We start from the raw sequence: 71,177 nt of genomic DNA on the forward strand, positions 1-71,177 counted from the left end.
TTCTGGCAAATGGCATATGGACCCACCTTGGAAAAGTGAGGTCTCAGTTACACCAACTCTAGTCCTCATGAAATTGTAATTTCCAGAGCCTCGTAGAACAAGAACATTATGCTCTGTTTCTAAAACCTGGCTGTGGTTAATGAGTTACAAGTGACTTCACATCTTCTCTTGGCAAGGAAGTAAGGCAGAGCAACTTGCATGCATTTGTGGGTAGGTGGGGCTCTGCTGTATCTTTTTTGTTTTGTTCTGTTTTTACGACATGTGCAGTGTGAGTCTGAGTGTGTGTGTGTGTGTGTGTGTGTGTGTGTGTGTGTGTGTGTGCTTGCTGAATGGTCAGGGCTAGAGAATAACCAGGATCAGAGACCTAGCCTGTCAGGTCTTTTGTTGTTCTTATCTCAAGATTAAAGTATCAGTCAGGATAGGCTAGGTTATGCCAAAATAACAAACACCCCTGAAATGTCAGTGGCTGATACAAACCAAGGTTGATTTCTTGCTCCTACACGTCCATCAAGGGCCAGCTGGAATCCAACTCTGATCTGTGCAGTTGATTTCCCTGCAGGACCCAGTATGATCAGCAGCCATTATCTGGGGTGGTTCTAGTAACTATGGAAAAACAAGGAGAGCGCTCTGGCTGGTTTGCCATTAATAATTAAATGCTCACCCTGGAAGTGACATACCTCAGTATTGCTCCCAGCTTATTGAAAAGAATTGGTCATGGTTCCTAATCAACTACAAGGACTCTAGGAAGTGCATTGTTAACATGTGCCCAGAAAAGAAAGAGAACTGGAATAAATGGTGAACGTCAGTAATGACTTCCAAAACTTGAGTCATGGCCACACAGTATGGGGTCATCATTACTTTCCTGCTTTTATATAGAAATGGCCCTACCTCAAGGACATATTATCACTATATTCAACATATAAAATTTTTGTCATTGGTTTCTAGACCAGCTCTGTCCAGTAGAACTTGCTGTGATAATGGACATAATCTCTACATTGTCCAATATGATAGCCACTAGCCATGTATAGTTATTAAGGACTTGAAATATGGTTAGGGTGACTAAGGAACTGACTTTTTAAAGTTTTATTTAACTTTAATAAATTGAAATTTAAATTCAAATAGCCACTAGTGGCTACCATGTTGGCCAACACAGTTGTAGACCAATGAAATCGTATTGTGGGTTTATTTTTTTGCTCATCGGCATAATAAAAATGACATTGCTTACTCCTTTGTATTTATATTACATTTCATAGTTTTCAAAATGTTTTTATATATACTATTCATCTCATATGATTCTCCCAACATCCTTACGAGATAGATAAGGAAGGTAATATTATAATACCCATTTTATAAATACGAAAACCAAGGGGCACCTGGATGGCTCAATTGGTTAAGTGTCTGACTTTGGCTCAGCTCATGATCTCAGGGTCCTGGGATAGAGCCCAGTGTGGCACTCCCCGCTCAGCAGGGAGTATGATTCTCCCTCTTCTTCTGCCCCTCTGCCACTCCCCCTGCTTGTGTGTGCTCATGCTCTGTCCCTCTCAGATAAATAAAATCTTCTAAATAAACAAATACACAAATACCAAAATCAAAATTCAGAAACTTTAAGTGATTTGTTCGTGATAATGGTATGATGAGTGGTACAGAGACCAGAACCAAGTCTCTAGGCAGATGTATGTCTTGTTTGACATTTTTATACCCTGCTCAGCACTATGCTTGTCCGTCAATAAATATTTGACTCAACACTTGAAAATTTCAAGAACTTCAAAACAAACCCATCCTCTTTCCTTTGAAGCACTTATTTTCATAAACATTTCCATAGTACTAGTTTTCAGCATTATTCCACGTTAATCATAGACTAAGCTTATATTAATCATATTCTTTCTTGAAGTGGTATCTGTCAGTTTAATGTGGATTTCTTTGTTTTTAAATCCAATTAGGTTGTGAACTCCTTAAGCTTAGGAACTTTTCTTTGGCAATTTCCTCAGTGCCCCATAGAGTGACCAATTGTCCCAGTTTGCCTGAGAGTGAGGGATTTCTCAGGATGCAGGACTTTTAATGCCCAAACCAGGACAGTCCAAGGCAAATTGGGACAGCTGGTCACCCAGGTGCCCAGCACAAGGCTGAGCTCACAGGTTGAATTGAATTGAATATTAAAATAGCAAAGATGTGTTTCAATTACAAGCCTTAGTATAGTCACCTGAGCATTGTAAATACTCCATAAAGGCTTTATTTCAATTTTATGACAAAAATAAAAGGTAATAAATTTTGCATATGCTTCCTTATGTTCAAATAGCAAACTAAGGAAATGGATTTTTTAGGAGCTGTGTGATGCCAGTAGACCTCTCTTTTTATATTTCCACATCTGGTTTGAATGTTGTTTCAAAGTCAAAAGTAAAAAGAAATTATGTATTGTTGATCTTGGATGCAGCAGGCATTGTTAATATTATGCACGCGTGTGCGTGCACACATCCTATCAAATGATGGCCCATTCTCAAAAGCTTCCATTGACTTTAGATAACTATTCTCAAGAAAAAAAAAAAAAAAGTTCAAATGTTTATTTTCAAACTTTGATGCTTTCTCTTATTCTTTGAAATAACCATAACCTTTTATGTCTCTGGGGAACAAGGCCAAGCTCCTGCCTTGTGTATTTTCCAAGTCTCCTCTCTTACAAGCAAGACAGGAGCTTTGATTTTGAGCTGTGGGTTTCAGGGGGAGGGGCTCATTCTCTATTGTGCCTTGAGCTTCTGAATGCCTCAGTCACTACAGCATATTGATTTCCTTGACTTCTTCAAATGAGAAAGTGCCTTTTGAATAGCAATAAGGTAACTCTTTACCCACCTCCTGAATAACAATCTCCTGCATTTGTGTGAAGAATTAGCAATGTCTTGAGTGTTTCTCATTACAACAGACTGCTTCATTGTACCCCAACTCACTACCACCTGGTGAACTTCATGAGGACCTCACATGGCCCTCCTTTTCCCCAATAGCTGTGTTTTTTACAAGCTGGGAGTTAAGCTAATTTACATGAATCAAATGCTTTGGCCACATGTCTGCAAGGACGTTGTGGAAGAGAACTCATGCAAGGTGGAGACGAATTAGTCCAGGTGATTTCCCCCTCTTCCCAATGTCTGAAATCCTGTGAGTCTAGGTCTCCTTCAAATATTTTACTGGTGACTAATTTTAGAGATTTGTCACTTTCATTCCTGAGTGATCTTCAATAAGCAATGGCCCCCAATACTTTAGCTTTAGTTTGGACTTACTGTCACTTCGACGCCTAGAACAAAATCACAATTAGCAGGTGTGTCGTTCACACGTACAGCTGAACGGCTGTGATGGGGGGAAAAACAGTGCTGCGTGTACTGCCTGCATGAAGTTGGTAGAGACAGAAATTGCTCTCTCACGGCCTCTTGGGAAAGGGAATGGCAAGACTGTTGGGGCACCTTTGACCTAGATCACATGGTGCAATATGAGTAGAATTTTCAAGCAAAATAAACCCAAGGAATACAGAGAGCTGGACCGAGGAATGAAATTGAGACCCACTAAAGAGGCTGCAGGACTTCAGTCTGGCATTCAGGCTTTTGTAATCACAGCACAAACCCTCCTTTGAGATCAGCTGATGCCCAGGCTGAACCCCTAGCCAACTGAGCCAGAATCATTGGGGTGGGAGCCAGACATCATTATTTTTGAAATTCTCCAGCTGATTCCAATGTGCAGCCAAGTCCAAGGAATAAGAGACTTTTGAGTAAGAGACTGCTGCATTCTGAGTTCCTTGAGGAAAGGCCATCAAGGGCAGTTTCTGTGGTTCGGTGGAAAGAATGCCAGAGGAGGTGTCTACAGGTGTGTATTGCCAATGATGTGGTATATTCCAATTACAGAATTTGCTTCTGAGCTCAGGGCTTTATTTCTAATCCTCACGACAATGGCATGAGATAGACAGTCATATTAAGTCCAATTTATGCACCTGTCCAAAATTCCTCCGTCTCAAGCGCCTCTCAATGAATCCTGCTGCCACCATGATTACCTTATCTCTTGCTAATCCATGAAGAATGCGTTCTTGCCAGACTTGTATGGGAACATGAACGCGGCTTCAGCCGTAGACCTAGGACTTGGTGCCTCTTCCATTAGTCTTCACTCTTACTGTGCCTTCGATTCTTTGCTGCTATCGGGCACCCTCCTGATTGAATTATTGTCTGCGTTTTCCTGTAGTAAATTCAGTAATCCGCCACCTTAAACTTGCTTCCCTTCCATCCCTGTCTCACGTTCCTTTTCTCCTCACTCTCACTGCCCTGGGGTTGGACCCCTCGGCAAAATACTACAGAAACTTTGCCACTTGTTTTATTTTCAAGGAGACCCACACTGAGACAGTGTTATTATCCCAACAAATGCTGGTCTGCCTGTCTCCAAAGCCCATGACTTTTATACTCTTTTCCCTTTTCTTTCCTGCCTCCTCGGACAGAGAAGAAGCGGCTCTTCATCCCCGCTGTGCCACCGATGTACAGTGTAATCTCAGGAAAGCCATTTGTCTTCTTTAAGCCTGTTACTCGGTCCATGAAATGAGAGGGTTGGGCTATCACATGTTCTTAACTTCAGGATTCCTCGGACCTCTTGAACAGTTGGGTGAATCTTATGAATTCTTTCTCTGAATAATGTTTTTAAATTGCATAAAATAAAATACACAGGATTGCAAAAAACCCACACTCGTATTGACTAAGCTTGTCAAGGTAACATAGGGTGTATATCTCACAAAATATATGTGATATGCTTCTTTACTCATATCTTAAATAGCTGCTTGTTTGATAATTATAATACCTTAGTATAATATTTAAGTAGTAATGAGAATACTATTATGAGACACCTATGAGAAAACATCCCTGAAAACAAATAGACCATAAGGATTCCAATTGAAATGAACAATGATCATCAGACAAATTCCTTGTGTGGCAATACTTTAAAGAAGACAAAAACCAGGACTCTAGAGCCACAAAAGTGACTGGATTCTCCCCTTAGAACACAAGTGACTCCCATTTACAACTTTAGCCTTGCGTCAGTGGTCTGACCCTCTAGATAAAAATGATGTAGATTCTCCATCACTGCGTGACCCCCTCGCAGGGACAGGACCCAGTCAAAAATGCCTTCTTTCCCAACCCCCACCCCCAGCCACTTCTTTCGAACTCCTAGAAACACTCACAAGACCAGTCTTACAATAATCCCACCCTAATTCCTTTTTACTCAGACGTCTCTGGGGTTTCTCTGTGCGTTCTCCTTTGCTGCAGCAAGCTAAATAAACCCAAACGTTTGGACAATGATCGTATTCCTGGTGGGATTTGGATGGCGGTCTTCAACTTCTATAGCAAACATAGCGTGATATGACGATACCTGTGGTTTCTAGCCATGACGATACAATTGTGAAACTGAGATTCTGGTTTTAGAGACTGAACTCTTAACGCCTATGCTCCATGGGCTCCAGGCCTCAAGAAGTAAAAAGAACGAAACATTAGCCATCACATGCCTGTGACGGACTGTTACATACCTAAGGGCATCCCTAAGGGTGTACATGAGTCAGTGAGAAATCTTAGCTGGTACCAAATAACACCCACATCAACCACTCACGGTAGAAAAAGAAATAGTAGGGGCGCCTGGGTGGCACAGTCGTTGGGCGTCTGCCTTTGGCTCAGGGCGTGATCCCGGCGTCCTGGGATCGAGCCCCACATCAGGCTCCTCTGCTAGGAGCCTGCTTATTCCTCTCCCACTCTCCCTGCTTGTGTTCCCTCTCTCACTGGCTGTCTCTGTCAAATAAATAAATAAAATCTTTAAAAAAAAAAGAAAAAGAAATAGTAACCACAACAGTAATCTTCCATTTGTATAGCACTTTGCCCTTTATTGGACCGTCTGCACACGAGCCTCAGCCCAGTGAAGACAGACCCCAGCCAAGGTTTTCTTGGACATAGATAGCCTCAGTCTACCGAAAGGATCTTAAAAAAAAAAAAAAAAAACATAATGCCTGTAAGAGAAGAAGATGGATCATTCTCAGCTCATTGTTGAAACTCCACTGTTTAGATTTATAGTCCACCAATATTTATTAAATGCTATTATTGACTGAATTGTGTCCTCTCCCAAATTTATATGTTGAAGCCCTAACCCCCAATATGACTGCCGTTGGAGACAGGATTTTTAAAGAGATAAGTAAGGTTAAATGAAGTCGTAAAAGTGGAGCCCTAAACCAGTAGGATTGGCATCCTTATAAGAAGAAGAAGATACGTCAGGGATATGCATGCACAGAGCCAAGGCCATGGGAAGACACAGCAAGAAGGCGGCCATCCGCAAACCAAGGAGAGAGGCCTCAGAAAAAGCCAACACTGCCAACACCTTAAACTTGGACTTCCAGGCTCCGGAACCATGAGGAAACAAACTTCTGTGGCTTAAGTCACCACATCTGTGCTTTTTTGTTCTGAAAGCCCTAGCAAACCAACACTTAACGAATACGCTGGATATATTTACATGTTGTTTCATGAGGTCGTCACAACCGGGAACAGGCTGGAGCCACCTTCTCCTAGCTTGCGAGAGTCAATTTGAACATTTTTAGGAATTTTGTCAACTGGTTTTTAAACATCCATGATTAAAGATCAAGCTATACAAACTTAAAATTAAATAAATTGTATTTTTAAAAGGTGATAAATATGTAAAACCCATCACTTCCTAATTATTTTACTGCATCTTACTCTCATCCATGTCCTTGAAGTTCCGTAAGCTGGAGTCACTGGATCCGGACAGTGGGCACGCTCCAGATGGCCTGCTACTGCAGGTTCAAGGCTGTCAGGTTAGGAGTCTGAAATGGGCCAGCGTGGAGGTATTTATACCATGCAAAGGGGCAAACAGTACAGATCAGGCCCCCTCCGCCCACCAGAGCTAGGTATCAAACATCTACCAGCATATCCCCGATCATAACATTCCCTCCAAAAAGGCAGTCTAATTCCAGATTGCATAATGAGAAAATGCTAGCTCCTAAAACACGAGATTCAAGCAGGAACTGGGTCCCCGGGCTCCCAAACTAGGGATCTTTGCACGATACCACACTGCCTCTCTATGCACACAGGAGGAAATGCGATTGCTCTATTTCTACCTCAGCCAGGCTGCCCAGCAGAAATCAGATTCAAAGGGGCTTGCACATTTGGAGAGGGTCTATGCCCCGCCTCTTAAATTTCTCTGCCCAGCGCCAGCATTGTGTAATTCTAATACCCACCAGAATGAAGGCCACTTGCTATAAATCTCAGGGCGCTGCGAGAAAGCCCTGGGAGGAGCGCTCTTTAAAGCTACAATTTGCAGTCTGTTGTAAAGTCCCTTAATTGCTACTCAGTATAAGATTTGCCTTGTGTGTTTTTGCAGCCTGGTAAAGATTAACGAGGAGCAGAGGGCTGAGCCCAGGCCCCTGCTGGAGCTGGGAGCAGAGAAGGCCTGACCGTTCAGAGATGGATTTACAGAAATGAGGACTGAAGACACAGCAGGAAGTCTTCAAAATAACTCGCAGAGAAGCTTCTTTGATGAGCTGAAGCAATTCAGCAGCTTGTGCCCTGCGCATTCGTGCTCATAAATCACCAGGATTTGCAGGCCTTGCAAGACGTCTCCCACTCGGCCGTTTAAAAAAACGTACTCGCTGCAGTGGCGTTAAGGATCTGCCGTTGTTTTGCTCAGGTACCTGGCATCTTAAGGGACAGTTCGATTTTTGTCGTTGCTGATGATGGGAAGTGCACAAGTTAAAAAAAAAAAAAAAGGCTATTTATGGAACCACTCCAAAAAAATCTTGAGGAAGTCATTCGCCCTGGGGACTATATCCAGGAAATCTTTGAAGACATTTCAAATGTGTTCTTTTAACCTCTGAAATCGAGAGCATCCTAGAGCTGTGCCAAGGAACCACCTGGAGAGCTTTAGACTCCTGATGTCTACACCCCGCCACTCCAGAGATCCTGACTGAAGTGGTCTGTCCCGGGCGTTTGGGTTTTGAAAAGCTCTCCAGAAGACTCGCGTGCACAGTCAAGCTGGAAACTGTTGTTCTAAAGCTTATCTTCTTGGAGCGTGGTTGATCTGTGGACCAGCCGCAGCAGCCTCACGAGGGAGCTACTCAGAAATGCAGAATGTGGGCCCAGACACACTGAATCAGTCTGCATTTTAACAAGATCTCCAGATGATTCCCTTGTTCGGCCTAAGTTGAGACTGTCTAGAACTTAGATAGAGAATGCTAGAAGCTGACCATCTGTCTTCCTTAATTCAGGCTAGATACGGTTTTCCTCTCTTATTCCCCATCTCCAGTTAGGAACCAAGTCCTGCTGATTTTCCTTTCAAATAAACCTCTCTTGCATCTCACACACTTGTCCCCACAAGAACCTTCCAGCTTCTTCAAGGGCTACTGCTGAAATAAATCCTTTCATTACCTCTGCTCAAAAATGTTCAGTGGCCACCTCTCTCCATTCATTTCAAATGTGAATTTCTCTGCCTGACTCCAAGGCCGTCCCACGTCTGGATCCAGGTGACCTGTCTAACCTGATTTCCCCAAGTGTCTCTCTGGTTCCAGCCGGTATTTTCCCCAAGTCACAAGATGCCAGCCAATTCCTCTTTGTCTTGGCTCCTGAAAAGCCCTTCCCTTTCACTTTTCCCTCTGCCTCTCCAAGATTTATTTATCTTTCAAGGCCACGTCCTTTTGCTCTGAATGCTTCCAGCACTTAGAACTTGAACCACTTAATGATGAGCTCAGCATCTTTGCACGTTGGACACTAATTTTCATTAGTTTCATTGCACTTCGGGCCAACTAGGCATGGAGCTCTAACAGGACCCAATGTACCCTGGAGATGAATCCAGCTTCGCCCCATGCAGAATAGGCTTAGGCAGCCCTCTCCCCTGCCCCCCTCCCCAGAAAGGTCCCTCAACTGATGCTGCCCCATGACCGAACTTATGATTACCCTTTGCTCCCAGCACTTGGGTCAAGCCTGGTGGTTTTGCCTCTTTCATCAGACTACGGGCCCTTGAGTTGAGTCCTGTAGCCTCTATGGGTCCAGTGTTGTCATCACTAATAGAGCAGGTGGGTCCTGGTGCCACCTAGGGGCAGATCATCGTGCTAGGTGGGGGTGGTGGTGGTGGAGGAGGAAGGAGGTCCATTTCCAAGCCCTTTCCTTTGTTCTTCGCCATTCCTACAATTTGACATTTCTTTTAATTTTCTTTATTCTACACTTTTAAAATGCTATCTCTTGTCCTCACAAGTGGTATGCAGTAGGTATTATTAGTGCCCTTATGTGGATGAAGACACTGAGGTTTCTCACGGCCAAACAGCTAGAAGGTGGCGGAGCCAGAATTCCTATACAAACATACAGAAATACAAATGTACCTCTACAAGTGCTTTTTCGACAACATCGTTCTTTATGACTCTGAGTTCATTACGTTAGTACAGCCATTCAAGACCCCGGACGCACATTAGTCACTTGCACAGCTTTAAAAACAAAATCATTAAGAGTCCCACCCTATGAACATTGGGGTGCATATGGCCCTCCTCTTCACTATGTCTGTATCTTTGGGGTAAATACCCAGTAGTGCAATGGCTGGATCATAGGGTAGCTCAATTTTTAACCTTTTAAGGCACCCCAATGTTCATAGCAGCTCTATCCACAATAGCTAAACTGTGGAAGGAGCTGAGATGCCCTTCAACAGATGACTGGATTAAGAAGATGTGGTCTATATATACAATGGAATATTACTCAGCCATCAAAAAGAATGATTTCTCAACATTTGCTGCAACACAGATGGCACTGGAGGAGATAATGCTAAGTGAAATAAGTCAAGCAGAGAAAGACAATTATCATATGGTTTCTCTCATCTATGGAACATAAGAACTAGGAAGATCGGTAGGAGAAGAAAGGGATAAAGAAAGGGGGGGTAATCAGAAGGGGGAATGAAACATGAGAGGCTATGGACTATGAGAAAAAAACAGGGCTTCAGAGGAGAGGGAGTGGGGGAATGGGATAGGCTGGTGATGGGTAGTAAGGAGGGCACATATTGCATGGAGCACTGGGTGTTATACGCAACTAATGAATCATTGAACTTTACATCAGAAACCAGGGATGTACTGTATGGTGACTAACATAATAAAAAAATATTAAAATTAAAAAAAAGAGCCCCACCCTAAACCAATGATATTTCTTGCTTGTGGGGCTCGAATATGTTTGAAAAGCATTCCGAGGAATTCTAATAAGCAGCCAGGATTGAGAAACACTGCATTAGTACCACCTTCCTCTAACTACCTGAGAAAGCCTAAATATTATTTGATCGGCATATGAACTTTCATTCAGGACCGCCAGTGAAAAAAATCAGGAAGTACCACCTGCCTGTTGCAAGTTAGGAAAAAAAAAATCTCCATCAAAGCAGTTCTGCACTTCAGATGTGCCCCCGTATATTTGATGAATCTAAGAGGCAGCCTTCGGTTGTCATAGCAACAGGGCAGGCTGGAAAGGAATGACCAAACGCGCCATCCTAGAAGTCTTAACTCCCCTTCGCCGTCCTACTGAGCTGAGCATTTCTGTCACCCATTCAGACAAGTGATTGATTAACTGAGCCCTTCCAGGCCAGATCTGCGGACTGCTATCTCAGGCGTTACTTGCTGTGGTTATCATAACCTCCAACTTCCAGAGAATCAGCAGGGGCCAGGCAGGCCCCCACTGGGTCTCAGCTGTTCTGGAGCAGTTGCAGTTCTAACTTCTTTCCTGTGAAGCCGCAGCCTGAAGCCCATTTAGTGAGGATGAGGTCATGGCTTACGGTGGTTTATGCAAAAACAGAAAAAGAATTTAGGCTTTGTTGCTTGCCTACCATTGTCTGTGTATCTTCTCTTTAAGCACACTTCAAAGAGACGCATTCCGGGGCGCCTGGGTGGCACAGCGGTTAAGCGTCTGCCTTCGGTTCAGGGCGTGATCCCAGCGTTGTGGGATCGAGCCCCACATCGGGCTCTTCTGCTATGAGCCTGCTTCTTCCTCTTCCACTCCCCCTGCTTGTGTTCCCTCTCTCGCTGGCTGTCTCTATCTCTATCGAATAAATAAATAAAATCTTTAAAAAAAAAACAAAAAAACAAAAAAAAACCAAAGAGACGCATTCCACTAGCACACCATTACTCACTGGGGTAAACTGTTGGCAAAAATAGCCACAATAATTTCCCTTGCTGCATCCGTACCTCCAGGCAACGTGACTTTGCGGCATCTTCCATCAAGAGATGAAGACCTTGAGTCTGGGCTGGCCTTCTGATTTGTGTGGCCATTAGAGGTAAGAGAACCGGTTGTGTGCTAGTTCCAGGAGTGGGAGTCAAGGCGCCCTGAACACTTATTTTTGCTCTTGTGAGATCCTTTCCATCTTACCATGAGAACAAGCCCAGGCTAGCCTCCTGGAGGATGAGAGACCACAGAACAGAGATAAACAGCGAAGCCCTTCTACCCGGGCCAACTCAGCAGCTGACGGCAGATGCATGCTTAAGACCAGAAGAACCAACTAGACAAGCCCTAGCCCTGGGCCTAACCAACAGAATTACAAATCAAGAAAATGGTTATTGTTTTAAGCCACTAACTTTGGGGTAGTTTACAACACAGAAATAGCCACGCCCTCAGAGGGGAGGGGGGTGGGGGAATGGGATAGACCGGTGATGGGTAGTAAGGAGGGCACGTATTGCATGGTGCACTGGGTGTTATATGCAACTAATGAATCATCGAGCTTTACATCGGAAACCGGGGATGTACTGTATGGTGACTAACATAATATAATAAAAAATCATTAAAAAAAAGAAAAGAAATAGCCACGCGTTATGTGTATATCTACTACCATAATAAAGTCTTTATTTTCTTTTTTTTTTAATTTTATTTATTTATTAGACAGAGATAGAGACAGTCAGTGAGAGAGGGAACACAAGCAGGGGGAGTGGGAGAGGGAGAAGCAGGCTCATAGCGGAGGAGCCTGATGTGGGGCTCGATCCCAGAATGCCAGGATCACGCCCTGAGCCGAAGGCAGACGCTTAACCGTTGTGCCACCCAGGCGCCCCAAGTCTTTATTTTCTATTAAGTTTATGGGACTTCAAACTTGCCTGAGTGGATGCCTATTCTATCATAAAGAAATGAAGTGAGATATAACCCTTGCCCTTCAGAAATTAACAGACTTTTTTGAATAATGGGAAATCATGGGCCTTTTGCCATCTGGACAAACTAGTCTAGGCTTGCTGAGGATTTCTAGGAAGGATTCAAATTGCCAAAACCATTCCAGCCAACAATGATCTGGAATGTACTGGAGAGATAAATCTGGGATTTGCTGGTAGAAAAATGGTGGGCATAGCTGTGGAAGTCAATGAGAACCCTGAGAGACAAGGCATATATAGAAAGAAGGATGTCTATCACCTCCATGTTGGAGGAATGTCTACATTCGGGGACAGGAGCAGAAGAAAGATGGAGTTCTATGGAGACTCACAAGAGGTGGGCAGCAGGCTATGGGCACTGGGACAGGGAATCACATACAGTAGATGGCGTAATTCCTAAGTTTCATGGTTTACAGTTCATTTTTTGGCCACCTTATGTGCGGTGGGTTAAATTAACCATATTCTCGGTTCGTGGAACATTATGTTTGTATGAGACCCTCTGGTTCTATGTCTTCATTCAAGTTTCCATTCTTGTTCATTTCCCCTTAATTGCTAGAACCATCTTTGGAAACAGCTAAAACATTTGGTGGTAAATATGGTGAAGGAGGTGGGTATCTGGTCATGCTACAAATACACAATGAAATAGCCGTCTTTAAAGGTGACATGCTGGGGCGCCTGGGTGGCTCAGTTGTTAAGCGTCTGCGTTCAGCTCAGGGCGTGATCCCAGAGTCCTGGGATCGAGCCCCATATGAGGCTCCTCTGCTGGGAGCCTGCTTCCTCTCCCACTCCCCCTGCTTGTGTTCCCTCTCTCGCTGGCTGTCTCTATCTCTGTGTCAAATAAATAAACAAAATCTTAAAATAAATAAATAAATAAAGGTGACATGCTTACCTCATCATTTTTAAAATTTCAGTGGTGAAAACTAGGCAGTTGATTTAATTATTTCAACTCCTCAAATTCTTTGAAGACTATGATGTTTCCGAAGGGAAGTGGTTGTGTTTGACAATGAGAGTTTTCATATTTTCATTTACGGGCAGACTGAAATGGGGAATAATTTTCAGTGTAGGGTTTTCTCCTCCTTTCTGTAGAGAAATCAATGCTGCTCAGTGGTCGTGGTAGAAATAAATAGGTCAGTGTGATATGAGCTGGACTGAGAGGAAGCTGCTTTGCATACTGAATGGGCAGGCCATTGAGAATACTACCAACAGAGTGACCTCCCTTTTGGGGATGCTGTTCCCTCCTCGGGGCTCGCTTCGAAGGTCATTTAGTGCCATTTAGCATTACACTCCTTGAACTCAAGAAGCAGCATATCTGACAGGGTTTATATCATATAAAATTAGTGTGATTAAAGCCATTTCACTTGAACACAACCTCACTTTTGCGGTAGGCCTGCCATAAATACCGAATGATTCTCATCACAAGAAAACACTGGATAAACCCCCAAAGGAGGGACAACTAGTACTCTTCAAAATGTCAAGGTCATGAAGAACAAAGGCTGAGGAACTGTTCCAGATTAAAGGAGCCTAAAGAGAAATGTCAACGCTATGCAGCACTGGATGTGAGATGGGTTCCTGGATCAAGGGGGGGAAATGCTATAAAGAACATTACTAAAAGAACTGGTACAATTTGAATATGGACTGTATGTTAGATAATAATAGTGTGCCGGTGTAAAATAACCAGGATTTGGTCATCGTGTTTTAATTACACAAGGGAATGTCCTTGTGCTCAGGATAGGTGCACTGAGGTAGTCAGGGGTTAAGAGTTACCATATATGGGGGTGCCTGGGTAGCGCAGTCCTTAAGCGTCTGCCTTCAGCTCAGGGCGTGATCCCGGCGTTCTGGGATCGAGTCCCACATCGGGCTCCTCCGCTGGGAGCCTGCTTCTTCCTCTCCCACTCCCCTGCTGTGTTCCCTCTCTCGCTGGCTGTCTCTCTGTCACATAAATAAATAAAATCCTTAAAAAAAAAAAAAAGAGTTACCATATATGGAAATTCTGAAGTGGTTCAGCAAGAAAAAGAACAGGAAAAAACACACAGAGAAATGTGGCAAAACACTGGGAGTCTAGATAAAGGGTATGCAGGTGTTCATGGTTTCATGTTTGAAACACCTCTGTGGGTCTGAAATACACAGTTTAAAGAAAACGTTTAAGTATTCTTTAAAAGAAAAAGGGGTGCCTGGGTGGCTCAGTCGGTTAAGCGTCTGCCTTTGCCTCAGGTGATCCTGGGGTCCTGGGATCGAGCCCCCTTTTTGGGATCCCTACTCAGTGGGGGGTCTGCTTGTCCCCCTCTGTCTGCTCCCCCTGCTCCCCCCCCCCCCGCTGGTGTGAGTTCTCTCTCTAATAAATAAAATCAAAAGAAAGAAAGAAAGAAAGAAAGAAAGAAAGAAAGAAAGAAAGAAAGAGAAAGAAAGAAAGAAAGAGAAAGAAAGAAAGAAAGAAAGAAAGAAAGAAAGAAAGAAAGAAAGAAAGAAAAAGAAAGAAAAAGAAAAAGAAAAAGAAAAAGAAAAGAAGGAAAGAGAAAGAAAAGCCATTTTACTTCACAGGTCACCTCATCGACTATAGCTTGGACCCTGGACAAGGGCCAAAGTGAGGTATTTCTCACCGTGACGACTCCCAGACACCCCCACGCGGGGGAGGAGAAACGGGAGCCCTGGAACTCTGGCTGGAGCTCCCAGGATCGGGTTCATGCAGACCTTCTGGGTGTCGCTGTCTGAAGCTACTCTCTCTCGTGGACAGCCCCACTTCTTTTGCTGTCTGGATGCTCTCAGGATCTATTCTCCACCTGTGACTTGTCCTCTGGTTTTCGCCCCTCAATGCCTCTTTTAATGTCTGAGGTCCTGCTTTCTGCTCCTGGAATCACCTCTGACTTTCGCACCTTCCTTCTGGCAAAGCCCAGGGCGGTGAGTCGCGTGGCCCCCTTCAAGACACCGCGAGGCGATTTACATGCGGGGTCTGGGAGGCGGGGACTGGAAATCCAGGGGCGTGAGGACAACGCAGCTGGAGGAGCTTAGCCCACCACGCGGCAGGAGGGTTGCTTAGAAGCTGCAGGAGCCACACCTTTGACGTGGCCGTCCACCTTGACGTTGCTTTCCATCCTGCTGCGTCTGGGCTCCAGGAAACTTCGCTTCAGTCCTAGCTGTTCCAGGATCGAGCTCTGTGACCTTGGACTACTCGCTTACCTCCCTGGGCTTCATTTTCCTCACCTGTAAAATGATGGCTGGGATCCTCCCCTCTTTAAAACTGTTAAATATAGGGGCGCCTGGGTAGCACAGCGGTTAAGCCTCTGCCTTCGGCTCAGGGCGTGATCCCGGCGTTCTGGGATCAAGCCCCACATCAGGCTCCTCTGCTATGAGCCTGCTTCTTTCTCTCCCACTCCCCCTGCTTGTGTTCCCTCTCTCGCTGGCTGTCTCTATCCTGTCGAATAAATAAATAAAATCTTTAAAAAAAATAAAACTGTTAATTATGACACTTCGCAATTTCCAATTCTGATCCTTCCTCCTGGTGTCATAGGAGGGCTTGATGTCATGAAACAGGACTGCCCGTGAGATGTGAAATTAGCCATTAACCATTGCAACCTTTGTCGAGTCCGTTCTCTGTGCCCAGACCCGTTCTCAGTGGTTTAGATTCACAATACTGAATCAAGCAGACCTCCTTTCAAATATTGGTTCTTTCTGTTCTTACTTGCTCTGGGAATTGGGACAAGTTGTTTAATCTGCCTAAAACAACCTCGGCTGCCTCATCTGTAAAATGGGACCTGTATGGTTCTTATTCTAAAGGGCCAGTGAGAAGATTAAATGAGATAATACAAAGTGTCACATAATACGCACTCATTACAAAGCACTATTTCTTTTTTTTTTTTAAGATTTTATTTATTTATTTGAGGGAGAGAGCGTGCAAGCACAGGGAGGGGCAGAGGGAGAAGCAGGCTCCCTTCTGAGCAGGGAGCCTGATGCGGGGCTCAATCCCAGGAACCCGGGATCATGACCTGAGCCAAAGGCACACGCTCAACTGACTAGCCACCCAGGCATCCGGACAAAACACTATTTCTAAATCTATTAATAATATTCTGCTCTTATTTAGAATATAAGATGGCGCCTGGGTGGCACAGCGGTTAAGCATCTGCCTTCGGCTCAGGGCGTGATCCCGGCGTTATGGGATCGAGCCCCACATCAGGCTCTTCCGCTACGAGTCTGCTTCTTCCTCTCCCACTCCCCCTGCTTGTGTTCCCTCTCTCGCTGGCTGTCTCTACCTCTGTCGAATAAATAAATTAAATCTTTAAAAAAAAAAAAAGAATATAAGAAAAATCCCTCTCATCCTAGAGACTTCCAACTGAAGTTACATGACTGATGTTCACTTAACAACAACCAGACAACAGTGCAGAAAGGCAAGAAATTTAGTGATGAAAGCTGTGTGTCAGAGACTAACAAGGTTTTAGCAAATGAGGGGGAAAGGCCGGTTTGGGCTAGGACTGGAATTATTCCTGGCTTAAATATGCAAAGTACTATGAAGTACGGCACAATTAAATATATTTATATAGACAGAGATAGATATCTATATATAGAGATATATTTATATATATTTGCTATTTCTTAAATTTATTAAATGCAAAATTAATATATGGATACATCTAACCTGTAAACATCATTTCACGTAATACAGACTTAGAAAAGTTTTCTTTATTGTCTAACCAAATCACACCCCCCTCCCCAGATGTAATCACTAGTATCAGTTGGGATGAATTTGTTAAAGTTTTTCTTCTTCTATTCATTTTTGTTTAAATATTCTGAAGCAGGGAAATAAGGGACCTAGAGTTGTGACTATTGTACCTCCTGTCCCTGTAATGATTTCTGATTCTAATTTGCCTAGAAATACTGCTCTTCAGCTCTCTTTTGGTAGGTTTTACCCAGTAGAGATTTTATATGTATTTATGTTCAACCTTCGACAATGGTTATATGGTTATATCTCTTGTCGGTAGTGCACAGCTAAGCTTCCCAGTTCAAGTGCTGTTTTCTTTCATTCTGGGACTTCCTTTTCTGTTATGGTTTTGAGTGTTCTCATGCTCACCATCCACTCTAGTCTCTCCCAGAATTCTTCCTAGATAAAGTTGGCACTTCTGACTTGTTCCTCCGAATCCCTTGCTTTTTCTTCTATGCCTTATACTTTTTCGTCCTCTTGTCCTGCATTCTGGCAGAATTCCTCTTCCAGGCCACCAATTGCTGTTACGTCAATGTCTGTGTTACTGTTCGTCCCATTACTCGGTTTTTAATTTTAAGAATACATTTTTTTAAATTTCCTAGATCTCTCATTGATTGTTTTTGATGACTACGGTGTCCTCTTAGAGTTGCCTAAGAGTAGGCATTATAACCATTCTCAAAGCTTCTCCTGTCTGCTGTATTAACTGTGTCTCTCCTTTGTTGGGTTCGGTGAGCCTTTTCCATGTTGTTGATCCATGCAAATGTTTACAGATTCTTGCTCTGATTTCCTGCTGGCCTGATTCTGGGACTATTTTGTCTGTTTGTCATGGCCCCCATGACTGATTATGCTGGATGAGAAGGCTCTGCTTCTAGGTGAGGTGCACTGCCATCACTGTCCAGGTTTGGGTGTAGACAGGGAGCACAGTGTGTGCTGGTGGGCAAGGCATGAATCATCTTCTGGACATGAGTAATTTCCAATATTCCTCTTGGTCACTATCCTCCTGATGATTACGTTCTGCCTCTCCCATCTAGCTGCCAGATTGACTTTACTTAGATTAAGACAGTCCAACTGAGCACCATCTAGCCGGTGGGAAGTTACACGGGGAAGAGGGGCCAACCATCTGGCTTGTCTTTTGGCATTATCCTAACAGTGATCCAGAAGCCACCTCACCAGGTCCTTGTCCATTCCCATTTTTGCTACCTTAGGCTGGAAGCACCCCCACATTTTACAGTAGTCCTCTCCTACGTGGGTTTTTACTCTTTATAGTACAATTTTATTTTCCTTCTAATCTACCGAAAACACCTTTTCTTGTTTTCCAAATGGATTATGTATTTGTCTTTAGATCTATATTTCTCCCATAACTCCTAAGATTGTGCAGTGGGAAGGAGAAGTTACCAAATATTGTCAGGAGCCTATTTCTTTCTGAATAGACTTTAAAAACTGTTTAAGTTTTGTTCTCAAAGAACACAGGAAAGAGGGTCGCATTTATTTATTACAAGGAGTTATCTTTATATTCTATCAGGGTTATATTTCAACCCCTGGAAAGCATATTGCATTACAGAGATGTTCTTGTTAAAAGAGAAATCTTTGAAGAATGCCAAGGGTTATCTTGGCAGAAATCCACAATAAACAGAGCTCTGGCTGGAAGAGATCACAATATGCAGTCTCCCGGATAAATGATCCTGTAAGAGGAGGCACAATCCTGCCTCTGCCAGCATCGGGTGTGTATGTGCCTGTGTGCACGCGTGTGTGTGCATGTGTATGCACCTGTCTGTGCTCTTAATAGAAAATTTCATTTGCAATTTCATGTTAGTTAGTGGCCAGTTATTGGCCAAGGCTTGACATTAAATTAGGAAACACGTTAAAAGAGAACTCGTATCCATCCCATGAGGAAGTTTCTCCAAGGAAGAAAGGACAGCATACAACTTCTGCCTTTTCCTTCATAAAATAGCAAATTCGGCATTAAAGCTCTGTTCTCTTGTATACAAAGTGTAAGTTGCAAAAGGAACCTCTCCCCATTTACCAGCAACAGTGCACTCTCCCCTCTATAGCTCACTGCTCCAATAATTATTATTCATTCTTATATTCATTATATTAGCTAATTTTTGCTTTGCAATGAACCACCCCAACTTTTATGGGATCTAACAGCATTTATATAGCTCAGGAGGTGACTGGGTGTCTTTCTGTGCTAGGCTTGGCTGAGCTCAGCCGGGCTCATTCATGCATCTGTAGCCAGTTGGTGATTTGGCCGAGGGCTGCCTGGGCTGTTGGCTGATGGGGCAACTGGCCTGACTGGTCCATGTGCCTCACATCGTCGAACAAGCTATATTCACTCCTTCACAGGGAGGCTGGGTTCCAACAGCAGCCAGAGGGTGAGCTCCCTTGAGGCTTCAGCTAGGCTCACTTTTTGTTCATGCCCATTAGTTAAAGCCAGTCACAAAGTAAAGAATACATTTGATGGGTGATAGGGTGAAACAATTTGTGACCATTTTACAATCTATCAAGTTATATTTTAATTAAGTCTATTAATGTAGCTTAAAGATTTCCCCATGGACTTGACGGTATTAAAAAAAAGGTGTTGGGAAATTACAGCAAATACATAGTAATTTTTTATTCTGAAGTAACATGAGATTGGGCTGGAAAATTGAGCTCTAGACGCAGTCCACCATGTTTTTTTTTAATCAACATGATTTTAGGCAAATCATTTAGCTTGGGAGCTCAGTTTTTCTAATATTTAAAATGAGGGGGTTGGATTATGTCTGAGGCCCCTCTATTCCATTATTAGTTAGAAGAAATTTGACATTTATCTGTAAGAGTTTACCAAAAAATAAATTCTTCTGAACCCAATGATAGTACAGAAATTTCTATTCTAAGAATATAAATTCTGAGTATTCCCAGATTCAGACTTTGAATATTTTATCCCCAAAGAAAACTGTTCCTATTCTCTTGGACTTTTTTTTTTTTTTTTAAATCTCTTCACTCAGTCTTTGACCAGATTTCTGAGGTAGAGGTCAAACCAATGAATTTGGGCTTAACCTTCTTGCCTTGCTATGCTCTCTCCTCCCCTAGATTAACTTTGACCTCACTGAGGCAGACTGTGTCCGATACCTTCTTTTTGTTCCTAGTAGTTTGTTTCTAGTTGTGTCTCGTGTTTAACATCAATAAACATTGGTTGAATGAATTCAATAAAAAGTTGCTGATTTGCACGGAGCAGAGGAATAGGTTTCTTCAGAGGACTGAAGTAGCATATTTCTTTGGGAAACTGGAAACAGTGCAGACTGTACCTCTAGCCCAAGTTAGAGGCTTTCTACATTCAGGAAGAAAGTGATGTGATCCGCTGTGGCCATGAGAGGGGGAAAGCAGGTTGTTCGGTAAGGGGGAGGAATGCCATCTTGCATTCTCCAGGCCACGAACGAGAGATCTGTTCAGAATAGAATAAGATGGTAAGGAAATGAAAGTTCAGCCACCACCAGGGCATCACTGATCCAGAACATTAAAGGCACTTGAACTAGAGCTCTTTGGGGCTGAGCTTAGAACTGGCACCAGCTCTCCCAGCAGCAGGGAGCAAATCCATTCATGCATCCCTCTTGGTCTACATATGTGAGCTCCAGCCCATCTTCCATCAATACAGTGAGAACCAGGAGGGAGATGGGGCGGAAAACAGGTCATGTTCACCCTAGAAAACTAGCATTTGGATAATCAGCAGGTGGTCAGAGATTTTTTTTTTTTTGTAAGTCATTGACTTTGCATCCAAGGTCTGTCATTATTCTGTCCTGGGTTTTGGCCAGAACTATCTCAGAAGATAAAAGACGGAAATGAGCCAATTCATATTGAACTATGGGATTTCTCCCATTTAACTTGTGCATGCAACAACAATAACAACAAAAAAAAACCCCACATTAGATAGCAAAGAAAAAAAACCTTGTCATTTTCATTGACTCACAACAGAACTACGAAATTGAATGCAAGGTAACTTATTGATTAACCCAGTGAAGTAGTTAATAGAGATCAGTCTTGCAGGGGGATAAAATATCTGATTTGGGAAAAATTATATTCAAGGGATTCGTGTTCATTTTAAACCCTGAAGTGTGACTACTAATGAAAAATTGAGGCTGAAGCTTCTGATTAAAATTGATTTAGCGGTGGCCTTACCCAAAGCCAAGGAAATGCAGTAGAAATCCTCATTATCTCTTTTGCTTGGTTGTCCTCCAATTAATTAATTAACCCTTAATTGTTCTGCCTAAGACTCTTGTGAGCAAGGAACCTGGTGAAGCATTGCCATCTTAATGGGAAGGAACATGAGGCAATGGGATGTAAAATGATCTCTTAAGTGATAGAAAAAAATCCCTGTTTGAACTCGGCACAGAATGCACATCCCACAGCTTCTTCTTCTGCACGAAAGGGGGCTTCTCCTGAATAAGCAGATGTTGTTCCTTGTTCTCTACCAAAGGCAGCCCTTTTAACTTACAGCAGGAGGGAGCTAGATGTTGCATCAAATTATCTGCCGGCTGTCCAGACAAGCAATGATGATGCCAGGTAGTACCTGGGTTTCCAAATCTTGGATATTTACAAAGGGTTTGAAAAGAAACATTGTATAGAAACATACAAGGATCTTTATCTTCTTCTGACCAGCCGCATCTGAACTGTTTTTTTCCCTGCCTTCTAAAGGGATCAGGAAATTTAAAGTGGGGAACGCATTTTCAGAGCGTTGTGCAGGCGATGCATTGTGAATGCTCAGCCACGTTCCCTTTCTTTTTCCACATTTTAAAATGTTCTTCCAAATCATCTTGAGGGATTGAAGTAAATGAATATTGTGGTGGACATAATACACTGCTGGCTCCAAAAGCTCTTTATTTCAAGATTAAGAAGACTAAGAGAAATTACAATCAGAATAAATCCGGAAAACTGGAAGGGGTGGGCGCTCTTAATAAGTTGGCAGATAGACCGTGAAATCCCACCCCGAAGAGCAGGAACAACTTGGCTCCACAGCGTTACCTTCATTCAGATTCATGGAAGAATAAATCAACAGTGTTTGAAGTGCCCCAGAGCAAGAATGAATGTGACAGGCACAGAAGGCATGAATCCAGCTTTGTGTGGCAGGGTTACTGAAATCTACTTTATTCACCTTTGAAGCATTCAGAGAAAAAAAAAGAAAGAAAAAATATAGTATAAGCAGATGTTTCCTTTTCAGTGTTTTTAGCAAGCAGTCTGGGCAATTGGACACAGTTGCTTCCCTTGGTCCGTACAAGCCGTCATTGTACTGCGGTACCGTGGGGTCACAATGGGGGAACTTGCCTCAGTGTACTTTCTCCACGGCCCTCCATGGGCCACACTCAGGATTTAGACTTTTTGTGAATCCTGATGCTGCTGGGAAAAAGAAACCATCCGGCCCCAGTTTGGAGGGATGAAGTCACGGTCCCATGACCTTGGTCAAGACATCAAATTGTCGGGGCGCCTGGGTGGCACAGCGGTTGGGCGTCTGCCTTCGGCTCAGGGCGTGATCCCGGCGTTATGGGATCGAGCCCCACATCAGACTCCTCCGCTATGAGCCTGCTTCTTCCTCTCCCACTCCCCTTGCTTGTGTTCCCTCTCTCGCTGGCTGTCTCTCTCTCTGTCAAATAAATAAATAAAATCTTTAAAAAAAAAAAAGACATCAAATTGTCTTCCCACCTGTAATGGACTGAGTGGTGTCCATGGCCTTCCTACCTCTGTCCTCTGTTAAAGCCTGAACCCCCAGTACATCAGAATGTGACTATATTTGGAAATAGCGCTTTCAAAGAGGGGATTAAGTTAAAATGAGACCCATCTAGATGTTCAGCACTAACCTGCAATTGAGCCGACTTCCTGTGTGCAACAAGAGCTCAAAAATATTTGAATGAATGAATGAATGAATGGACATCCCTCTTCTTTCTTTATTTCTCTAAAACGTGCAGTTATAGTGACTCCATCACAGGGTTATGGTTAAAAGTACCTGTCAAGTGCTTAGACCGTTGTGGCTCGTCCCCTGTTTACCCCATAAAAGCATATACTCTTACAACGTTTACTATTAAGCTTTGTATCAGTTTTCATCTTTTGGTGGCTTTCTAGACAATGATCCTTAAAGTGGACAGTGAGATCTAGTCTCGAGCATCACGAGTATTATACTTGAGCAGTTCCCATAGCACTTGGGCTTTTTCTCTATTATACCCAGTTGGTTTGCAGTCCAGAAAATCACACAAATTAAAAATTGATGAGACGGGTCCCATCACGTCTGGCTCATTCTTTAATGGTTGGATTAGGTTGTTTTATGACTGGTGTTTTACATCAGAGGCGGGAATAAACTGATATTCTTTACTTCCCCCGCTGTCAGCCCCTGGAGTCCCAGTGAGCGCATCAGACCCAAAGAGGCAGGACTTGGCCTGGACCGTGCACTGGGGACAGGAGGGGAAAAGGCCAAGTCCTTGAATGCTTCAATTACAATGAGTGGCAGAACTTCCACGATTTTTATCCTGACAACTCTTCCACCACGGACTAGATCTGACTTCTCCTTGCTCAGAATTTCCTCAGCTTCACACGGTCACCTTTATTTAATCCCCCTTCCTAGGAAATCATCTTCTACAGGAAAAGCCCCCAAGTGAAACTCACAGAGCCAACCTCTGTGCTGTCTATATTTCATGATTATGGAGCCAGCCTGCCACATGCCCCATTAATCTCTCCAACCAGCCTCAGACTTGGACTGCACTGAAAGTGTTTCCAATTTTAACCTGTCTGCCTTCCACGAGGCTTTGTTTATGCAGCTGGCACCGTCTCGGGGGCCCCCGTGCCCTTTTTGTGTCCGCGTGTCATCTCCAGTTCATCGCTGCATTATTATTCATTTGCGACGTCTCATTGTTGATTACCTCTACATTTGCCCACATCCCGCAGCCCCTTCAGGTCAGGAGCTTGTGGAGGGCACACCTGGCGCTGTTTGCGTGGGCTGTAACCTGTCTGCAGGTGTGAGCAGGGAGTGCTTAATAACTAAGTGATGGGCTGGGAGGTGCTACTCAATGTCCGTCTTCCCCTTTGGTCCTTCTGCCCATCTGTAGCACCTCTATTCTTGATTGTTTTTCCCCTCGATGAGTTTTTCTGAGTTGTCAGGGTAGTGGAGCCCATCGGAATGGACTCAGTGTGCCATTGAGAAGTAATGCAGACCAGGGGGAGTGTTTGATGGTTTTAACTTTGAAATGCTGTGTGCCACCTGGAGAAGCAAACAGGGCAACTTTAGCTATTAGGTGGGTGAGGAACGCACCACACAAAGGACGTGTGAGCTCACAGTTGCAGCCATTATAAGAAGAACTGAGACAGATGCCGACGAGGGAAGAGAAAAGGGGGGCATTTCTCCCAACCAACTGTCAGCCCCCAAAACCAGGGGGTGCCAGGCGGGAAAGCCGCTGACAAGGTAAGGGAGACAGAGGCTGACGGAAGAGAAGGGGAGGAGGACATCTAGGAAGTGCCGCTGGAGCCAGCCTCCCAGCCTCTCTGCTCTTCTGTCGAGGATGCTCTGCACGGCTGCACATGGATGGCTCCCAGGACTTGGGACACCCACCAGGGGGCTCAGGCCCAGAGGACTGCTGGCCCCAGGGCTCCTCCCTGCCGAGTGGAATTTCCTTCTGTGGCTTAGCATCAAAGAACTTTTCTTCTAGTCTTTTTCCAGTGGGCTCCTAATAGAATCATAGAACCATAGGCTGTTAGAGCTACAAGCAGGTCAGGAGGTTTTCTGGCAAGTCCCTCCTTCTGTGGTGGCCAGGAGCAGCACGTGGGCAGGTTGGGCTGGGTGACCACCTACTGTATCCCACAGCTCGTCATTTCTGGGCTTGTTTTCTAGTATGCTTTTATCGAGATATAACATACTTAAAAATGCACAAATCATGGGCATACAGTTCAGTTTGTGTTTCATGGTACCTATGTCGCCATCACTTAGATTAGGAAACACAACATTCCCAGCACCCTCAAAACCCTCCCTGAGCCCCTTCCCATGGGCAACCCCTTCCCATTCCAGGCGACCTCGATCCCGATTTCTAATGGAATGGATTCATTTGCCTGTTTTTGAAATGTGGATAAATGAAACCAAACAGTGAGGCTTACTTTACACTTGGCTTCTCTCACTCAACATGATGTTTATAAGATACATCCATGTTGTTGCACGATTCCACCCTGTGGTATTATCTGTCTTTTGCATTCTAGCTCTTCTGGAATGTGCGTTACGGTTTGGTTTTGAGACTCAAAGATTTGCTGGAATAAGGGGGTGCCTGGCTGGCTCAGTTGGGAGAACATGTGCCTCTTGATCTCAGGGTCATGAGTTTGAACCTCAGGTTGGGCATAGAGTTTAATAAAAAATAAAAAAAAGATTTAGAGTAAGATTTTTTTTCCTTAGTGGAAACATTCCATGACCTGGTTAGTATATACTCCTTTGGCTTCTGATGCCTAGTGCCAGAGCAATCTACAGGACTCTATCAATTGGGAAGTATTTAATGCCTAAAATGGAATGATACAAAACAAGTATGAGGCCCTCAAAGAGCTCACACTCAACCTGGGGAGACAAGAATCCTACATATGACACTAGCAGGCCACATTGAAGTCCCAAAGTGTTTAGGACCATGTTAGACATTCTCTTAATGTTGGTTAAATGTTGGGTACTAACTGTTAAATGCAAACAGTCGAATCAGTCCCTGAGTACAGAGAGGGGAGACATGACAGGGCACACGTGCTGGGAGAAGCTTCAGGAATGAAACGGGACTTCAGCTGGGCCTTTAAGTGTCAGAGGTTTGCAGGTGGAGAAGCTAGGAAAATACTTCCTGACATTATCTGGGTGGACGGGCATGTACATTCATGTGTATGTAACACTGAGCAAATGTCTTAATAGCGACAATTACCTAAATTGCCAGCACCTCGAGGAGAGTCTCAGCTCGTTGAATGCTTCAGAGAGTCAGTGCCATCCTTTAAGTTTCAAATTGATCTCTTATATCTTGCATTAGCTGTGACTTTAGTCATTTAGACCAAAAGGGCAAATTGGGGAAGTGGCGGGGGGGGGGGGGGAGGGTGTTGAAAACATGATTTGTATGCTGTCATCAACTGTTCAGAATGGAAATAGATTCCACAAAATCTATTTCCCATCTCAGATTTTGAAATATTGAATTAAATCTCTCCTTTCTTGAAGGCACTCAAAAAGAAGAAATGTTAGCACAATTACATGTCACTGGAAAGGTCTCTATGATTCATGTAACTGGGTGGGTATCTTTTCTTATCTTTTAAGTTGAAATTTGACAGATAAGGCAAATACTAATTTTCCCTTTTTGTCTTTAGGGAGCAAGACCTCAGACATCTCCCACAGAGAAACTCCATTTCCCAGGCTTGCTTGTAACTATGTGAGCCCATAAAACTAAGTGCTGTTTAAAGTGATATAGACAGGAATAGAGTTTGAGACTTCTGAGAAGCCTACTTAAAAGACACTGAGATATGCTTCCTTCTTTCCTGCTGCCAGGAATGTGGAAATAATAGCTGGAACTCCAGCAGCCACCTTGAACCATGAGGTGATCTTTTGAATGGAAATGGAAAAATAGAGCAAGAACATGGAGCAAAACAATAGAGGGAAGATTGACCCATGAAGACTTTGTGGAACTGCCCTAGCCAGCTGATTTTCAGCTGTGTTTTATATAATAAACCTTTGTGAGTTCAAGCTACTGCAAATGGATCCCTGCTGTTAGCAGTTGAACCTGATTCCCCCACTGATGCAGACGGATAGAAATATACAATCCATCTCTCCCAACCTATGATTAAGGCTAATCAGTGGGTCCTGATAGTGTTTCCCTCTCCATAGGAATCCCAGTGGAGAGGGATATGCACCTAGCCCCATGTCTGGCTCCCTGCACTACTTATAACTGTCACTATGTCGTCAGTCCTATTTATTCCACTTTCTTCAGTTCTCGTTGATCTCAGGAACTGGGGAAAATAAGAAGTATTGTCTCCTCACATAAAGACCACAGACCTCTGTGATGACCTTTATATTAGAGGTCTTCTGGCCCCAGAAGCTTGAGGCACCTTGAGAGAGTTATGATTATGTCGCTTTGACATCCCACCCAGAAATGTGAGAAAACTCTTCCTCTAGAAAGTTCAGGGGGCAGTTTGCATTTTCCAAAGTGAACACAAGAATACCTCTGGTCCCGGGCCACTTGGGTGACACCGTCGTTTAAGCGTCCATCTCTTGATTTTGGCTCAGGTCATGTTCTCAGGGGCGTGGGATTGAGCCCCACATTGGGTTCTGCACTCAGCACAGAGTCTGCTTGTCCTTCTCCCTCTGCTCCTCCCCCTGCTCCCCCCACCCCCCGCTCATGCGCTGTCGCTCTCAAATAAATAAAATTAAAAGACTGGTATCCAAGATCTACAAAGAACTTCTCAAACTCAATACACAAGAAACAAATAAACAAATCATAAAATGGGCAGAAGAGATGAACAGACACTTTTCCAATGATGACATACAAATGGCTAACAGACACATGAAAAAAGGTTCAAAATCATTAGCCATCAGGGAAATTCAAATCAAAACCACACTAAGATACCACCTTACGCCAGTTAGAATGGCAAAAATTGACAAGCCAAGAAACAACAATTGTTGGAGAGGATGTGGAGAAAGGGGATCCCTCCTACACTGTTGGTGGGAATGCAGGTTGGTGCAGCAACTCTGGAAAACAGTGTAGAGGTCCCTTAAAAAGTTAAAAATTGAGCTACCCTATGATCCAGCAATTGCACTACTGGGTGTTTACCCCAGAGATACAGACATAGTGAAGAGAAGGGCCATATGCACCCCAATGTTCATAGCAGCATTGTCCACAATAGCTAAATTGTGGAAGGAGCTGAGATGCCCTTCAACAGATGACTGGATTAAGAAGATGTGGTCCATATATACAATGGAATATTACTCAGCTATCAGAAAGAATGATTTCTCAACATTTGCTGCAACATGGATGGCACTGTAGGGGATAATGCTAAGTGAAATAAGTCAAGCAGAGAAAGACAATTATATGGTTTCTCTCATCTATGGAACATAAGAACTAGGAAGATCGGTAGGAGAAGAAAGGGATAAAGAAAGGGGGGGTAATCAGAAGGAGGAATGAAGCATGAGAGACTATGGACTCTGAAAAACAAACTGAGGGCTTCAGAGGGGAGGGGGTGGGGGAATGGGATAGGCTGGTGATGGGTAGTAAGGAGGGCACGTATTGCATGGTGCACTGGGTGTTATACACAACTAATGAATCATGGAACTTTACATCAAAAAATAAATACATACATACATACATACATACATACATACATACAAATAAAAAAGGGATTTTCCACTCTTTCATCAAGAGTAGAGTCTATTTCCTCTTCCTTTGAAACTGGTCAGGTCTTTGTCTCAATTAACAGAGGACAGCAGAAGAGAGTCTATGTGACTTTGAAGGCTGAATCATGATGGTAACACAACTTCTGCCTGGCACACATGCATGAATGCACTCTCTTGCTCTCTCTCAATCCTTTTCCTGACACATGCATTTCTAGTTCTGAGCCGCCATGTAAGAGGTCCACTCCCCTGAAGTCACAGTGTTGAACAGATCACGCAAAAGGAGAGAGAGAGAGATGCCCAAGAATGCTGGGAACTCCAGTCCTGTAGCCATTTGAGTCTTGCCAACCCAGTTCACAGGCATAGGAGTGAGGAGTCTTCAAGATAATTCCAACCCCAGCCACTGTATAACGTGAGATACCCTGGCAAGAGCTGTCAAGCTGGGCCTAGTCAACCCCCAGAGCTGTGAAAGAGAATAATCAAATGATTATTGCAGTCTCAAGCAACTATTTTTTTATTTGAGAGAGACAAAGAGAGAGAGCATACAAGCAGGGGAGGAGCAGAGAGAGGGAGAAGCAGATTCCCTACTAAGCACGGAGCCCGATGCAGGGCTCGATCCCAGGACCCCAAGATCATGAGCTGAGCTGAACGCAGGCTTAACCGACTGAGCCACCAGGCACCCCTCAAGCAACTAATTTTTTAAGAGGATTTGCTCACAACCATAGAAAACCAGAGCAGCCCAACAAGCTGAATGTCAGGCTCCGAGCAGCCATTCCCTCCTGCCCCATGAGCCAGGCTTAGATACCCGCAGAAGCATCCCTGGTAGGTGGTGCTTCCCATTTCACCTGAACTCCTCCAGGGACGGGGACTCACCACCCAGAGAGCCTGCCTGGTTCTCAGTGCGTTCTGCAAGGCGAAACGTGTCTCCCTGTGACTTCTGCCTCTTAGTCTCAACTGAGAGCTCTGGGACCGTTCAGAGCAAGCCAGATTCCTCCTCCACAAGCAAACTTTCAACTATATAAAGACCTCTTTCTTGCTTCTTATGAATTTTTGTTTCTCTAAATATTGCTTTTTCCCCCCCTTTTTGGTGTGCATTTAACTGCTGGCTGAAAACCCCCTGAGGTGCTAGGAGTGAGAAGAAGTGATGTGAAGCTGTAGAGAAACCTTCAGACGGCAATGATGTAACAGAAGATAAAAACCAAGATTTTATATGAATATTATGTATTCACCAGAATTATAATTATGCAAAATAAGCATATGAAATAGACAATGAAGTAATACCCCCCATAGAAAAATTGTATTAAAAGGGTGATTTTCTGCCCGATTTTCAAAGTTTCCTCTGCTGTCCTAAATCACCTCCGAAAAGGGACATGGTGTGTTGTGGCCTAAGGAAGGTGGAGATGTTAATGAAGGAGCTATGCAGACGTGTGTGTGTGCCACACGTCAGCTCTCAAGGGCTTTCCCCACATCCATAAAGAAATAAAATGATTGTATTCGATGCCCAGTTGGTCTGCTCAAGGTCAGATGGTCCAGCTGACCTTTCAGCCACCTGCCAGCAAATTGTGTGCCCAAAACAAGTAACCCAAGGTTCACTGCTCCAGACCATTCATAGTTTTTCTCTTTCCTTTCTCCTCTCTTTCATAAATCCTCTTTTTTGCCTTGGCTCATTAACAGCCTTTGGATTATCTCCCTGGCAAAGGGTTCATTTGCATGCCAAAAAACTTAAAAAGTCTCTGAGTAACTTTTTTGACTTATTTTATCAGGAAAAGAAAGCAAATCTTCAGTGGCTCTTCACTTGCTAGCATCAAAGCTAGAACGAAGCTGTCAGTACTATTTATTCCAGTTTACCGACCGTTGCTGTCCAACTCTAACATTCTGTGATAGTCTGCTCACTGTTTCTGAGGGCGGCCTGGGAATGCCTTATTTGTCTGTCTATTTCCAGAGCTGCTTCTGGGTGGTTTTCTTTGAGCTTCCCAGCTCGAATTCCCCCCACTTCTCTGCATTCCACAGAGCCAGGGTGTGTACCATTTTGTACGTTTCAGAAAAGTGCCTTTTGGATCGGTTACACTTTTCAAGTGTCTCCTTTCCTCAACAAGTTTGTCCTGCCTATGAGAGAAGAGATAGTGTATTACCCAGGCCTGGTGTCTCCCACAGTATAAAGCATGCACTTAATATTTATATATATGTTCCTATAGAAAGAACCCCTTTGGTCAAATACCACCATGAGTAGTAGGTTATTTCCTGTTACTTTATCTCATATACTCCACACGTTTTGACAGCAACCCCCTTAGGCGAGAGGGGCAAGAGAAGCCCCTCCCAGCTCAAGGGGCCAAGTGGTTGTCACCACTAGAACCCACATCCCTTTCCTTACTGGATTATGCTCTGGGTCCAGGGACTTCAGAATCCTCTAAGTGGCCTGGGTCCTCTTTTAGGGCTTCCATGGATCTCTTTACACCCCAGGGAAGACCTTGTCTAAGGAGAAGCCTGGAGGTGACTTCTTGGGGCGAGGGCAGGGCAGATTGAGGAGAGACGAATAGAGCTTAAACTTGCCAACAGGACTCCAGAGAGTGAGCTGGTAGTTTCCAGTTTTCCTCCTTTTTGTGTGTGTGTATACATCTGAAAGCCAGGAGCTGACGGGCACAGACTGGGAGTGTCACGACTTAGGCCTCACCCATTAAGCTCTTTAATTGGAAAATACCACATACTCTGCCCATACACATGGGCCTCCAAGGGCCCATGACCATCAAAACCGAACCAAATTTGACTGTTGGGTTTATGCTATGTGAGAGCAGGAAAGCGCCCTGAAGAAACCACTAGGAGCAGCCATTCACTTCCTAGATAATGATACAAAGGCCCGGAAAGGGTAAGGTTCAGCTTACACAGCTAGTACCACGAACCAGGGCCTTGACTTCAGGGATGGGCTGGAGCCAGCTCGTTCCAGCTTGTAAGCAATCAGTTTTTAAATTTTCAGGACTTTTCAAGCCTGTGATCATAGTAGGAGTATGTGCACCATATTTACACCACGGGAATTGGCCAACTTCATAAAGCAGGGCTTTCCTCTTCCCTCCCCACCCCTGGAGAGCTAGTTGTTAAACATTTACTAGCATAACACTGGCCTTGATTTTCTCTCTTCTGTCTTGAGACATTGAACAGAGGTCCCCTGGGGCTCTAGGCTTTTCTCTCTGTTCTCACCAACCAGTTCTTCTGTACTCCCTTGCTTGTCCCTCAGCAGGTTACAGTTCCCTCAACATAGGGCTTCCTGTCCAGATTTCCCCTCAGAAATCTCTAGACTTGTCTATCCAGCTACCTGCTTGATCTCCCCACCTGGGCATGTCACTGTCATGTGAAATTTAACCTATTTAAAATAAGCACCAGAACCAAGAGAAAGGCATTGAATAGATTTTCCTCTAGGACATTCAGAGAAAGCTGGGCGCTCTGACATCTTGATTTCAGACGTCTAGCCTCCAAAACTATGAGAGAATAAGTTTCTGTTGTTTTAAGCCACTTAATTTGTGGTAGTTGTGTCAACCAAGAGAAGAGGCAGAGCCAAAATAGAACAGAGGCATTTATTTGGAGTCTCAGAATTACGGTTTGGGGAGCAGAGATTGGAGAGCAGGTAGTAATTCACATTGTGTTCCACTAGGGAACAGAAGCCAGGGAGTTTTTAAAGACAAAATGGAATGCTTGTGTAGGTCTTTATAAAGATTTTGGTTAGTGTTAATGGCAGAAAACGTCTTGGTAGACATAAATGGTTGCTAAGACCATCACTAAGCAAAAGCGTGTTGTAGAGTCCTTGGAATATTTGGGATTTGGCCCAGTTCAAAAGTTCATGGTTCTACCCAGTGAGAATGTACAAAGGGTCCATTTCCTTAATGGCCTCATGGCTCCATTTTAAGATCCCTTGACATAACTGGCTCCATTTTATTTCACTTTCCACATTTGTACAGCAGCTGTAGGAAACCAATACATCTCACAATCCCTACCCTCTCCAAGTTCAATCCACAGCAATATCTCTCGATTACATCTCTAAATGAAACTCAAATCTTCTCTACCACCATATTAATTCAGGCCACCTTCATCGTCAGCATGGACACTGCAACCATTTCCTAACTGGCCCACGCTTGACCCCTCTAATTTATTCAGAATGATCCATGCAAAGCCTCAGATCATGTTACTCTCTGCTTAAACATCTGATTCCACTGCTCTTAGTATAGCACTCAGATGTCTTAACATGGCTTGCAAGATACTACCTAATCTTTGAAACTCACCCTCTCCCTCACCCTCCACACTTCAGCTCCAGCTGTTGTTTTGTTTTGTTTTGTTCCTCAAATTTGGCAAATTCCTCTTCACCATAGGGCCTTTGCAAGAAGTATTTACTCTGCCAAGGAACGTCTCCATTGTCTTCTTTCTATTTGCTACCTTTCTAACTGCCTGTCTTTCTTACCTTTAGTTCTACAAAGTCTTTCCCTCCAACTCTGTGTTTTTTCTTTCTTTCTTTTTCCGGAAGATTGTGTTTTTGAAGATAGTCATAAAGAAGGTCTGCATATCAAGCACCTTTTGACGGCCTAAGACACTGTGGCTCTGAAGGCAGCCAAAATATCCTCAAAAGAGTGCCCCCAGTAGAAACGAGTTTGACCCCTATGCCATCATCAAGCCCCCGACCACCGAGTCAGCCATGAAGAAGACAGCAGACAACAACACACTTCTATTCATTGTGGATGTCAAAACCAGCAAGAGCCAGATCAAACAGCCTATGAAGAAGCTCTATGACATTGATGTGGTCAAGGTCAACACCCTGATCAAGCCTGATAAAGAGAATAAAGCATATGTTCAACTAGCTCCTGACTATGGTGCTTTGGATGTTGACCCAACAAAAGTGGGATCATCTAAACCGAGTCCAGCTGGCTAATTCTAAGTATACATTTTTTTAACCATTAAAGAAAAAAAAAAGATGGCCATAATAGTATCTCCTTTCCCACAAGCTTTCTACAGTGTGAATTTGCTATTCCCACACCAAGAAATGGAATCCAATATCTTTCTCCTTGAATCTAGGCTGGCTTTATGACTCCTTCGTTAACCAACAAGAAATTGTTGGAAGTTTTGTTATGTGACTTTCCAGGCTGGGTCCAAAAATGTCATGAAGTTTCCACCTAATTTTCTTGAGACATATTGTCTGGGGGAACCTGGCCCCTGTGTAAGAAATCCAACTACCATTGGGGTGCCCGGGTGGCACAGCGGTTAAGCGTCTGCCTTCGGCTCAAGGCGTGATCCCGGCGTTCTGGGATCGAGCCCCGCATCAGGCTCCTCCGCTATGAGCCTGCTTCTTTCTCTCCCACTCCCCCTGCTTGTGTTCCCTCTCTCACTGGCTGTCTCTATCTCTGTCGAATAAATAAATAAAATCTTTAAAAAAGAAAAGAAAAGAAAAGAAAAGAAAAGAAAAGAAAAGAAAAGAAAAGAAAAGAAAAGAAAAGAAAAGAAAAGAAAAGAAATCCAACTACCGGAGACTACCAGGCTGGAGACACCATTAATGGATGCTCAGTTGCCAGTCCCATGTGAGCTCAGTCATTCAGCACCTCCTCCCACCAAACATGTGAGCGAAGCTGCTTGGATTCTCTAGATCAGCCCACCCACCAGCTGAGTCCCACTGAGCGCCTGCAGTCGCTCCAGGAGTGGAAGAATCACCCAGCCACACTCTGACTGAATTCTTGACCCACAGAGTCAGTCCAGGAGGCATAGTCTTGCGCAGTTTGTTAGGCAGCAAGAGTAATGGGAACATTTCCACAGTGGCTGTTCACAAGCACTTACTTAGTGGTCTGACATCTCCGAGAGATTGGAAGTTCTGTGAGACCAGCTAGTATGTCTGGGCTGCTTACAATCATGTCTTCCTTAGCTAGCACGGGATTTGCTAGGTGTTCAATAAAGCTAAGAGTGTCCCAAGGTCTTAGTCCTGTGTTAAGCTATTTAAAGCTTAACACAGCACAAAGACTTCTGGGATACCCTCTGTTGGATGAAGCGAGGGAGGAGCTCTTCTACTCTTAGCCACCTGTAATGGAATCTGACATTTGCAATTTCAGTCACGAGGAAATAACTTGGAACTAATTTCTTTCCGACTTCTCAACTGACCGGTCTTACTCAGAATCTTCTACTAAAATGACAAAATGTATTATGTCATATTAATATCTCTCAGGAACTGAAGTAATTTGGTAACATTAAATGTCAGAAAGTAGTTTCATATTAAAACTGAAAAAATAAAAGACTGATTAAGGAGAGACTATCCCATATCAATAAGAGATAAATATTATTTCTTATTTTTTCACCTTCCATTTTAATAAACTCATTAACCTCTGTGATGATGTTTCTGCCAGTGGATATTAGGGAAATTTACAATAGTTGAACTGATCCCCATTCACCTTAAACAAAATAGAATAGGAAGTACTAGCCTCATTTACATAATTGTTTTGGATTCCTTAGACAGAAATAATTTCCAGGGTTGTCTTGTCCAAAAATAATCTGCAATTCAAACTAGAAGCTTCATTTTTTTCCTTTCAACTTCTTTGTGATAAGAACCCAAACTGTCTCATGATGTTAAATCTTGCCTGAAATGTTTAATACATATCTTGGTCTCTTGTTGCAAGATGATTCTGACCACTCTAAAATTAGAGTGTGAGCATGACATCTCTTTATTTCTTTAGAACCCTTCTCTGAAGGTACGTGAAAATGTTACCAACCACAGATTCTTCTCTCAGCTAGGCCTTAAGATATTTTCTTATATAGTCATCTAACATACGTGCCCAATAAATCTAGGATTAAATTACTACATAAAGGTCACTCAAAACATGGATCATATACATTTGGCCCTAATGTGGGGGTTAGAGGTTAGAACCCCTATGCAGTTGAAAATGCACATACAACTTTCGATCCCCCCAAATTTAACTACTACTGTTGATCAGAAACCTTACTGATAACATAGTTAATTAGCACATATTTTGTATGTTATCTGTATGATATACTGTATTCTTAATAAAGCAAGCTAGAGAAAAGAGAATGCTACTAAGAAAATCATAGGGAAGGGGCACCTGGGTGGCTCGGTTGAGTGTCTGACTCTTGGTTTCAGCTCTGGTCTTGATCTCAGCATCCTGGGATCGAGCCCTGCATCAGGTTCTGTGCTCAGTGTAGAGCCTGCTTGAGATTCTGTCTCTCCCTCTGCCCCTTCCTCCCTCCACCCCCCATGCTCTCTCTCTCTCTAAAATAAATCTTTAAAAAATCATAAGGAAGAGAAAATACATTTACAGTACTGTACTGAATTTATTAAGGATAATCTGCAAAGAAGTGGACCCATGCAGTATAAACTTGCGTTATTCAAGGGCTAACAGCAGTTATAAATTGATTACTTTGATTTTCCTTCAAAAGAAATGAGCCACTTCAGCTACATAACCTCTTAGGACTCAGAAACAATCCTTCATTGTGAAACTACTTGTGTAAAACTCTTGAACTTTTATTTCCTAAGATTTTATTTTTTTTAAGTGATCTCTACACCCAGCTTGGGGCTGAAACCCATAACCCTGAGATCAAGAGTTGCATACACTTCGCCGACTGAGCCAGTCAGGCTCCCCAAACTCTTGAACTTTCTAAGAATTATTTCTCAGAGACGGTTTCAGTTAGTATATAAGTCAGGATTGGTGAAGCTATGCCACCTTAACAAATACCCCCTAAACCTCAGTTAATTATTTCTTGCTTATGTTACACCAGCAATTTGACGTGACATCTGTGTGTGTAGGGGAGGTGTCTAATCACTGAAATCACTCAGGGACCTAAGCTTGACAGAGGTTCCATTTGGGGATATATTTCCAAGATCACCAAGCCGGGAAAGAGGGCACTTGGCTAATTGTGCACCAGCTCTCAGTGCTGCTGCCTGGAGATGGTATGTATCTCATGTCCTCAGACAGCATTAGCCGAAACAAGTTACACTACTATGACGATTTCCAAAGGGTGTGGAGAAGTTCAAACCCTCCATGAGTCTGGAAGGAGATAAGAATCAGAACATTTGTGCACAGATATAATGAGTACCACAAATTAGAAGGTGACCCTGGGCCTAAGGAACAATAAAGCAATCTCTCGTCAATAAAGAGTATAAATTCCAGACTTTCTCACTCTCACCTAAGATTTATTTCCAAATGCCCAGTAGAAGGCAGTTAAAATAAAGCTTCAGATAAATAGCACCTCCTTTGAAAGAAATGGTTGAGTTGTGTTTGTGTAGGAAGATAGTATTCTGTATCTGATAGAAGCTCTGTGGCTTTAGAGCTAACTGTTGTGAGATACTGATAATCTAGGGATTAATTAATTCTCTTAAAGAGGAAATGCTTTGGATCTCCCTACCTAAAATATGGGGGACCAGCAGCATCGGCATCACCTGGAAGGCTGCTATAATTCTTAGGCTGTATCCCAGATCTACTCAATCGAAACTTGATTTTAACAAAATTCCTAGCTGACCCGTGTGCACATTAACGTTTGAGAAGCACCGGATTAGGATAGCTGGGGTATGTCCATGAAGTCAATGATATATCATGTATAAATTCCGTAATTGAGGTCTGACATTTAAAAAAGAACTTTCCTTTTTCAAGTTTGGGTTTTCCTATTGTCATAGGGCTTAAGACTCAAAAAAATTATATCTTAAATCATAGAAGCAAAACCTGCTCTACTTAAAAATCGTTATCTGCATAATATTTTGCTTGTTAGGTGGGCCTAATGAGACTAGCATCTTATTTTTCCAGCCTCAAAGAGAATGGCAGCCTTGTGAGATTATTTTCGCAGACCTCAGAGAAGGTCAGAAGACACCATGCCAAACGCAACTTGCACATATCATAATATTAAGCAATAAGAAGTTCAGCCCCCCCCCCCCAATTTCTCTTTGGATTAGTTATCAGGTCTTCAAAGGCAAACTACTGCTTCCAAACTTTAGGGAACACATATGTTATCATAGCCTAGCTCAGATTTCACCTATCTGGGGGAGAGGGAATTATTCTTGTGGATGGGATTATTACCATTAACACAGCAGTACATATCGGAGGGGATAGTTACTTCAGGTTTTTATTTTCTTCCCTGAAAACAAGAATATTTCCAAAAAAAAAAAAAAAAAGAAAGAAAGAAACAGAAGGGCTGAAGCGAAGGGAAATAATCACACAAAATGGTTTCCTTTCTGAATTGCGAGGGCGGGCGTGCTTTTTAAAAAGGAAGTTTCAGCAAACAGAATCTCAACCAGCGAGGGAAAGGTAAACCTAATTTAGTGCTCAACAATAATGCCTAGGTTTGTTTAATGCTTGTTGTGAAAATAATTTCACTCTACATAAATTTCTTAATGTAATCGCCACCTGGGGAGAGAAAGAAGCTACAAACAAATGGTCGTACGTTTTGTGGCTCTATCTAACATAAATAAGCTGAAATTTATCCACCAGTTTTATGATGCATTTTCCTCTAAACATGGCTCCATCTCAGAACTACTGCAGCAAGACACTGAAAACATTTAATGAGAAACATAAAACACGTGCAGATAAGGTAAGTAAATATTTGTGCATTCCGAGTCACTAAGAGACACCTCAGTTATCATCCTTGTAATTTAGATGTCTTGACACCGTCTTATTCCCAACTGTTTGTAGGCATTTTTCTGCTACCCCTAAACTAAGCGAGGTTCATCATCAGTAGACGCGTCAAGCCTGCCCAAGGTGTTAGAGCGCTGTCTCTGGGTTTAGTCTGATAAAAAACCTGTTCCACAGGAAAGTAAATCATGTTGCTTAACTGAAATGTGAGAGACTGGTCTGAACAGAACTCCGGGGAAACCCATTTGCTCTTCTATTATTTTTAAAACCACAAAAGCTTTTGACACTGATTCCTGATCTGATCCTCAAGAGGTGAATTTGGTTATAAAGGAATGACAGTTCCGTTATAGAACTCAAACTTGTCCGTGCACCCAGGGCGCAGCCAGCCAATGTCCGAGACACTGACTAGGAAGCAAAGACAGCCTTGTTATCGGAAGGGCAGCCCAAGGAGAAGGCAGGGGATCATTCCTAAAGCTGCCTTGCCCAGTTGAGCCTAGGGACAGTTTATATGTGTTTGGGGAAGGAGATAAATACACAGAAGAGGGTGAAAGGTTTCTTGAAAACTTGAGTGTGTGGGGGGGGTGCCTTGACACAACCTGGGGGTGCTCATTCTTTCAGACAATGAGGCACCTTTGGGACCTGGCAATCGGTTAAGCAGATAAGTTCAATACAAATGTTAGCATCATCGGATCCCCATCAGGTTACTACAATCAGTGGGTAAACAGGGACTAGGAGCAGAAAAGGCAAAGTTAATGGTTGATAAAAGGTGCATAAAACATAAGTAGGGAACAAAACAGAACGTGGAGCTAAGCTAATTACGCAGCTGATGCCAACTATAGTTCTGCTTATGCTTTCAAAGTAGGTCCAGGTCACAGGTGTCCAGCCTCAGCTGCTTTATAATACAGCTGACCAAGGTTTAGATATTATAACGCTCTTAATAAGTTCTATAACCAGGCCATGCAAGGCTTCTCACAGGACCAGAAAAGCTCCTCTCTCCCTTCATTCCTTTCTCACTCCTGCTTTCAGTTACCGGTTTCTCAAGATCATTCAGGAAACTATGGAGGACCATTAACGGGCTATTGGAAAGCACAGAGCAACTGCCCAAGGACAGGAAAATGCAGGAGCTCTTTTGAGAAGAAGCTGGGAAATAGCAGCAGATCATTGTCACTGAGTTGGCATTAGATGATTTCTTTCTCAGGCGTAATGTATAGGGATTATTTAGTTGTTAAACACTACTACGTGTAGGTTGTCTTTAGGTCTCTGTGTTTCCTGCGGTGTTTTCTTCCTATCTTGGCAAAGTCCTACATCATTCCCTTTTAATAGTTATGATGAGTTCTTGGCCAGAAGCACTTGCATAATACTGTCAGGTTATAGCTTATTTTCAGAGAAATAGTTAAGCCATCCTCAGTAACATCAAACAAAATTAATTAATGGCACAGATGCCCATATTAATATGAAGGGCAGCTCGTCCTTTGTTATTCAGAAATTATTTGTAGTTTATAGTCTCTTTTAATGTATTAAGGATATGCCCTTTATATTCCCTCATAATTCTTTAACTGAGATAGAACTAGTTACATTTCTTCTAATATATATATATGAAAATAATGCTTTTCTGTGATCGTTTATGTCCTACACTTACATGCATCTTCGTAAAATATCACATTTGTTTAGTGCTGCCTAATTTTCCATGAAATTTCATTCGTTCATTTAATATATTTATTGAGTATCAGTTAACTTTTCTAGTCACTGAGGATACTTGAGCAAAAAAGTAGACAAAAATCCCCACCCTTAAGCAGCTTACATTATTTTCAAGTTGATCCAATTTCAGGTGATTTTTTTAAAAAATAAAAATCCCCATCTTATAAAACCAACCTAGTTGGCCTCTTCATCCATATGTACAAACCATAGCCAGCATTTATAAATAACATTTATAAAACATTTATTTTGTGCCTGACAGTGTGCTAACCACTTTACATTTAGCTCACTTAATCCTCACAATAGCTCCAAAAGGAGGTATTACTACTCTCCTTAGTTTACAGATAAAGAATGGAGGCTCAGAGAGATTAGTTAAGGGGAAGTGCGAAAGTTAATAAAGGGAAACCTCACTAAAGTGGACTGGGGAGGCTAGAAAAGGGAGTACCACTCAATGTCAATTACAGGAAGAATTGTTAATTACAAACTCCAAAGTTAGTGTCAATTACAGACCCAAGGAAAGAAACCTTAGTAGGAAAGAATCATCAATTGCAGGTCCCAACAGACAAAAAGATGTACATTGCATCTTCTCTAAGAAATTTGTTACCTCTGCAACTCAGCCAATGAGAAACCCTCATTACCCAGAGATCTTGTTTTATTCCAATGGACTTTGCTTCAAAACAACCCCTCCCAATTTCCTCCTTCTTCTCCATAAAAATAACATTCCCCTGCTGTGTTTGTGGGGTTTGCCAATGGTTTGTCTGTGACTTACTTGTCTTGAATTTTAGAATTCCCTGCCATTCCCTGAGTAAGCCTACTTTTTTGCTGGTAAAGTAAGTTTTATTTTAAAGGTTACCGGAAGATACAAAATTAGATTTCCCTTCGCTCATAACAACCGTTTCATGTTTCTGATGATACTTTACATACATTTGATGAGTAGAAGAATGACTGCATGTGCTTATTTTTGGATTCCCATTCAGTTAGGCATCAATATCAACAGCTTGTATTGTCCTAAAACAATCTAGGGATTTTGTGGGGAAAGAAGATGGGAAAGGTAGTAGGGTTTTGTTTTTGTTTTTGTTTTTTCCAGTGAGTTTAGGCAGATGATCTTAGGGGTGCCTGCTTGGCTATTATTGGAGGTGGTTGCCTTATCAGGTGAGAGAGCAGAAGAGAGGAATCGATTCTCTCTGCTTTGGAGTCTCAACCTGAGTTGCTTCTGGGATTCAAACTTATCAGCAGAATGGTGAGAGGCTTTCACTCAAGAGCACCAGGAATCGGAGGACACTTGGGGGGAGGTACCAGGTGCCCTCAACGTGATGTTAAACCGGATGCCACCAGAAAGGCGAAAGGCGAAACCAGGGAAACTTCCCAGGTAGTTGGCATGAGGGGCTCTCTGTAAAAAGTATATAAGATCTGGAAAGATGAAAGCCACCGTCGTGTGGGGTAAAACCGCACAAAGTCGTGGCTGGTTAAGGAATCACTGCCCTTCGCTATCGCCTCCCTGCACCCCCAGTGTAATGCACGAAGTTCCCACAGGCTTCTTCCTGGTCTCCATCCACCCTTCCCGCCCGCCAGGTGTGCGCATGCGCAGAGAGATTCCCAGCTGCCGCCGTCGGAGCCGGAGGGCATCGATCAACTCTGAGCTCGACTGCTCGACTTGTCGGCGTATGATTGAGGCGCGTGGTGGCATAACTTCCGGTAGCGGCTCTGTTTCCGGCTTTCGGTTCGTGCGGGACGGGCGCAGGCCTCAGGTGAGTTGGAACGCGCTCTCGTTCGCTGTTTCCGTTCTTCCGGTTGTCGGCTGCCGCTCGGCCAGACGCCCACTTGTGGGAGCCGGGAGTAGACGGGGTGCGGTGCTGGGGACTGCGCGGGTTCGCTCCCGGGTTCGCGGAGGGGTTGGCGAGAGGGCGGGGGGAGTTGGAAACTGACGCGCGGGTCCCGCTAGGCCTCCGAATTTAGGGGAATTGTCTGTAGTGGGAAGGGTTAGGATCGGCGATCGCGTGGCCGCTTCCTGGGGCTTTGGTCGAACGTGCCTGTGGCTGGACAAGCGGGAAGCTCACCTCGGACTCCAGGTGCCCTTGCTCTAATCCAGACCACCGTCAGGCCTCGCACGAGATCTTCAAGGGCCTCTCCTTTGAGAGCTCTGCCTTCAGTTTGACCTCTCACGTTCATCTCGTTCTATTCGCGACGCCAGCCCTTCCACGTTTGAGGTAGGGGGGTCGCAAGTCTGAGAAGCGTTACCTTTCACCTGCTTCCGCACAAGTGCAGTCCCTGTCCGTAGGCTCTTTCCTTGTCAGGCTTCCTATATTTTTCACACACAGTGGGCTTAAAATTGGTGAAATAAAGGAATATGGGGGGCACCCAAGGAAATAAAGCAGGGTCAGCAGTTGACAACTGAAAACGGTGTAAAAAATGAAATAACGATGTGATGTGAAAGAAAAGTGCAAAAGAGGAGACAAGGTGCAGTTCCCAAGCCTGCTGTTTCTTAGCTAACGATAGGCAAGTCCTTTACCTGTACTAGCCATTAGTAACAGCTACCGAAAGTGCTCACTGCCCGTCCGAGAACTGTGCTGGAACTTTATCTCGTCTAGTGTTCTGAGTTCTAGTAGGTAAATGCTGTTACACCAGCCCCATTTTACAGCTGTGGACCTGAGATTAAGGAACTTGCCTTCAGTCAAGCAGCTAGTAATAAGCGTAGAGAGGATTTGAATTCACAGGAGGCTGATAATAGAATCTGAGCTCTTAACCATCATGCAATACTGCTCTCTCTGAGCTCCTTAATTTCAAGTCCATTAGAGTTAACCTTAGAGTCAGGACAGCTGGTGATGTGTACATAAATTAAGTGGTAGGAAAGCATTTTTTAAGTGTATCATGAAGTATTGCTTGGCAGACTTCCTTAATGTGTTGTCTTAATGATTTTTACTGGGCACACATTGGCTAGTTTCTTTCTCATTTCTTTTAAAACCTAAAACATTTTAAAAATAATTTCATTAAGTGAGGCGTCTGGGTGGCTCAGTTAGTTAATCATCCAACTCTTGATCTCAGGGTCATCAGTTCAAGCCCCATGTTGGGCTTCATGCTGGCTGTGGAGCCTACTTAAATAAGTAAATAAAATAATTTCATTAAAAAGCAAAAGTTACTGGGGCGCCTGGGTGGCACAGCGGTTAAGCATCTGCCTTCGGCTCAGGGCGTGATCCCGGCGTTCTGGGATCGAGCCCCACATCAGGCTCTTCCGCTATGAGCCGGCTTCTTCCTTTCCCACAACCCCTGCTTGTGTTCGCTCTCTGGCTGGCTGTCTCTATCTCTGTCGAATAAATAAATAAAATCTTTTAAAAAAAAGTTACAAAGTAACTTTGCAGGTGAAAAAACTATTGTTTGTTGCAAGTGAAAGATAAGTATAAAAATAAATACATTGGGTGAAATAATGTTATTGAAATCTGCCTAGGTACTGGTACTCCACCAAGTTTTGAGCCTGAGAACTGTTTTTTTTTGTTTAAAAAGGAGGGCTAGCCAAGTGCTGGAGAGGTTTTAAAGACTAACAAACTGATATTTTCTGACATTTGGGTTCGAAAGAAAATTGAGAAGTTAATAATCCTTGTTACGTCCTTATACCACACAACAGTGTGAGTTAATGCTCCCTGTTCATAACAATATTTACTGTCTCCTTAGACAATTTGAACAGTTTAACTCCAAACATGGATATCAGACCGAATCATACAATTTACATCAACAATATGAATGACAAAATTAAAAAAGAAGGTAAGTGCTTTTAAAAAACATCTGTTCACAACCAAAGTGCATTTCATTACTGGCATCTTAAAAACTGTACTGCTTTAAAACTTCCCCGTGTAGTAATCTTTGTCAGTACCTGAAATAATGGCTTGTTCCTTTTGTGTGAGGATTTTAAGGCTTTTTAAAAACAAAAATTGGTAGAGGCTGAAAATTTGGTGAATATGTTTTCACTCATAGATACAGTGGTTTAAAACAACTTTTAAAATTCAATAGTATAATGTGATTTTATTAAAATATGTAACTTTGTATAAATAAGTAAATGTATGGTGGGGGGCATTCAGTGCAGTGTCATTTTATGAAGAGTTTTGTCATTGTTTTTTTCACAAATAAATTGTTTTCCCCTCTACTTTTGCTCAGAGTTGAAGAGATCCCTGTATGCCCTGTTTTCTCAGTTTGGCCACGTTGTAGATATTGTAGCTTTAAAGACCATGAAGATGAGGGGGCAAGCCTTTGTTATTTTTAAGGAACTGGGCTCATCCACAAATGCCTTGAGACAGTTACAAGGATTTCCATTTTATGGTAAACCAATGGTAAGGCAATCTTATTTTGCGTTTAATCACTGTTAATGATATGTTAAGTTTGTAGATACACATTTGAAACTATGGCTGTTCCTTTCTGCTTTTAATTATGTGTTAGAGGAAGTTTGGGTTTATTTTATTTACACATTTGTGTTTCTAGAAACAGTAATAGTAGAGTTTATAATTCACGAGTTTATGATAGATCAGATAGGCAGTAACAAAGTATATCAAGGTGTACAATGTTTAAAGAATAGTGGCAGTATTGGCAACATTCTCATCTCAAAAGAACCAGGAGTTTAACTCAGAAGAGTAAAAAGAGGGGTGCCTGGGTGGCGCAGTCGTTAAGCGTCTGCCTTTGGGGCCTCTGCTAGGGGCCTGCTTCTTATTCTCCCACTCCCCCTGCTTGTGTTCCCTTTCTCACTGGCTGTCTCTGTCAAATAAATAAAATCTTAAAAAAAAAAAAAAGTAAAAAGAAACCTTTGTAAACTTGTAAAGCAATATAAAACACAAAAATCATGGGTCAAAGAGGAAATGAATTTGATGTTTCAGAAAATAGCATAGTGAAGTACATATCAGAAGCTATACAGTCTAGAAAAAGCAGTGATCTAAGAAAAATTCATAGGTTTTGTTGATGAATAAACAATGAGCAACAGTGAAATAGTTATGCATAGAAAGTTTTAACCTCAGGAATGCCATCGTGAGATTCACATTTAGCTGCTGGGTGAAGACTGGATTGTGGGAGGGTCATGTGGGACTAGAGAACTCAGGAGGCCACTGGTGTAAGGCACAGATGGTAGAGGATTGGATTAGGGTGGAGACAGTGTATAGCAAGGGGTTCTGCATGTGTAAGTGAGTAGAGTACCTTGGGTACGGATTCCTAGTGCTTTCTCCCTAGTGCTTTATCCCGAGACTGGAATGGGAAGAGAAGAGACCTTGAGGAAAGACCCAAGGCCCAGAGTTTCCAGGCCCTGGATCTGCATTCTGATTCTGCAGTAATTAGCTGTGTGCCTGTGTTCATTTTCAGTACCTGTGAAATGTAAGCTTATTGGCTATCCTTTGGGCCAATTCAGAGGTCAGCGAAAACTTTATAAAGGACTGGATAGTAAATATTTGAGGCTTTATGGGCCACAAACTGTTTCTGTCACATATTCTTGTGTCTGTGCATGTTTTTTTAACAGTCCTTTAAAATTGGGGGGCGGGGGAGTCCTTAACCTATAGACCATACAAAAACAGGCCGTGGGCTGGTTGGATTTGGCCTATAGTCCGTAGTGCAGATACTGGTCTAATCGCTTTATTTTAGAAATGAAGACTCGGAAAAAAAAGAAGAGTCAGGCACAGAAAGGTTAGTTGCCAGTCTAGGTTATATTAATATAACCAGTGGCAGTACAAGGCCTCAAAAGCTAACCTGATACCCAGTGTTACGATTTTTTCCCCCAAAACTGGGAGTTGGCACACTGTCCCGAAGGGCCAGATAGAAGGTATTTTAGGCTTTGTGAGCCAGGTGATCTGTCCTGCAGCTATTTAACTCTGCCGTTATGGCAGCAAAAGCAGCCATCGATGGTGTGCAAATGAACGAATGTGGCTGTGTTCCAGCAAGACCTGATTTTCAAAAACAGGCAGTGTTGGCTGTGGTCAGTGGTTCGAGGGCCTTTATATAGCACATTGTTTAATTCAGGAGTGGGCATTTTTTCTCTGTTACTAGAGCAAGTTTTCTTCTCCTTTTCTATCCAGTTCCCCTTTTCCCATCACTTCCCATCTGATGGGCACCAGCTGTGTGGAAAGGCCCACCTCAGAAAACAGGGATTGTGCCTATATACACTCTTTTTAATAAGTTGGAATTTCCTGAAACCAGTTTGTCTGTCTTAGTAAATATGAAGAAATAGTATAATGGAGATCGCAGTTGGCAGGAGCGTAAGACTGGGTTTTAGTTTAAATCTAAAATTACATGAACACAGAGGAACGAGTTCTTCCCGTTGAAGATTTTGTTCTGTTGCGTTGAGATGACAAGTCTGCGTGTGCTGCTTACTCAGATACAGGAGGGCTGGGCATTGTTGGCACTGGCTTCACTTTGCCAACTAATTATTTTAAATCAATGGAAAAAATCCAGTGGACGGATAATGCACTGAAAGTATTCTGTGAGTTCCACTCTCTGCCTTCAGGAAGGTAGCAGGTACTGCCAAATTGCCAGCGTCCTGGAAGCGGAAGAAGAGTGTTCTTGGAGCTGTCTTGCGTTGTGTTTATTCAGGTGGTTTCAGTTGCTCTTCTAATTCCCAACATACCAGATCAGAAGTAAGCAAAATTTGCTATAACTTGGAACTTGTAACAAAATTACCTGAGTTCAAGGATATTTGGCTATTTAATGCCAAAAATACCTCAGTGAAGGAGAACCATCTTCCTGAATGGCTTCTTTTATAAAACCTTTGGCATAAATGTAAACCTTGCCCCTTCTCTAAGCTGTTGGCGTACTTTTTTTTTCTTTTATCCCTTATGGGTATTTGGTCTCGACCAGGTTTTTTCCGCATTGGTACTTCTGACATTTTGACCAGAATAATTCTTGTCGTGGCGGGCTATCATGTTCATTGCGGTGTTTAATAGCGTTCCTAGGCTCTGTCTACCACATGCCAGTGGCATGACAGCTCAAACTGTCTCCATTCAATAGCACCAGTTGTCCTCTGTGCAGAAAATCACCTCTGCTTGAGAATCACTAGTGTAGACCAGCCAGCTAAGAATGATGGCTGAGATCAGAGGTCTTCACAGGTGACTGTGTCATAAGGACAGGTCACCCAAAATCTGTTCAGGTCAGGGAGAAGGTTGAAGACGCAGGGGAGATGGCAAGGAGTCCTTGGGACTAAGAGTCTAAGTGTATTCCTTCTGGTTAGATGATGACGTGTAAAACCAGCAGTTGCTTACAGCAGTAAATCCCCTTGGGGACCCAATGGTACAGCAGCCAGGGTAGCCAGAGAAAGCTTTGCTTACTGAGGTGAGGGTACAATGCCCCTCTCTCGTTTCCCCCAGCACGCTCATCTCTAGCTGAGGAAAAAGGGAGACTTGCTTTTGGTTTTAACAGATTTTCTGCTTTCAAACTCATGCTACTTTAGAAGGTCACTTGTTTCCTTTCAGACTGAGATGAAATTCTTATAAGGCAATTTTAGATCATAATTTGTAAGACTCTCGTGTTTTGATATGGTCAGAGAGGAGGTTTCAACTCATACAGCTCCAGAGAAGAAATGTTTCCTGGAAATGGAAATTGCAGTTTGCAAATAGATACACCCTAGAAAATAGTTTTAACTCCTAGGAAAAATTATGGTGATGGGTGTTGAACCTAGCTGTGTGATAATGCTTTAGGCCAGGGCCATACTACTCAGAGTGTGGGCCCCACCATCTATTTTGTGCCTGTTAGAAGTGCGGAATCTCAGGCCTCACTCAGACCTACTGCATCAGAGTCTGCAGTCTTCCGTGTAGTCCGTGTAGTTAGAATGCGTGTTAAAGTTTACGAAACACTCTCCTAGACTAGGGTTTTTAAACGCCCGCCTGTTGTCTCGCTGGCATACTGTTCCTGCCGGCCGCCGTGTAGGAGGGGTCAGCAAATGGCCTGGTTGCGCTAGCTGAGATGCCGTCCTTTGTTTCTTTTCAAAGCATTTTAAAGTTTAAGTTGTTGCCATTATTAGTCATTTCATTTAAAAATCCTAGATCATATTCAAAAGGAAATCATTCTCAATCTTTAGTACTTTACCTGCGGAAATAACAAATTCCATATGATACATTCCACAGCTTATCGACACATTTTGACCCTTTTACCGAGAGTCCTTACCAAGGAATAGACAGCTTTCCAGCACATTTTTCTCTGTTTCGTGAAATTGAGAGAAGCAGTAGTGCAAATGTTTCAAAGTTCTGTGGTTCCCATATGGAAATCTGTGTGTTTTCTTCTAATAAGCATTGTTGAGTCTAACTTTGTCTAAGTTGTGAATCATAGACTACAATTTATTTTCATTTGGTGCTCAGTGTATTTGACAGATTTCCTTAGGGATGTGTTTAAAACCAGCTTGTAGTATACTTGGGTAATGAAATTTGAAATATTAATGAAGACTATCAACAGGCTTTAGCATAATGAATAGTAACCTGTTTCCAAATAATTAAAACAGCGAATCCAGTATGCAAAAACAGATTCTGATATAATATCTAAAATGCGTGGCACTTTTGCTGACAAAGAAAAGAAGAAGGAAAAGAAAAAAGCGAAAACTGTGGAACAAACTGCGACCACTGCAAACAAAAAGCCCGGTCAGGTGAGATGGACAAAGTCCCTGGGTTTGTTGGTGTTAACTTGCCAGAGCTGTCCGTTTTCCACTTAAGGGATGATCTTTGGGGCGGGTGTGTCTGTCCGTGCCTGTGTGTGTTTAAAAGGTCCACTTTCAGGAAACTGGAATTAGTCGAGTTGTAGAATTGCAGTGTTTATGTTTAAGCCCCCAATTAAATTTACACACGCAGATTTATATTAAGCAGTTTTATTTGAATTTGTATGACATTTAGTTACATCATTCTTCAAAATATGTTAATACTTGCTGGCTTCTTTCTCAAGTTTTACTGCCTGTCAATAATGCTGTAGACAGGGGTGCCTGGGGGGCGCAGTCCTTAAACGTCTGCCTTCGGGTCTGCCTTCGGCTCAGGGTGTGATCCCCGCGTTCTGGGATCGAGCCCCACATCAGGCTCCTCCGCTGGGAGCCTGCTTCTCCCTCTCCCACTCCCCCTGCTTGTGTTCCCTCTCTCGCTGGCTGTCTCTATCTCTGTCGAATAAATAAATAAAATATTTTAAAAAAATAATCCTGTAGATATTATCTTTAATCTTGAGTGCTCCACACAAAGCTGATTTCTTTGAACAGTTGAGGAATTAAAAAATCTAATTTAAAATACCAGATAAAAGTGAAATTATCATCCAAAAAGTAGTTACTTTTGGTTTGAAAGTGATTAGAAATCAGTGTCACGAAGTATAATGCTGGACTCTTGTCTAATTATTTAAAAAAAAAAAAAAAGGAAAGACTGGTTCCTGGTTTTTCTGTATGTATTTCTCCCTAATTTTATATTTACATATTATAAATATGTAGTTTTTATTAATTTCTCCATAATTTTAAAGGTTAGAGGCTAAATTTTATAATACAGTCTTTAAAATTTAGGACTAGATCTTTCAAAATTAACTGCCAAGTTAAAGTTTCACTCAGTTAATGACGTAAATTCTTAATGTAAAATTAAATGGAATAAGAAATCTTTTTAAATGTGTTTTTTTAAGGTTTTAATTTTAATTCCAGTAGAGTTAGCGGAAGTGGTGTTAGTTCCAGTATACAGTATAGTGATTCAGCAAATACATGAGTCCGTGCTCGTCACAATAAGTGCCCTCCTTAAATCCCTGTCACCTGTTTCTCTCATCCCTCTACCCATCTCCCCTCCAGTAACCATCACTTTGTTCTCTGTAATTAAGAGTCTGTTTCTTGTTGTGTCTCTCTCTCTTTTCTCTTTTTTTCCTTTGTCGGTTTTTGTTTCTGAAATTCCACATAGGAGTGAAATCATATGATAATTGTCTTTCTCTGACTGACTTATTTCACTTAGCATTATACCCTCTAGTTCCATCCATGTTGTTGCAAAAGACAGGATTTCATTCTTGCTCATGGCTGAATAATACTCCGTTGTGGCTACACCACATCTTTTTTATCCATTTATCTGTTGATGGACGTTTGGGTGGCTGTTGTAAGTAATGCTGATATAAACATAGGGGTGCATGTATTGAATTAGTGTTTTCATATTCTTTGGGTAAATACCCAATAGTGCAATTACTGGATCGTGGGGCAGTTCTATTTTTAATTTTTTTGAGAAACCTCCAAACTGCTTTCCAGAGTGGCTGCACCAGTTTGCATTCCGACCAGCAGTGCAAGAGGGTTTTGCTTTCTCCACATCCTCACCAACACTTGTGGTTTCTTGTGTTTCTGATTTTAGCTGTTCTGACAGGTGTGAGGTGACATGTCATTGTAGTTTCGATTTGCATTTCCTTGATGATAAGTGATGTTGAGCATCTTATTCTGTGTCTGTTGGGCATCTGTATGTCTTGGAGAACTGTCTGTTCATGTCTTCTGCCCATTTTTTAGTGGGATTATTTGTTTTTTGGGTGTAATCAGTTTGTAATATACTTTGGATACTTACCCTTTTATCAGATATGTCATTTGCAAATATCTTCTCCCATTTAGTAGGTGGCCTTTTAAAAATTGATGCAGTAATTAAAATTATAATCACCTGTTGCTCTTGTAGAGCAATCAGAAATTTTAACTGTTTTCTATTTCTTTCGTTTAGGGAACACCAAATGCAGCAAATACCCAAGGAAATTCAACTCCAAATCCTCAGGTAATCTTTGTTTCCATGTGGTGCTTGCTTTTTAAAATAAATTATAAACCAATAAAAACTGAAAATAATTCCTTTTACAAGACATTAAATTGGGGGCAGCTGGGTGGCGCAGTTGTTAAGCGTCTGCCTTCGGCTCAGGGCGTGATCCCGGCCTTCTGGGATCGAGCCCCACATCAGGCTCCTCTGCTAGGAGCCTGCTTCTTCCTCTCCCACTCTCCTTGCTTGTGTTCCCTTTCTCTCTGGCTGTCTCTCTCTGTCAAATAAATAAATAAAAATCTTAAAAAAAAAAAAAAGACATTAAATTGTATAACACTTTACTATAGAAACTCACTTCTCAAAACATTTTAATTTTTTTAAGAGGGAGAAAATGAAACCTGACTTTATTTCTTGCTTTCCATAATGTTTTAATGGTGGAATCAAAATGATAGATCTTAAACTCTGCAAAGGCGCAGAGCGAACATTTTTATTTTCTCTACAGTGTGTACAAAGCCCAGGGCTTTACAGGCACACAGGGGAAATTGGCCAGGTGAATGGGCTCTCTTTCCATACCAGTAGCTTGAAACACTGACCCGGCTTTTCTAATAGAGCAAGATTATTTTATGGTTACCCTTGCTCTGGCTTCTGAGAACAAATATATGTCTCTATATATATAGGTTTTAGAAACCTCTTAGCAAATTTCCCTGCTGGAGGCCTCAAAGAGAAAGCCTCAGTTAGGTACTAATGGTTTCCCCTTGGTTCCTTGGATGCTAGAGTCTGACAAGATCCTCAAGTCCAGAGAACTCCTTGCACCTCACAGCTTTCCTTCTCTGATTTGAAGTTACGTGCATTTTCCTGTATTATCTACCTCCCTCCTTTGGAGTCTTTCAGCAATTACAGTACATCTTACAAATGCCAGCACTTAATTCTCTAAGCCTTAAGTTGTTCTTTACGTGTCTTGTCTCTTCATGAAGGTAGCCTGAAGACAGAGAGGATCTTAGGTACAGGATGACCCTGTCCCTGTAGTTGCTCATAACCCCAGCTTAGGGTTTCAGATAATTAGTTTAACATCTAATAATATTTGTTTCTACTTACGTGGATGTAACTAGATGCTCTGTATATCTCATGTACTTGAAGAAAACATTAAAAGTCACCAAGTGGTGGCTCTAAGTGGTAATTCCAAATTTTCTAAAATGCTGGGAGGTTGTAAACAGTAACTCAGAGGATTGATCTCTGAGTGTTGTTATTCGGAGAACCAGCTTGAAGATAGGTGACATTGCTGTCTTCTCTAGTTTTGTTAGGATCTTTCGGTTATGTCATCCAGATGACAGAATCCTTCCAGTACAACTGATTACGGATGCTTAAAACGTAAATGCTGTTTTAAATACTATTAAATACCGTAAACTTAGTAAGACTTGTAATCATCCAAATTTGTATTAAGTGACTCGAACGTCTGCTTAGTTGCTGTTAGGTTTATGTTTTTTTCTCTGGTGTCGTCGTCCAGCTTTAGTGTTCAATGCAGTGCTACAATTTCATAATCCTTAATAAACTGGAACGTAGCTCTCTGAAGTTTAGATTTTAATGTAAGGGCTAAATGGTGTACTCTACTTTTTATACTTAAAGCTAACTCTACCTTTTTTCTTTGTGATAGGTCCCTGATTACCCTCCAAACTATATTTTATTCCTCAATAATTTACCAGAAGAGACTAATGAGATGATGTTATCCATGCTCTTTAATCAGTAAGTTTTTTCACGAACCAGGCTGTGTTCTGAAAGCCTCCCCACAGGACAAATAGCTCTTCTATGGGTTGAATCCTTTTGTGTATCACAACAGTAATTCCTATAGCTTCCTTGATTTGGTCTGGGATTAATGATGTGAATTGAGGCTAATCTGCAGATTTAGCAAATAAAAAGCTGAATTACCTCTGATGTTTGAATTATTCTAATTGATGAGTAAAACAGGAAACAAAGCTTTGATACAGTGGCAGAATTGACCTAGCTTACACTACATGTACACTTCATGGTATTATTATATTTCAGGCTCTTTCAGCCTACTCAGGATTCTTGGTGTAGGATATGATACTTTCCTGGACCAGTATTGGAAGTTGCTGATTTAAACACAGAATAAGCATTTATGTCTTTGATATCCTTTATATATTTACGTATATAAATTGTTTCTCCTCTTGCAGGTTTCCTGGCTTCAAGGAAGTACGTTTGGTACCCGGGAGGCACGACATTGCTTTTGTTGAATTTGAAAATGACGGACAGGCTGGAGCTGCCAGGGATGCTTTACAGGGATTTAAAATCACACCGTCCCATGCCATGAAGATCACCTATGCCAAGAAATAACATATGGGATAGTTGTCTTCAAAGGACTTGGTGTTATTTATAATGTGTTTGTTTTGATAACAATGTGGTCAGGCCATTTTTTTAATAGTTGGGGTGAGGGGGAACGAAAGTGAAATTTTCATGAATGATTTTAAAAAATATTGTTTAGCCTTAGTGAACTATGAAATATGAAGGCCTCAATTTTGTATAATAAACTTTTATTTGTATTCTTTACCTAATACTTCATTTATTCCATTGTCCTGTCACCAAATGTTTATGCTGGTCTAGAGCGCCTCTTAAGGTGTATAAAACCGTAATAGGATGCTTTCCTAGGAATAATTTGGAGAGCTAATGGCAGAGAAACATTGAATCTTTTTTTTTTTTTTTTAAGATATCTATTTATTTGAGAGAGCACATGAGCAGAGCAAGGGGAGGGGCAGAGACAGAGGGCCAGAGAATCCTCACGGAGCCCGAGGCAGGGCTCGATCCCAGGACCCTGAGGTTGTGACCTGAGCCTAAGTCAGAGGCCCCCATTGAATCATTTTAACAAAAGGAGAATTAGATCAAGCCCTTGATTATTAGATTTTTTTGTAGTTATTTTTTATTCGTATGGACTGCCCTCCTGGAGTTCTTTGAGAGAGAGAGAGAGAGTGTGTATGTGTGTGTGTGTGTGTGTGTGTGTTGTATTAATGGTAAAAATAATTGCCCTAAGTGTTAGAAGAAAATGAGACCTGGACAGGATCTAAATTTGAACTTTGTGTTCTTTAAATAAATGAGCATCATTTCTTGCTGGTAGCAGGCATTTAGCAAAGCTTTTCATTCAGCATTTAATTGGATAGAGGCCATTTAGGAGTAACATGTTTTCTGGAAAACAAGGAAAGGGAATGCTGTCTTCGAACTTCCCACGTCATGCTCTTATCCTCTTGATGCAGAATTTTTCCTAAGAAATACCTGCTTGTCTAATACTCTAACCTCTGCTTTAGGAAGGTTTCCCTCCAAGGGAAAGAATTTACAATCAAGAAAATTTTTAAGTAGGCTGACTTGTAAATAATTGCCAATTCTAATCTTTATACCTTTTTGTAATTCTCAAACACCAGTGTTTAATTCTTAAAGACCAGAGCTCATTTTCTTTAGCATTTGATATATACCTAAGGCTGCGATTCAGTCCCCTGCTAGTAAAACCATGGTTATCTTTAGAAGTGGACAATTTTTTGCATCTATAGTACACGTTAAAGTGACACTGGATCATTTTCTCATGTTTCTCTGAATATTTCCTTGAACAAAAGGTTGAATTTTTATTGTATACTTAATGGGAAGACTACTTTTAGACTTATGTAGATTTTTGTCAGGTCACTCTTATGTATACATAAGGAGGAAAAAGCAAAATAGTTTTTATTCCTAAAGGTGCCACATTTAGAATCTCTTTTTTTTTAAGATTTTACTGGAGAGAGAACGAGCACAAGAGGAGGGAGGGGAAGAGGGAGAAGGAGAAGCAGACCTTTTGCTGAGCAGGGAGCCTGACAGGGCTGGATCCCAGGACCCTCAGATCGTGACCTGAGCCAAAGGCAGATGCTTAACCGACTGAGCCACCCAGGTGCCCCAACGCCCCTTTCCTTCTTTGTAACTCCTCTGCTCCCAGCGATCAACGCATTTACTTACTTGCTTCAATCTCCTGGAACGTAATCAAACTCTGGGAAGCGAGGCTTCAAGAGGGAAGAGGGGGAAGAAAAAAGGAGCTACCTACACTTTGAAGATGATTTGATCACACTGGGATCTTGGGCCCTTCCTCCCCTTCCCCATCTGTGGGAGCTGCCAGGAGTCTTGGAGGAAGTAGATGTTGTGCCCATCTAATGTGGTCCTCAACTCTGAGTTTAACTTTAACTTCGGCTGTGGATCCGAATCATTTGGGAAACATTTCCAAATGCCCACACCTAACCTACACCCCATATCAATTAAATCCCAATCTCTAGGTGTGAAAGCCAATCAGCAATATTTTTAAGCTCCCTGAGTGATTCCAACGTGAGCTAAGAACTAAGCAGATTTCTACCTTTCGAAGTAGGTTATAATGAGTAGATCATTAGTTCAAATTGTATTTTTCAAAGGCAGCATGTTGGTAAGAAGAGGATGGTGTAAAAATGAAAAATGAAGTGTTGTGGGGGCACGTGGGTGGTCCCGTTGGTTAAGTGTCTGACTCTTGGCTTCTGTTTAGATTTTCTCTCCCTCTTCCTCCTGCTCACACTCTTTCTCTCTCTCTTTCAAATAAATAATTTTTTTTTTCCTTAAAGGAAAGCATTGCAAGAGGCTCACATCTCCATTTTGAACTTTAAGGCTGAAAGTATTTTCTGTTTGGGTATTTAGCAAGCATTTTGTCCTTGGAAATCTTGTATCCAGTAAAGATCTAACGAAGAATGTGAGGCCCTGGCTTCAAATTTGTGCTGTAATTGATTTGCCCTTGAGCAGTACTTCTCAAACTTTCATGTTCTTCCAAATCACCTTCGTAGCTTATTAAACTGTAGACTGATCTAGCAGGACTGGGGGAGAGGGGTGGGTTGTTGTTTTTTCCTTAAGATTTTATTTATTTGAGAGCGATAGAGCATGAGAGGGGGTCAGAGGGAGAAGCACACTTGATCCCAAGTCCCCGGGGATCATGACCCAAGCCCAAGGCAGTCCCCTAACCAACCAAGCCACCCAGGCGCCCGAGGGCTGGGGTTGGAGAGGCTTTATAAAGTGGTGCTGGAGGTGCTGGTCTGGGGGCCCCGCGTGGGTGGCAAAACCCCGGAGTCTTTGCCCTGATAACTTCGTGAGTCTTGATTTGGGGGTGTTATGAACCTCTCTTGAAATCTGATAAAACCCAAGGGCTTTCCCCAGGAAAAAACAAAAATAAAAACCAAAGCGTGCATGCATGCTCCTAAGCATACACTTTCAGGGAGGCCACGCATTCATTCAATGAATACCCGTTTTTCTGGGTGCTAATGATAGAGCAAAGGGCAAGGTAGACAAGGTCCCCATCTCCTGGAGCTTTCATTGGGGTGTCTGGGGACAAATCGCCTCCGTATAAATGAAGAACGCCTGTCAGGCAGTGCTAAGTGACAAGGCAGTGCACCAGGCCCCGCGATGGAAGGGCTGAGTCGGAGGGTGCAAGAATGGCTTTGTGCAACCGGGCTGCCTGAGGAGACAGCGTGTCGGAGACCGAGGGCCCGTCTGTGGAGCGAAGGCTTCCCCCTCACCAGCTCTGGAGGGCCTGAAGTACCAACGGGCTTCGCATTTTCAAAAGACGGAGCAGAACGCAGAGCGAGTGAGGGAGAGAGTGACAGCAGGTGACTTCAGAGGGGCAGAGGGGCCAGATCGCACAGGGCCTTGTGGGACAAGGCAGGGAGGCTGCTTCCACCCTATCCACCGCCCAAGGCTATTTTTAGACCTTAAAAGAGCCACGGCCTCCACTTTAAGAACTGCTGATCGAGAACCAATTTAGGAAGAAAGCAGAAAAATGTCATTTGGGGATTAAAGGCGCAGAGGATAGACCTGAAAATCCAGATGAAGGAGGTGAGTCTGCTCAGGATAGAGCCCTTCCCCTGACCCCCAGTATCCGCAGGGTCTGGAGCGTGCGTGCCTCCAGGGACAACTGCTCGCTGAGTTAGCGTAAATTAAAGGTCCAGTTTGCAAGCAAAACCTTCGTTTCCATCCTGTCTCTGGCCGCGACAGAGTGCTGAGACATTGCAGGCCCGCCCGGGACGCACTCAGATGACTTGACATCTCTTTTCTTTACTTCTCCGCCTTCCAATAGCCAATAATGGCTTAGTGTGAACACCGGCCTTAGCTTGCTAAATTGTTAGGATGGCTTGGTTGTGGCTTTATTCCGTGTTTCATTCTGCTCCGGGGGTGGGGGGTGGGGGGTTAGACATGGTGTGGCAATCCCCGTTTCTGTTTCTGTTAAGTGCCTCTTAAGTGCCAATTGTCTTTCAGCTCTCCTGTGTTGCAGGCTGGCTTGAGACCATCTCAGTCTGTGGAACAGCCGCCGATCAGGATTAAGAAGATTGAATCAATGCTTTAGTTTTCCCAGAGACCCTCTTAGGCCCCAAGATTATAGGAAGGAAAAATGCGTTGGCAGCCTGCTTTTGGAAATGATTTCTAATTCATCTTTTCCTTGAAGTGAAACAGGAAATGAGTTTAAAATCTCAATTTTGGGGCAGCTGGGTGGCTCAGTCAGTTAAGCGTCTGCCTTTGGCTCAGGTCATGATCCCAGGGTCCTGGGATCGAGCCCCATGTTCCATGTCGGACTCCTTGCTCTGTGGGGAGTCTGCTTCTCCCTCTCCTTCTGCCTCTCCCCCTGCTTGTGCTCTCTCTTTTTCTCAAATGAATAAATTTAAAAATCTTAAAAAAAAAAAAAGATGGTTCTGGCCTTTGCTGGACTGTAGGGGCTGTGGTTTCTTTATCGATCATGAAGATATTGAATTAAAGAAGTTTCCAAATCTGGGCCAGCTCTATAAAAGATTGTCCTCTGAAAATAACACACACACACACACACACATACTCCACCCCACCCCCAAATAAAACCTTTTTAAAAAAAAATAATGCTAAACGTATATTTTGCTTTTCCAGTTTATCCCCAGTTTTGCACAAAATTATTTTGTAAGTTGAATGCTTGTCCCTCATCTTGTGAGGTGACTGCATGTTTGGGGGAGGGAGAAGGAGGTTCTGCTCTGAAGTCTCATCAGCCAAGTCGGACAGGGCATCCTGACAGGGACCTCTGTTCTAGAAACAATGAGGGTATGTGTGTGTGAGCCTTATGAAAGAGATACCAGCCCCAAACACCAGAAAAAGCAGCAACGTATTGTCTCCCTCTCCTCACAGAAAGTAAATCCTTGGGACCAGGGAATTATTGTGTTCACTGCTCTATCTCTAGGGCCTAGAACAGTGCCTGGCACACAGTAGGTGCTCAGTAAATATTTGTGGAATAGATGGAGCTGCATGTTGGCACTTCAACTTTGGGGACTTCTAGCAGCGCTCCCCTGTCCATGGGAACGATTCCCAGAAGAGGGAGAAGGGCCGTCACAGGAACCTCTAGCTTTCTCCTGTCTCTACCCATGAGCATTTTGAGACTGAATTTCAAATGTCCCAGACAGAAAAAAAAGAATGTTCTATGCTTTCCATCTCACCTATGTCTTCCTTTCTCCACTGACAGGGTCTAGATGTGGTAATGGTTTGTGTTACAAACCATGTCTGCCTCAGGACAGACGCGATTTCCAAACCTCCTCTCGTGGCTGATTTGTAAACGGAAGCATCCTTGACTTCTCTATTCTGTAAATCCACACGTCTCTTAATTGGATTTGTTGCAAGGAACACGATGTGTCCTAAGGATATGGAGTTCGCATTCCAGCACATGCCTCTAGTTAGTACATCTCCGCTCCTAAGTGGCAAGAATATGAAAATGGAGCCAAAAAATTGTTTCAAATGATTTAAAATTCTCATCGTTCTTTCCACAACGCCCTGCTCGTGCAGCACACCACAGCTAAGTGGCTTTACCAATGGTGGGCCGTTTTGGATATCATTTGGGGAAAAAAAAAAAAAGACGAGTTTGAGTCTCTGGAAAACCAGATGCAAATTAGCCCCTGGAGCCCAGGAGCTGTTAGGAAAGCAGAGGAAGGAACGGTGGGCACCTTCCCATTGGCCAGGGGGACTCACCCAGATGTCTGGCTTCCACATAAAAGACAGGAACCACTGCAGTCAGTTTCCACTTCCAGTTAACGGACGACAGCAAAAAACAGCAAAAAAGGAAGATGGCCAGACTATTATTACTTTCTCTCCTGGGTCTTGTGGCCATATGTGCCGTGCATGGAATATTCATGGACAGACTTGCTTCCAAGAAACTCTGTGCAGATGACGAGTGCGTGTGTAAGGACATTTCTTAGCCTTTCATTCTCTTTGTATTATATAACTGAAAAATACCCCACTAACAGCAGAACATCTAATTGGGCTTTAAGTGAATCTTCTCTAACGTGTATGTCGCTAGCACTGTTTCTCCTGATCTGTACCTTTGGTGTCTAACTATGGAGAGAATTCACTTGGTTAAGATTCTCAGCTTTCATACTTTGGCTATATTACTCCTCTTGAACTGAACAGGAGCTGTAAACTGGGAGTTTTTCATCTCTGATTTCCTAGTTTTCTGATAAGCTTGGCCTTTTTACTGTTAGAAAATCCAGGAGACTAAACTGTAGTCATTTCAGTGTTTCTTTTCTTCCAGATACTATTTCTCTGGCCAGAGCTCAAGAAGATTACAATGCCCCGGACTGTAGGTTCATTAATGTTAAAAAAGGACAGCGGATTTACATTTACTCAAAGCTGGTACAAGAAAATGGAGCCGGAGAATTTTGGGCTGGCAGTGTAAGATGAGATCCTTGCAAATAAACACACATCTCGACATAGGTTGCTCTTCATTTTTTCTCTCTGACCTACCCCCAATACATCTTTGTGTTTGAAATGAGCTCTTAAGAACAATGGAGAGGTTAAGATGCAAGTGCAGAAATTCACATGTATTTGCTTTTGTTACATTTTGAAGAAACGGAAACTTTCGTAACAAAACCAAATGTAGGTTTATGTGATGTGTTGGCAAGAACTAGTCAACCACATGGGGGCTTGAACATCCCAAAGAGTTTGAAACTTACTCAAAAATGTTTGAGCGGATTTGCCAAGGAAAAGGCACGCATGTTGGCAGTCAGGCTCCGCTTCAAGATGTTATGGGAAACTAACACCCTCTTCAGCCCCAGACAATCTGCTTTCTTCAGTGAAAACCCACAGGGGTGGACCCTAGGGAGGGACGAAGCAGGGCTGATTTCTTGTCCTCACCAGCCCTACAGATTCTCAAGGAATGAAGAATTAAATCTTAAATTCACCGAAGTATCCGTGCGCTCGATTTTTTAACAACTGAGAAGGGCCAGTTCTTTAAAATCAAAGTATCTATTTAGTTTTTGTAAAATGTACTGACTTTATTGATGGCTTCTAAAAAGATTCCGGGTGGCTCACAAGTTTGCATAAAATAAAGGAATCCTCAGTGCGACCGGGAAGACCCGGCCACAGAAGAACAGAGACACAATTTCTGTGGGTTGACTCAGGGGCTTTGAATGAGCTTCAGAGTTGGATCTGAGGCCCCTGGAACCCAGAGTGAAAAAGCGAGGCATTGCAATTATGTAATTCTCATTCACAGCAAATGGGATGCCAGAGGGTTTCCGCAGTCCCCTGACTGTTACTCTTCTGGGCACTCAGGTTTATGGAGATGACCATGAGGACGAGATGGGCACCCTGGGCTATTTCCCCAGCCGCTTGGTTGAGGAGCAACGCGTGTACCAAGAAGCCACCAAGGAAGTCCCCACCACGGTAAGTGTCTGAGTGGGCCAGAGAAGGACTCAGATCCTGGGCTGATGCAGGCAGGTGTTAAAAATCATCTTGTCACTTACAAGATGTAAGGAGCAGACCCCCTTACTTGCAGTGGAGGCTTCCCTGAGACCGGAAGGTTTGGGAGAGCATTTACGCCTGCTCTCAGTGTGGAAAGGTTACTGAACTTTCTCCACCCACCCCCTTTCATTGTTAGATACAAGTTATCCTAGAAAGGAGTCCATGTCACAAAGAAAGAAATGAATATAGTATTCACGGACGCTTAACTGATGGTTACATTTATATACTAAAACACTTGGGCTGGGGAAAAAACATCAGTACCTGTATTTAATCAAATCAAAACATTCTGGGGGGAAAAAGTCTTTGGATGCCTTCTTTCTGTGGTTGATAGATTCTACTTTTGTTGAAAGAGAAATGATACTCTTTCCAATGCCCTGGGGTCTTGCAAACCCCAGAAGAGATGTAAAAGATCCCCTTTGAGTTACTTGGCAGGGAGGTTGTTTTGAAGAGATTCTCCTGGAGCTAATTGCTGCGTGAAAGAACTTCAAAACATTGCCCAACCTACGCAAACGGGACTCGCTTGTCATCGCTTCTGAGCATTGAGCTTGAATATGTCAAATCACCACCAATTAAAAGTGTATTTGAGAACCTTCACTTTAAGTAGATTTTGACTTAAAGTGATAATTATGTCATACTCTTTGGGGTTCCACCTTATTTTAAATCCAAATTTCCCTTTGATGACCTATGAGTTTTAAATAAAGAAACTACATTTGTTTTTTGGCCCTTGTCTGCTCAGTTCAATCTTTTTTTTCTGTTCGCTTTTGTTTTTTTCCAGGATATTGACTTCTTCTGTGAGTAAGAAATCAGACAAACTTGCAAATAAGAAGGAAACACCAAAAAACTAGAAAAAGCGAAATAACAACAACAACAACAACAAAATACGTGTCCCTAATTCCTGACTTTTTTTCAAGGCTTTGTTATCCTTACAGGAGGGCTGGGCCTTGGGGGATGAAGGAGGGGGCTCCACTCAGTTTTTTGTCGGCCTGATCTTCCCCTGACCTGGGGCAGGGCGACGTTTGGTTCAAGTGGGAGAATTGAAAGCAGGAATTCTATTTCAGCCTAGAGGACCCTCTCTTATGCAGGAATACATACAGGAGATGGCTCATTTTTATTACTTCCAACTTGTAATTCTTGCCGGCTCTTTGGCTCCTTGTATAAACTTGGTAGGTCACAGGTCTTCCCTTTGGACATGCTGTTTTCTAATTATTTGTCTCCCTGGCCATTGGGAGTGTTATAACGTGCCCAAAGGGGTTCTAACCTCAAGGAGTATTCGAGGATTGTTGTTACTTTTAATATTTGATGTGCTTGGGATGTGAAGCCGGTGGGAGTGGGTGAGCTGTTTGTGCTCATAGATATCTGGACTATGCCTCCTTCTCTTTAAACAAAATTCACAAATTATTCCAATTGAATTTTATCTTCTAATGATCCATTTGCCTCCCCCCAGATTGTAAGTAAGTATGGGTGCATACAGTAAGGGTGGAGCAGCTTATGAAATAGTTATCACGGGATAGCGTCCCCTTCCGGTCTGCTGTAGCTCAGGCTTCAAGTCAAAAGATGGGGAGGGGCGCCTGGGTGGCGCAGTCGTTAAGCGTCTGCCTTCAGCTCAGGGCGTGATCCCGGCGTTCTGGGATCGAGCCCCACATCAGGCTCCTCCGCTGGGAGCCCGCTTCTTCCTCTCCCACTCCACCTACTTGTGTTCCCTCTCTCGCTGGCTGTCTCTCTCTCTGTCGAATAAATAAATAAATAATTCTTTAAAGAAAAAAAAAAAAGATGGGGAAAAAGTCTGTGGGTTTTTTCTCTACTTCTCTTTCAACTTCGAATTTCCTCTTCCCGGGCAAGTCTCCGAGTCAAGGATGAGGTGTGGAGAAAGCTGGTGAGGGGATTGGTGGTCCCAATGGACGTACAAGTTTCTCTACATTTAATTGGAAATTTGCTTTGATTGTATATTCCTAGTATAATTCTTTTTATGTAGTCATAAGTCTTTGTTTACATGTCATTAAAATGCCTGTACTAAAAAAAAAAAGACAATTTCTGACTTAAAAATTGTTTTAAAACATTTCCCCCCCCCCGGGGGGGCATAAAAAATCTGGAAGGAGCTTGGAAATGGGGTTGGTTCCTCAATTTTCTGTGGTCTGTGGATGAGGACGGCATGTAGGACAAGTCGGAGACTGGGACCACAGGGTCATTTTTCTAGCTGTGTCCACTGTGATTTGGGGTGAATATATTTTTGCCAAATTCTGATGGGGTTCCATCATGTGAAATGGTACCCCCCAAAAGCCCCCCAAACCCAAACCCACCAGTTTACTGTCTCTGTCTTACTTCATTCCATAAAATGTTTCAGGCGGCATCTAGGGTGGTCCACACGCTTTAAGGTAAGATAAATTTATCCTCTTTCTACCTGCCTCTCACTTGCTGGCTCCCACATTCCAGGTACCCCATTATCCCTCAAGACACCCAGCATCTCCATGACACCCTCCATCTGCCAAAGCCCCCATCTGTCTGGCCTCATGCTCCCAGCCTTCCTCCCCAGGCCCTGGGCTCCAGGCTGCAGTCCCCCCCTGGCCGCACCTGCCTCCCCCTCACCAGAACCGATCTCATCCAGGACTTTTGGGGTTTCCATCTTCCGGGGGCCCACCTGCATCAACAGAATGAAAGTGCCTCCAGGGACTTTCAAACACCAGCTAGCCTTTCCGAAGGCAAAGGGCCATCCCTGGCCTGGCGGCAGCATGGGCCTCACTTGAATGCTGGTTAAGAAGGCAGAACCCCAGGGCCCACTGCAGATTTTCTGAATCACAATTTGCATTTTCACAAGAGCCCCCCAGATTCGAGATTCATGGGTACATTGGAAGGAAAGAGAAACCTGCTTCTACCTCCTAGGGTCTCTGGCTGGGCCTAAGAATAAAACTGACATAGACAGATCACCAGGAGAGAAGCGGGTGTGTTTAATTTCCTATTTTTACACGGAGATGGGAATCTTCAAAAGGAAAATGAAGACCCACGTACTTATATACCTTTCTCGACAGTGAACAATAAATTGCGGGACGTGACAAGACAAAGAGGCTTGGGCGCGGGGCAGTAAATCGTGGGACAGTGACTGGAAACGTACAAGGAGAGCAGCGGAAGGTAAGGTTTGTTTGTACCTGTCCCTTCCAGCGCCTTCTCCCAGGGCCTGGTGATAAGAGCGTCCTCTTCCCAGTGCACCGAGGGCACCTTCCTCGTGGGAGATTTTATGGCCTGTTTTTAGGTAGAAAGGGGGAGGTCAGAGAGCCCTTCCTGCATCTGCGCGTCCTCACCTGCCTTCGGCTCAAAATGGTCAACACGCTGAAGAGACACTTTTGGGGGTAGCGTGTTCTGAAGCCCTTGGACATTAACGGTTCTGAGGAACACTCGTTTTAGTTCTCTCCTCTCCTCTGACACATAAAGAGAGAAACGAAAAAAGCGAGAGCAGCTGGGAGTTGAAGCCGCTCTCCCAAGGTTGGACGGGCAGGATTGCCACGTTCCTAAACCAGGATCCCCCCGATGTTGTAGGCACCTGCTTGGTGTCTACAGATCTCTACCCTCAAGAAAAGGGGGACATGGGGTGGAGGAGTGAGAGTCGGGGTGGGGGGCAGTGAGGCCACTTGGGGAATCCTCCTTCCTCCCCACTACGAGTAAGGGTACCTTCTGCCTCTAAGTGGTTCTCAGTCACTGACGTGGTTGCTTTGCAATCTCGGGAGCTCCTGAGAAACTGGAAACCAGGCCCTGGGAGGGCATGGGGAGCCTGGGGAAGAGGCAGATCATTCCAGATTGGTAGGTGGCAGTTGCCTGAAGCAAGGGACTTACTTATACACGAGGCTTGTCGTGGGTGGGCAGCTGCAAGACAAGAGAGGAGCCCCTACTGACCGTTCGTATCCGGCTCGAGGGTCCACTGGTGGTCACGTCCTCTCCCTGCCCTCCCCCAACAGACGTTAACGAAACAAAAAACCCCACACAACTAGGTTTAGGGATCCCTGAGGGAATTCCAACTTGTCGGTTTCCTCTATACTCCCAAGCTGAGGCTGTGTGTGTCTGTGTCGTATTCACGTTTTTCCATGTAGCTGTACCGTTTCCTCTTTGGGAGAAAAATAAGGATTTCACCATCCCTTATGTGTATACAATGGAACATTCCTCAGCCATATAAGAGAATGAGATCTTGACATTTGCAGCTACATGGATGGAGTATTACGCTAAGTGAAATAAGTCAGTCAGAGAAAGACAAACACCCTATGATTTCACTCATGTGGAATTTACAAAACAAAACAAACAAAGAAAAAAAGAGACAAACCAAAAAACAGACTTTTTAAAAATATTTTTTCCAAAAACAGACTTTTAACTGTAGAGAACAAACTGGAGGTTGCCAGAGGGGAGGCAGGTGGAGAGATGGGGAAATAGTATCAAGAGTACACTTACGCGGGGCGCCTGGGTGGCGCAGTCGTTAAGCGTCTGCCTTCGGCTCAGCGCGTGATCCCGGCGTTCTGGGATCGAGCCCCGCATCAGGCTCCTCTGCTAGGAGCCTGCTTCTTCGTCTCCCACTCCCCCTGCTTGTGTTCCCTCTCTCACTGGCTGTCTCTCTGTCAAATAAGTAATAAATAAAATCTTAAAAAAAAAAGTACACTTATGACGAGCACTCAGTGATGGACAGAAGTGTTGAATCACTATACTATGCATCTGAAACTAACCATAAAAAAAAAAATTTCCTCATCCCTCACCTCGCAAACATGGGAAACAATACAGGGCAGCGGATATAGCTAGCCCAGGCAAGTAGATTTCAGGAGCCAATTTAGGGCAAATGGTGAGACTTTGCCTGGAGCAGATCTATTCAAAGAGGTTACCAGTGCAAGACGAGAAAAGCCCTGAAACCCAACCGAGGTGAAAGCAGCCAGGGCGTGGAAGACCCCGGCAGGCAATAAAATGAAATGAAATATTATTTAAGGGAACTGTGTAATTGGTGGCTCAGCGAAGTGGGCTGAGCACAGAGCCCAGGGCAGCATGGAACAAGGTAGGCTGTGTGGCTTTTTCAGGGCTGTGGTTCCCTGTGCGTGCATGCTGGAATAAGGTTCAGACTTTGCCCGACCTCCGTTTCCTTGGCTAGCAGTGCTGTTCCCAGCATCTTCCTTGCTGGGTCGTTGCAGGGCTTAGATATAATATGGGGTGTGGAATAGAAGACAGAGGCTCCTAAGAGTGGGACCCCTAGGTGGCAGCCAGTATTATCTGACCCGAGGGGGCCGGACGGAGAACGGCCTTCCCTCAAGAGCTGTGCTGTAATCTGCCAGATACGTCACTGAGAAGAAATTGTAATTTCCCCTTCAGACCGTCTGGGATTTCTGAATCAAAGATATTTCCAGATTGCATACTTTTTTTGTGGTTTCGTTTCCTAAAAAAACCAAAAACAAAGACATCTGAAATGACCTGAAATAGTCCCGAGTCGTTCCACTAGCAATGTGGTGACACGGTGTGGGGTGTATAATTGGGATCTGAAGTCCCAGTTCTGGCCACAGCCCTTCGTTAACACCAACGAGTGAGGGTCATTTACACACCTTCTAAGAGTCAACATATTAAGTTCGCTATGTATTTGTGTATCTTTGAGAGCTGCAGGCAGCTGGATGTTAGTATGTAAATTAATCATATTTAGGCTCAGCGAAGTTGGGTTGTCTCATTTGCATCTAGCCATCCCCGCGAGGGTGCAGATAACGACCCCTCTTGGAAGGGGCGCGTGCCACCTTGGGTTTCCACAGCGTGATGGCTCTCGCTCCGACTGCAGGGGTGAATACTGGTCCTCCGCTCTCCTGATGCTGGAAGTTCACGTCTCTGGCCAGAGGTTTTTTTTTTTTTTTTTTTTTTTTTTTTAAATTTTATTTATTTATGTGACAGAGAGACAGCCAGCGAGAGAGGGAACACAGCAGGGGGAGTGGGAGAGGAAGAAGCAGGCTCCCAGAGGAGGAGGCCGATGTGGGACTCGATCCCAGAACACTGGGATCACGCCCTGAGCCGAAGGCAGACGCTTAACGACTGTGCTACCCAGGTGCCCCTGGCCAGAGATTTTGACCCTAACTCTGAAGAGAGCCTTACACGAGATCCAAAGCTCATCGCACCAGGAAGACAGAAGGCCTCTACGGACCGCCACAGGCACCCACCCGAGACTGAGGTCCTGTGGCTTCTACTCCATCTCTAAAAAAGTATGCATGAGTGTGGAATGCATGCTAATGAGACATTCATCCTGAATAGATGGCTAGAGTAGTGATTGCTTTAATTAATTAATTAATTAATTAATTATTTTTTGGAGCGGGGGTGGGGCAGAGGGAGAGGGGGAGAGAGAGAGAATCTTGAGCAGGCTCCATGTGCTGAGTGCGGAGCCCCAGGCAGGGCTCGATCTCACCACCCCGAGAACACGACCTGAGCTGAAATCAAGAATCGGTGGCCCAACCGACGGAGCCACCCAGGCACCCCAGAGTATGTGATTTCTTACTGGCCACACTTGTGTTATGTTAAATAATCCTATAATAAATACAAGTAATTTTTATAAATCCAAGTAATTTGGGCTCCATTTGGTGGGTTCCCCATGTTATGGCGAAGCCAGTGGAATGACTGTAACGTGAATTGTTGTAGCCCTGAGACCCCTTGGGGCTTGTGCACATCACGTGGCCTGATGGCAAAGTGTTCTATTGTTTGTGTGGCCATATGCGTGTCACTGAACCTCTTGCCTCCCATGGAACTTTTCTACACGTGGGAATAAGAATGCCTTTGAGGATGAGAATAACTAATTGGGGGGGTAATTATGAGGATTAAATTAAATGAGATACAGTATGTAAAATCACCCAGCACAGTACACAGTGGGTGTGTAATAAATGGTATATAAAATTAACTTCAAAATGAGAGGTTTTTAAGGCATTTTTGAAACGTTTCAAGAACTACAGCTCTTTTTTTTTTTTTAAAGTGAATCAAAATGGTATCTTTAGCATCTATTCTTTCTAGAATACTTTTGTGTTCTTCCATGGCTTTCTTAAAGTTGTATGCAAGGCATACTGCAAATACTCAGCAGGAAGATACAAACACCCATGCACACGTACACACACGCGAACCTTGACAAATGCTCTCTCTGATGTCTGGGATGGCACAGCTCCCCGGCCTTCATTATCAGGGGAATGTCTCTGGTGCTCTGTCAAAGAGACATTCAAGAAACACCTGGCAGGGCGCCTGGGTGGCTCAGTTGGTTAAGCAACTGCCTTAGGCTCAGGTCACGATCCTGGGGTCCCGGGATCGAGTCCCATATCGGGTTCCCTGCTCAGCAGGGAGTCTGCTTCTCCCTCTGACCCCCCCCCATCTCGTGCTCTCTCTCTCTCTCATTCTCTCTCTCAAATAAATAAAATCTTGAAAAAAAACCCACCTGGCAGAACAGAGTCTCCCCTCCCCCCCCCAGCTCTCTGACTTCCAGCCCTTCCCTCCCACATCCTCCTCTATCCCAGAGAATGTTGCATATGGCAGCCGGCCGTGGGATTCTCTGCGCTACGTGGTGCCCAGCCAAGCTGACGTGACTTGACTGCAGACCTGCCTTCTGAATGTTCGTGATTGTGAGATATGCTTGGGATGACTAATAAATAAGTGGCCGGGGGTCCTTTTGAGTAAAACCTTCGCAGTCCTACAGAAACTATGAACATTGACCTAATTATCGAGTCTATAGATCTGGAAGACACCTCATTTTCAGAGTACAAGCTTTTGAATTCCCTTTCTTGGCCACTTCCCTGAAACAAACATCAGCAAATGGCAAGAAAGGCCAATTTAAGGCAGGGCTTTGATTATCCCAGGAGAAGCGCTGGGAGCTCCTCCCTGCAAGTCAAGCTGCATATTCCTGCTAATAGCAATTCTTTTTGTTAAAAGGCATGCCTCTTGTCCAAGAGGCAAGTCGTTGGGAATGCTACTTTTCCTTTCTGCAAACCTATAAGAGAGGCAAATCAGAAGCCCCAGCAGATATTAAGATTGGAAACCTATCCTTTCCATTCCCGACCATGAATTTCTAAGACCCTTTCCTAACATGGCCTTGCAAGGTTTTTTCAGACTTGCTATAGGGACACGGAGTAACTGGGGTGATGGCTGGAATGTCAGGCCTCAAGTCGACTTGACCGGAAGCCTCCAAGGTATTGGGGCCCCAACTGCGTCTATGAGGACAGTTTGTGTGAAAAATATTTGAGTCACAGCTGACTTAGTTCATCGTTCGCGGTGTGGCTACATTCAGCAGCAGCTTTTTGTGTGGCCAAGTTTTAGAAACCCCCCGCGGATTTCATAAGCTTAGAAGGGAGAGAAGTCAGGGTGGCGCGGCCTTTAGCCTCCCCCACTCCTGACCCTGGATGCACGGGGCATTTATTGCGGCTCGTGTGTATTGGCTGCAGAGACGCCTGTGCCCTCCTGGATCCGACTTAATACAGGGAGCGATGAAGCGGCTTCATGTCGTGTTTAAACAAAGCTCCGGAGGAAGTGGGGATTTCGGCTCCGAGTGGAGAGAAGAACGAAAAGCGAGCATCGGGAAGAAAATCTCATTTCCTCAACCATCAGCCTCATCGGTCTGAAAGGGCGAGGGAAAAAAGTAAGAGAGCCACTACGCAAGCTCCTGCGAGCGCACGTTCTGTCCTTGAATACAGACCCGCGGAGGCCCGCGCGGTACAGGGTCTGCCTGCGGCCCCTGCAAATCCCCCCGAGATCAGGAATGTCATCGGAAAAACGGCCTATGGACCCGCACGCTGCAGCGATTCCGCCCTCTAACCCATCACTCACAAGGACAGAGAAGGCTCCCCAAGCTGTGATTTGAATATTTTGCTAAATGGAAATGACTTTCCTGTCACACGTGAGCAATCGTTTTAATCATTTCTTCGCCGAGCGTGCGCGGCGCTCAAGCGAGGGTGTTTGGGGGCGCGACCGACGCCTCACCCACCTTCCCTGCCTCTCATCTTCTTACCCTCCCTCCCCTTCTTCCTGTTTGCTTCCGCAGGGCAATTTATCTTGGCAAAAGCTTCAGTCGCGCTGGCAGTGTTAACCCCTTTGAGCAAATCTGTGTCAAGCTGGTGGGGGTTGGGGGGGGGGAGTTCATGGGGGCTTTGAGATTTTCACAAACCAAAGGCAGAAAGCCTGAGGTGTCCATCCACCCACCTGGCTGGGCCCCAGTCACTCAGGAGTTCACGCTTCTTTCTTCTCTCCCCTGCCCCTTGTGACAAAACGATTTAAGGCTTTTTTTTTTTTTTTTCCTGCTCCTAGATCTTTCCTTGAGCCTTCTGTTACTACTAATGCCACACATGGATTAGCAGACAAACTTGAGCCTTGACTCCCAGGGGCCACAAGCAGACACCAGATCCAGCCTCAGTTAGGGCACGAGGGACAGTCGGCAGACAAGGGAGAGTGGGTCGGTTGGATAGACTTGCAGTGCTGGTCTGTCCTGCAGGAGAAGGCGACTCTAGGTGAGATGTGTCCCCCAGTCCCACTGTTACCTGAAGCAGGCAGATAAGAACCAGTATTTCCAAGCACCACCTGTAGACCAGTGTCTTGCATGAGGCTCCCCAGAAGCAGACCCTGACGTGAGGATTTGTGTACAGTGATTTATGGAAGTGTGACTTCCAGGGAAACAGGCAAGGGAGAAGGGCGGCAGGATAGGGAATGAGCTCGGCAAGGGTGTAACCTCCTGCAAGGCCCCACAGTGTCCAGCTCCTGCCTGATCCCACCGGGACTTCCAAGGGCAGTAGGGTACACCTCAGAGGCTGTCTGGACCCGTCAAGAAAGCTGAGCTTTCTTCTGGCCAGCCCATCGTTGATTAAGGGTTGCGGTGGGGCTGATCCAATCTCAGATTTCCTCCTTGATCAGCTTCCGTGGACCCTGAAACTTTGTGCTGTGCAAGTTAGCGGTAGTGGGAACTTCGGTGGGACCAGGGTGACACCCAGTGGTGAGCTTGGGATCTGGCACTCAGAGAGACATTTCCAAACTTAAGTCAGCAACCCCCGGTGTGAGCGTACTTTGTAGCGTTCAGAATCCTCAATGTCAGGGCCACCTCCTTGGGTGGACTCTCCAACCACACCCCTTCTTCCTTCCAACACGCACAGTCTTAAAATCTGCTTGTCACATGGCAATAGATAGGGGTAATAACCCACCTTTACTGCTGACCTGATAATAAATTCCACTGATCTGAAAATTCACACATTAGGGGAAGCTGACATTTCACTTTCAGACCCATTTTGTATGTTTCTCTGCAGAACTTATAGACTGTGTTTGTTGATTTAATTCATCTGTAGAAAAGCAGCAATAGCACCTCGAGCGGAGGGAGCAGAAGCCCCTCTAGGGGGCGCCATGGAGTAGCTGAAAGACAGAGGACTCAGTGTCCCAAATCCTTCACTTATAAAGCATGAGAGCAGGGATCTGCATCTAGACCGCCTGGCTTCAAGCTCACAAGCTGTGCATGACACCATGCTGAAATGAGAGTAAGAAAAAAGAATTGGTTTCTAACAGGGTGGTTTTCTACTGAAGGTGATTCTGACCTCATACCCCTGCCCCCTACTGGGAACATTTGACAATATCTAGGGACATTTTTTTTTCCCCTTGGGGGATAGAGGGGCAGAGGGAGAGGGAGAGAGGGAATCTGAAGCAAGCTCCACACCCAGGGCAGAATCTAACGCGGGGTTAGATCTCATGACCCTGAAATCATGACTTGAGCCGAAATCAAGAGTCGGACACTCAACCAACTGAGCCACCAGGCGCCTGATACATTCTTTTTGTGTTTTTTTAAAGATTTTATTTATTTATTCGACAGAGATAGAGACAGCCAGCGAGAGAGGGAACACAAGCAGGGGGAGTGGGAGAGGAAGAAGCAGGCTCCTAGCAGAAGAGCCTGATGTGGGGCTCGATCCCATAATGCCGGGATCACGCCCTGAGCCGAAGGCAGACGCTTAACCGCTGTGCCACCCAGGCGCCCCGCCTGATACATTCTTGATTGTTACAACTGGAGGGAGGCACTCCTGGCATCTAGTGCGTAGAGGCCAGTGATGTTGCTAAACATGTTATCCTGGACGAGAGCGCCCCCAACCAAGAATGATCCAGACCTAAACGACAGTAATGTGCAGGTGGAGAAAGCTACTGTAAGGGGGGATATTAATCAGTAGGTGAATTTCGAATGAGTGACAAATGCTAGGAAGGCCTTAGCAATTATCTGGCTGTGTTTTTTTCGCTTTTTCATATATATATATGAAAAAAAAATATATATATATTTTAAATTTTAAGTAAT

The 71,177-nt window shown here is 43.7% G+C and overlaps 2 protein-coding genes and 1 pseudogene across 3 annotated transcripts; all 3 read left to right on the forward strand.

Annotated features, from left to right (window-relative positions):
* Nucleotides 1-6,730: 6,730 nt before the first annotated feature.
* On the forward strand, nucleotides 6,731-33,082 carry LOC148108069 (large ribosomal subunit protein uL23 pseudogene; annotated as a pseudogene).
* Nucleotides 33,083-41,117: 8,035 nt separating this feature from the next.
* SNRPB2 (small nuclear ribonucleoprotein polypeptide B2) lies at nucleotides 41,118-52,690 on the forward strand. 2 transcript variants are annotated; one of them, XM_045809410.2, is made up of 7 exons: nucleotides 41,118-41,209; nucleotides 43,128-43,217; nucleotides 43,608-43,780; nucleotides 47,911-48,051; nucleotides 50,102-50,152; nucleotides 51,780-51,868; nucleotides 52,318-52,690. In XM_045809410.2, the coding sequence occupies exons 2-7, from the start codon at nucleotides 43,154-43,156 to the stop codon at nucleotides 52,475-52,477; spliced, it is 678 nt and encodes a 225-aa protein (XP_045665366.1). In that variant the 5' UTR covers nucleotides 41,118-41,209; nucleotides 43,128-43,153; the 3' UTR covers nucleotides 52,478-52,690. The 2 variants fall into 2 exon arrangements, with proteins under 2 accessions (XP_045665366.1, XP_045665376.1); XM_045809420.2 differs by lacking the exon at nucleotides 41,118-41,209 and adding an exon at nucleotides 41,541-41,668.
* A 5,519-nt stretch (nucleotides 52,691-58,209) lies between these two features.
* OTOR (otoraplin) lies at nucleotides 58,210-61,476 on the forward strand. The gene is made up of 4 exons (XM_045810408.2): nucleotides 58,210-58,348; nucleotides 58,698-58,837; nucleotides 59,717-59,827; nucleotides 60,681-61,476. Exons 1-4 carry the CDS (start codon nucleotides 58,234-58,236, stop codon nucleotides 60,702-60,704), a joined length of 390 nt encoding a protein of 129 aa, XP_045666364.1. The 5' UTR covers nucleotides 58,210-58,233; the 3' UTR covers nucleotides 60,705-61,476.
* The last annotated feature ends 9,701 nt before the right edge of the window (nucleotides 61,477-71,177 follow it).

Source organism: Ursus americanus, chromosome 22, assembly GCF_024610735.1.
Source record: "Ursus americanus isolate L20-20 chromosome 22, mUrsAme1.1.p, whole genome shotgun sequence".
NCBI lineage: Eukaryota > Metazoa > Chordata > Mammalia > Carnivora > Ursidae > Ursus > Ursus americanus.

What these genes read in the sequence shown, in the direction of transcription:
- SNRPB2 (XM_045809410.2), top strand. Translation starts at nt 43,154, where the DNA reads ATGGATATCAGACCGAATCATACAATTTACATCAACAATATGAATGAC. An exon ending in CATTTTATGGTAAACCAATG is followed by an intron (nt 43,781 to 47,910) that starts GTAAGGCAATCT and finishes TAATTAAAACAG; the next exon opens with CGAATCCAGTATGCAAAAAC. An exon ending in CAAACAAAAAGCCCGGTCAG is followed by an intron (nt 48,052 to 50,101) that starts GTGAGATGGACA and finishes TCTTTCGTTTAG; the next exon opens with GGAACACCAAATGCAGCAAA.
- OTOR (XM_045810408.2), top strand. Translation starts at nt 58,234, where the DNA reads ATGGCCAGACTATTATTACTTTCTCTCCTGGGTCTTGTGGCCATATGT. An exon ending in GAGAATTTTGGGCTGGCAGT is followed by an intron (nt 58,838 to 59,716) that starts GTAAGATGAGAT and finishes CTGGGCACTCAG; the next exon opens with GTTTATGGAGATGACCATGA. An exon ending in CCAAGGAAGTCCCCACCACG is followed by an intron (nt 59,828 to 60,680) that starts GTAAGTGTCTGA and finishes GTTTTTTTCCAG; the next exon opens with GATATTGACTTCTTCTGTGA.